A 72,089-nucleotide genomic window follows, 5' to 3' on the forward strand; every position below is an offset into this window, starting at 1 on the left:
TATGACTGCGTTTCCACTACAAAGATCAAAAAGCGCAAAAAGAAAATAAAAAAACCATGGATAGATAACGCATTATTTAAACGATTAACAGCTAAGAATAAAATGTTCCACAGATTTCATGCTACTAAAGACGTAAACCTATTTCCGGAGTACAAGAAATTTCGAAACAAATTAAACGCTGATATAAAGAAATCGAAGTTCAAATATTATGAAGGAATGTTTTCGAAAAAAAAAGTAATCCTGCAAAAATATGGAAACAGGTTAACGCCCTCGTCGGCAAAAACCTAAATTCCCCTCCATTGCAACAAATGTTTTTAAACAGGAATGTATACAGCGGCAAACAGTTAGCAGATGAAATGAATAAGTACTTTATCAATACAGCAATGCGCCCCCAACACCCAGCCGACAACAGAAGCAATGCATGTACACAAATTAAGTCTATAGTACTAAGTGCTGTTACGCCAGCGGAAACTGAAAAACTAATACAGCAGTTAAAGCCAAATTCGCCGAGTGGTTATGATGACATACAAGCCTCGACCGTGAAGTATGTTTCGTATGAGATTAGCCCTGTATTGTCGCATTTAATAAATGTATCTATTTCAACTGGCATATTTCCAGATCAGCTTAAAATAGCTAAAGTGGTACCTATACACAAAGGAGGAACGCGAAATGAGTTCACAAATAACAGACCAATTTCAGTCTTACCGGTATTTTCAAAGGTATACGAAAAGGCTATAAATAATCGTTTGACTGTGTTCATCCAGAAACACAAGATAATCTCACCCTTTCAATTCGGGTTTCCAAAGAACAAGACGCCCGAAGAGGCCCTGCTTAAAGTAAAATCATTAATTATAAAAAATATTGAAACAAGAATGTACACTCTGGGAATCTTTCTTGATTTAAGAAAGGCCTTCGATTCAGTTAACCATGAAACTTTGCTTTATAAGCTCCACAGGTATGGAATTCGAGGCGTTGCATCAGACCTCATTAAAAGCTATTTATCATACAGATACCAATTCGTAAATCTCAATGGAGAGCACTCGGAAAATCTAGAAATAAAACTTGGAGTACCCCAAGGTTTCATACTAGGTCCCACACTATTTTTGTTTTATATAAATGATATAACTGAGGTTAAACACACACCTGAAATAACCATCGTTGCTGATGACACTAGTATATTTTTCACGGGCAAAAATGTGCAGGGGATCGAAAAGGAAGCCAATCTTTACCTATCCCAGCTGTCTATCTGGCTCGAGAACAATAGTTTACAGCTGAATACGCACAAAACAAAGTTTATACTATTCAAACCAGTTAACAAAGTTTCTAAAGAAAACATTACACTTAAATACAGAATAGAATATATTGTTCAGGTGTCTACACAAAAATTTTTAGGTGTCTGGTTTAACGAAGATTTATCCTGGACTCCGCATATTAATCACCTTCTAACCGATCTTTCCCGTGCCGTAGGTTGTATTAGCCGTATAGCTCCTCTTATCCCTCTCTGGCTTAAAAAACTTTGTATTACACATTATTTTACTCGCGTCTACTTTATGCAATATTAGTCTGGGGTACCACGACGAAAGGGAATTACGATAGGCCGCTTGTACTGCAGAAGCGCATTCTACGTCTATTTGAAAACTACAAATGTAAAATAAGTGACTTGCCAACCCAGCCACTCTTCCTAAAATATGATTTATTACCAGCCAACAAGGTATATTACTCTAAACTGATGCAAATCCTCCATAAAAGAAAGCTGTACACAAGGTACACAGATATATCTCCACATTATAGCTTTTGAACCCTTGCACATAAAACAAAAAAAGCCAGAACCAATTATGGCAAACAGGATCTTGAATATCAAGCAGTAAAATTACTAAACCTTCATGAACACAGGATTGATCTTACGTCACCATTTAATTCCTTCAAATCAGCATATAAAGCATTCCTAAAGACCACAGAATATATTTATTGAATATATGTGCACCCATCTGAATCCAAATGATCAGTTTTCGTTTTTCTTGATGATTTTTTTTCCTTACAGTCTATGTCGTCATGTTATTTCCTGTCAAATAGAGATCCATATTTTTATTGCATTTTTCTTCTCATCTTCGTGCTGTCACATATTCTCTTATGTGTTTGTTTCGCTCCAAAGTGGTGTTATACTGTAAACTGCATTGTGTGTTGATATGTATCTTGTATATCTATTTTCTTTTTTTTTTAAATTGCTGTATTGTTAATCAGCACATTTCCCTTTGTATGCATCGTAACGTGTTGCCTGTTGCGAGCTGCACATGGGAGACGAGGCCTTGTCAGGTTACACGCCTTTTGCCTCGTCTTCCACTTTCACTTGAAAGGAAAAAATAAAGTGAACTGAACTGAACTGAAGGGTGGTGGGTGAAGGCTTTTGGTGGGTAGGAGTAGTGGTTGTTGTCCAGGAGAGCGTAGTTGGAAGATGCAATGTTATCAGTGCGTGCTTCTTAAGATGCACCTTTCGGGCCCGGAGGGTGTCGTGGTGGCGTCACACAGACAGCGGGTCTCGCCAATGAAAGACTGTATATACAGCTATTGCGGTTAAAGACGCGTCTCCGTAATGATTCAAAAACAGATTGCGGCACCGATTAAATTCCATCCTTCCTGCTTATCGCTTGCACTGCACATCTGTAATCTGTTTGTCAACCTTCTTTCTCCAGTTTCCTGACTAATCAATTTGTCATCAACACTTGTGGCCGAGCACCTGCAGCTATGCCTGACGCTTCGATGCTCTACGTAGGGAGTAATATCGTGTGCCTTCCTATCAAGGGCGTCGAGTGTAGCAGGATCGTTTCTCTAGGGGCGCACTATGTGGCCCGGAGACAGCTTCGGTGAAGCCGCAGGGAGCTGTGGGCTTTTGACGAATGCGTAAGTTTCGTTTAGCTGTAAATGTGCCTTCCGCGCTGTCATAAATGGAAAATGCCACACATTTACATGAGCTGCTTGATAAACAATGCAATATATAAAACAGCTCTGGTACAACAAGGAGAACTAAGATATCTTGATGGCGTTTACCATACTCAGCGAAATAGAACACAATTAACTCGCTCTCTCTGAAATTAGTGTAACACTCAAGGCATAAAGCCAGAGTACAGGCAAAATTGATTACAGGCAAAACATGCAAAATCGTGTCCGCAGCAGTTGTAACTGAGAAGTGGTAGAGGTTAATGAGTGCTGTCAATCAATAGACGGTGGCGTAATGCTGTGTCCGAAAAAAGTAGGCCAATGAGTTATTTAGGTAATTAGTCAGAGGCAAAAAATGTAAAAGTAAAGACGAAAATCGTCTGATTAGCCTATGGCTTGGTGCCACATTTGAATGTATCAAATACTGAAATAATTAAGTCAGTAAATTATGGTGACATCAAGGATGGGACGTCAAGCAACCGGAAGTAGAGCCGAAAAAGGGCATAGGAAGGGACTGGCGCGCAATTTGAACGGTACCAAAGACTAAAATTGGTAAACAAGAAGTGAATTAAGCAACTAGAAGCAACCAGAAGCAACCAACAACAGCATCCGTGTTTTCGCATTACTCCAATGCAGATTCTGCAGTGCTCTTTAATTTTTCCGGTTCCACTCCAATTGTAGGTGACATCATCGATATTTTACCGGCGCGGCGACAGGGGACGAGGAACAAGAAGAGACGACAAGACAAGCGCTCGGATGTCGTCTCTTTTTGTTCCTCGTCCCCTGTCACCGCGCCGGTAAAATATTTATGATGAACCAACTAGCTCAAATCTCTGTGTTACCAATAGGTGGCATCATGTGCGTTGTGGAAGACACGCGGAAGGCGCGTCAAGGGCACCAACGTTGGCGGAATTGGAGGTCCTGGCCCAGTTTCTCGTGATGCCATTAGACTGCGAGAGCTATGCCTTGGCAACTTTGAACGCGTGTGCACCGCAGCCGCCACAGACGAACGCCGGAATGCCACCGAATTCCGTCCTCTGAGCGTCGAACACTCACTAACCATCAACTGTCGTTGGAGGCACATTCGAGCTACAAATCTGTGATGCTGAAACAGCGATAAATAAAAGCCCTTGTCGGCAGACACCACTGACTTCAATGTGTGCACGGCCCAAATCCCACCCCATGAGAGCCTCGCTGTTTGAACAACAGGAGCTTTTCGACATCAGATGAACTTCTTGGAAGAAGGCAGCAGAGCAACGCTGCACTGACAACTATATATTGATCTGAACCCGCACATCTTCTTCTCCCTTCACTTTACCTTCTTCTTCTCCCTCGTAGTAATGGCACATACCCACAGTGGGGGATTGGCCAGAATTCATTGTAGGTGACATAATATAATTGATAATGCCGATTTGACTGTATGATAGATAACTACTTGATTAGGAGTTAGTGTTGCTGAAATAATTCGAAATTTTGAGGCAATAGTAATAGAAAGCAATGAAAAAAGGAGTAAAATTGTAAAATAATAAAAATAATCATAAAAAGAAAACAAAAAGTTCAATTCAGACAGATCAGCGCTAACACACAAATCTTCCAGTAGCAACATTATATTTATGAAGTAACTCACACACCGGTTTTAGGGCATACCCTTTGACGGTTGAACCAAAGGAGAGGACAGGAACTGTAAATGGCAATCCTAGGCGAGTAAGAGGTATTTGTAAATAATTTCTTCTCTGAGTAGCATACCTGCGGCAGGAAAGGATGTAATTTTCAATTGTTTCCACGTCATTACATGACGCACAAAGATTCGACGGCGTGAATCCAGAGCGACATAAATAAAGATTGAGGGAAGGAATTCTACAACGCATGAGCGTCATGAAGACCTCACATTGCCTTGAGGTACAGTATCGGACATTCCAATGGAAATTTAAATGGTTAAAATTCGTAGTCGCAAGGAGTGGCTCATGGCTCAAGGAGTTTAACGTTTGAAACCGTTCAAAACGGGATATATTTAGCAAGATGATATTGGGTACAACATCGGCAACAGGCCCACTGAGAGCTGAATTTGCTAAATAATCCGTCATTGTATTAGAAGCGATGCCGCAGTGTCCCGGAACCCACTGAAAACGTACTTCTTGTAAATGTATCGGAAGGAAAAACATCAGGGTTTGTTTCAAAAGACGCATTTTCGGGCTTTCTAATGCTGCTAAGACTGACAGGCAGTCAGAGAGTATGATTACGTGAGTAACATTACCGGGAACGTTTTGAAGGGCCAAACCAATTACAAGCAATTCAGCGGTAAATATTGGTGTGTAATCAGGGATCCGTACAGAAAAACTCCAATTAAGTGCTTGGGAGTAAATCCCAATTGCTGCTTTTTCATTCCGCTGTGAGGCATCTGTGAAAATAGCTTCGTGTCGTGGATACTGTAATAGATAATTTTCAAGGTGCTCATTTATTACAATGGTAGTCAAGTGTTTTGCAATAGATGGCAACGACTGGTCAAAGCACAGTGCGGAAGTAGCTTGAACATTGCCAACAAGTCTTACTGACATAAGCGAAACTGCAATTTTGGACAGCAAGGAATGAGTAAATACAAATTGTGGTTGCTTATATTACGGCCAATGATAATCTAGAAACTGAGCTTGGTGTGTAATAAAAATGAGAGAAGCCACTCCAGAGACTTCTTCCTTATCTTTAACACGTCCTACCGGTATGCGTAAAAAATCTAATTTCTTTTTTCAATAATACCACTGAAGGCGTGCTAACACATTGGTCTCCCGAGTTCCTGATTGAACATGCTTTGAAAATTTCTCTTGCTAACCTGTCCAAATTCCTTCTCAAAACCTTCACATTGTGTGCTTCTTCTGTTTTGTTCCCTGCTCTGCTGCATTCTTCCAAGATGTTACACCAACTAGCTCAACGTTCTACTCTATTACAGATGAACTCTCTGCGCAGCCTGACTCGGCAGCACACTCGGAACTGCAATCTGATTGTTGTAAATCAGAAGGTTTATGCACGGCCACTTCCGCAGCCATACTCATCCGAATGGTAACAGTGTCAACCCTACCATCCGGTGTGGATACCTACGACAGCAACGTATTGTTACACTGTAATACAGCGAATACGACCTGAACAGCAGTTACTGAAGCGCCGAAAACATTATAAGACGCACATTGATAGCCAGCGTTCCACACTGCCCAGAGTCCTGACAGATGATTCGCATGTTAGACAGTTAGCGTGATTTTGTACAAGCTGAGCTGAAGGTTTTGCACTGGCGCGTCAATACCGCTCAGGTTAACGACACATTTGATGCTACTGCTGAAGTAACGGTGAACTATTTTCTCTTCCATCTCGTTGCTTCAAGGTCCGCGTTGAATTTGTGGAGCACTAGTAGCACGCACGAAGGCGTTGGATGTCCAGAAATGAAAGCATAGCTTGATTGAATATTATATAATGCATAAAATACAGAAACCTACATACCGACAGGTAACAAGCAGCTTCTAGTTACAAAAACTGGTTTAGCGAAATCTGAAAAACAGTGTTTTCAGATATTTTTTCCCATCCACGCACAGTAGTGGATTGGAAGAAATTGATAACCATGTAGTTTTAGAAAGTGATACCGATAAATTTATATCTGATTGGCGTATGAGCCTTCTCACAGTGCTTTCCAATGGCTCTCCCGAGCCTGTAATCGCTTTGCCGCATTTTGTACACTATTAGTTTCTGCATTTTGTGACACCTGCGTAATATAGAAGAGCACTGAACAAGGGTAGAGGGGGGAAAGCGTCAGTTCGCAGGTCGAGCCAAAGTTTCGACAAGTGGACTTGTCTTCGCTTGGCCCAGACGAAGGCAAGTTCCCACTCTTGTTCAGTGCTCTTTGATATCGTGTTAGCCATCTTCTTCTTCTCATTATACCTGTGTAGTATAACTGAAATTGTTTGACTCTGTAATTTTGTGGCACTCATGGTATCAATTCTTCCTCGCATGTCTGTCTGAATGGTCTTGCATCTGTATTTTGTTTTTCATCTCCCACTAATGTTAATGTTAGTCCTTTTCCACCCTGCAACAACCCCTCTGTTGGGGCTGCAGTATTGTAAAATATATAAACCACCAGCTGGTGTCAAACATATCGCTCGAGGTTTGCACTCGCTCTTCACACCTTCTTCAAAAGCCGAGGCCTGCGTACTTCCCCTATCGAAGCCTCACCAAGGACCCACTACCACAATACAGTTCAGTTCAGTTCAGTCGTTCAGTCGTGACCACAATACAACGCGCTCTTTAATAACCTACTCGAAATTTTCTAGAAATGAGCGGAGCGCTGAGAGTGAGTGCAATCCCCGCCACTCTCACGAGGTTGCGTTCTTCTCCTCTCGTCTTCTCGTCGTCTTCTCGAACGTTCTGGAGCACTCTGTTCGCTCACGCCGCCTGTTCAATGTCGCTAGGAGAGGAGATGTTACGGACCATGCACTGGAATGCAGGCATGGGAGATCGTGCATTCGAGTCCATTCTAGGACCTTCCTTTCCTCCTTTTTCAGTTGCAGGTGGGCCAAAAACGGCCTGCGCTAACGAAAACGGCCTTACAGCCTACCTTACGCTTTTTTCCGCGTTGGCATACGTACGGATAGGTTTTTACACTGCCACGAGCCCACGACGTGGCCTTCAACTTCTGAATGTACACGATGAACTCGATGGCTTGGGAGCGCCTTTCCCAATTGCTACGACCGCCATCGCCGAAATGTAGAACCAACAGGCCAAACCATAGACGCCAGAAATGACTCTTACAGCTGCGTTGTAACTCACTGGTGGAAATGTCCATGTCACTTGGTATTTCTTAACACGTGCAACACTTGCACTTTATCCAGTTACAGGGCCGCGATGTCGCCTGCGACGTGAAAAATGCCTTGTCTGTCCATAAAGCAGATGAGACTGACCTAATGTCACCTACAGCTTTATCTAATACATACTCAGAGTTACGTAATACATAGTCAGAGTTAGTGTGATACTTGATCGGTTCTTCGAAACGGCTGCCTGTCTTAAACCTATAGCTTTTCTTTGGTCACTTTGGTTTAGGAGATTCATGCGTCATTTTCGCATGTATATCGGAGTTTTACATTCTTAAATCATTTCAGTTATGAGTATTTCACTGATCCTGTGGCTCTTCTTGTACATTGTGTCTGTCGCTTTGAGTGTTCCTGTAAAACCTGAACGAATATCAGCTTCGACAAAAATCCACCATTTTATTTAACTACATTTTTTCAAGTGAAGTCTCATACATCCTTCACATCTACTCGACCAACACACTGAACTTGCAGGGAAGTATCATTTTATTCATAAAAATGTTACGCAAAATTCCGCCTACGCTCGATGCCATCTGTTTACTCAGCGCCTTCGGCAAAAAAAGAGCACCTTACCTCGCTCCTTCACACAGCGACACAGCACGGCACACAGAAATAGGAAACCCAGACAGAGGCGCTCTACGCAGTTTCTCAGTTGCCAGTTTCAGTTAGAACAGTCTGTGGAAGCGTGCGTGCGTGCGTGCGTGCGTGCAAATGTGTGTTCGTACCTTTTTCATCTAAATAGTTCGTATGTGACGCCGCCACTACTGATCGTGGCGTGATACAGCTTAAAGTAGGCAATAAGCTGCTCAAGACGACGCAGTGCATCACGTATTGCACGTGTGTTTATGATGACAATTCTGAACTCAAACATACTGTGGTGGTCGGATGAGGGAATGCCGAAAGAGGCTCCCCTGCTTAAACACCACTGTCGGTGTTGAATTTAACACTATTATTAGTTTTGTTTTGGCTATAGTCAGGCAAAAAACTACTGAGGTAGTCTCGGTTTCCTTGGCGTCTGCGACCCAAGGGCGTGCTCATATCAACAGAGACTGCATTCCAAATCGAATCAGTTTATACAAACTAATAGTATTCCTTGTCTTCTAACGTTTTCCTGGCAATCAAATGCGAAGAATTGTGGGGCTCTACTTAGCACTTTGCATGTTTAACATGCCGCGGAGACTCTCGTTTGGCAATGATTTATTTTTGTCTTTCTAAAAGTGTAATACTCGAACAAATGATAGTAATTATGCTCCGCACAACGCCCAGTGTACAAAGCGAGCCAGGATGCGCGGGTTGAGTGCAACTTGAGGGACATATTTTAGCCGTTTATCAAAGAGCTGTAGTATATCATTGCCGTGTTTTCGCTACCGTTAACCATGTTAACGGGCGACAGAATTGGCTGTGAGGCGGCAAAACTTCAGAATACTTTTAGGACTAAGTTGTATTAAGTTATCGTTTTTCTAAAGAGTGATGATGATGGAAGATGGTCAAGCATTTAACTTCAGAAGACTCTTATGACTAGCCGGTACTAAGTTACAGTTAGGTCAAAGAGTGATGATAGTGGCAGACGCTGCAGCATGTATTGCAAATATATATACGCACGCATTGGAATTATTTACACGTGCATATTAATAAACCTATTATCGGCGTGTAAGCACGTTCACGCTACACTTTTCAGCTAACAGCTCACCTCTAACTGTACCTCTTAACGATCTGTCATAAATTTCTATTGTGTCCCTGACCAGAAGTTAGACTACCTGGAATTGAGTTAGGTAAACCCCTACTTAGGAGCAAGTATATAGCTATCCTAGTCATTCTGGCGGCGAAAAGCAGAAGTGCCATATTGCCGCGAACGATTCAAGTCTTTATTGGTTCTTGTTAGACAGCCGCCGGGATACTACCTTATCACAGTGATTCTAGCATGAGGGTCGATTCTGTCCTTTTCTTTTGTTCATGCTCGTTGTCGCGAGATGCTGCTTTATCCCTTTCTTCGTCGCGCAAGATGCGTCGAGAGAAATCTAGAAGATTCCTGCTATTCGCGTATGTTTGTGCAATGTTTCAGATTACGCTAGTCACGGTCTGCGGCATTATCTCGATGCCTCCTTGCCGCCTTCAAATTGAGCGTTGACGGGTGCGACGGACATTCTCAGTTCGACGACCAACGAGCACGTTTGTTGTTATCGCCGCCGCCAATTCACTTAGTTCTTTTGCGGGCGCAAGTCATCCCAATAAAGGGTTTCTTCAGTGAACTCCCAGGCTCTTCATTTGTTGTCATCGGCCTTGTCACCCTCACGTGACATATGGTGGAGGTGCTGCCCCTCGTGTCCCAGTTTACCCCTCCAAGCCAAGCCCACAGCCCTGTTCCTCTCACTATGGGCAACCAGCCAACAGGCCACCGAACCAGCCGCCGACTTTACGGGCTCCAACCCGAACACGGTCTTCTGCCGGACCGCGTTCAACCCCGGAAGGCGTCAACTTCGGCAATGGCCCACTCAACAGCACCGGTTGTCTTCGTGCAGCCTATGGAGCCTCCAATCCTTCAAGGACTGCCAATTGAATATGTGCAAAACTGGATGGACCTCTTCGACCGTGTGGAATAATTCAATGCTAGAACGATGCTGCGATACTCAGGTAAGTCTACTTTGCTCTTAAAGGACCTGCTCGAGTTTGGTTCAAAAATCACGAGACATCTTTGAAGGATTGGGAGACATTCAAAGCAGAGTTTGTGGCGGCCTTTGCAAGTTCCGTCTGAATCAAGAATTCAGCTTACAAATGAGCCTGTCCTGGGTTATGTTGAGGAGAGGAAGCGTCTCTTCGGCCGTGCACATCCCGGCATGACAGATCAAACGAAGGTAAACCTGTCGATGCTTGTTGTGAAAGATCAGCTATTTGCAGGTCTACATTGCCAGCTGCCAACGACTGCTGCCGAGTTCTGCCAGGAAGCAGCAAATATCGAAAAAACCTTAGTAGCAAGGATGCTACTCTACAACCGTGCTTTTGAAAGGCTGTATGCAAGTCACTACGACACCACACCTACAAGCAGAGATAACCTCCGCAAGATCATCCTTAAAGTCGTTCGTGAAGAACTGCGCCAACTCCTGCCACCGCAAGCGTAGCCGCAGGTTGCGTCGCTCACGGACGTCATCCGTGAGAACGTTTATCAGGCGCCGGGTGTTCCTCAAGCGACAGCTTCGATGGCTCCAGCGCAAGAAGCAATAGCGATGAATTACGCTTTTGCATTACATCGTCCTGCGCCTCGATGTGACTTTCCAAGCCCTCGCCGCTATCGTCCCACTCCTGAAAGCCGCCCCTTGGCGTCCGCCCGCCAAGCCCACCAACGACCTTCCAGCCCCAGGAAGTGCGACGCCTGGATGGCTGCGAACAACCGGCCATTATGCTTCCACTGCGGTGAGGCCGGCCGCATTCTACGCCACTGCCCGTACCGACAAATTGGTCTCCGCGGATTTACAGTCAACGCCCCACGACCCCGCCCTGGTCAACGACCGCTAGAAATCGAGAACTATCTGCATAGCGGTGAGTTTACGCCACCAAGCCATCGGCCCCTATCGCCGTACAGGGCCCGCTTTGCATCGCCAGGCCGCAACTACGATGAAAATGTGCGAGGAAGGTCCCCAAGCCCTCGTAGGGGAAACTAAAGGTAGCAACCTTTAGAAGTCAGGTTGCTTCACAGCGAACAAACGAATATCCTCCGCCGCCGACGACGAGTAACGACGACGCCACTATGATGCCGACGCTCCTTATGAAGACGCCCTCGACGCGCACATACTTGAAAGTGACACCGCCTCTACGTACGACGTCAACATCCACGACTACGTGACCAGACTCCAAGCTGACACCGCCGCCCAACCCCAGCCGACCCCAGCACAAGACGACGCCGAGATCGAAAACCGAAACCAGCGTGCAATACGAGGAGACGAAAAAGTGACCTCGAAGTTGCTGACGACGGTCGCACTGTTACCGCCTTAGTGGACACCGGAGCCGACTATTCTCAGATCAATGGAGCGTTCGCCGACAAGCTCAAGAAAATGATGACCACTGGGATTGCCCGCTAATCCGTACCACTGGTGGTAACCTTATGATCTTATTAGGCCATCGGGCCGATGTACCACAATGGTTAGAGTAAATGGGCGTACTTACCCTACCAGCTTCATCGTCCTACAGCAATGCTCACGAGAAACGATTTCGGGCATGGACTTTCTAAATGAACATAGGGCGATCATCTACGTTCGATCTAATCTCATCAAGCTCTCGACGGACAAAGCCATACCTGTTACGACGACTTCGAAACGTCCTCTACCATGCCGCCCCGTTTAAGCGTCGTAGCTTGCGTGGATAGCGCAGACATCTAAACCGCCGAAATCATCGTTGAAGAAAACACCCAGTTGTTGCTGGATATAGGACTTGGCATCACAAGAGGTAGCGTCCATTTCCGTCATGGACAAGTTCGGGTACTGGTCACGAACTTCACCGAAGAATACCGGCACCTGAACAAGGGCAGGACGATCGCTTTTCTAGACGAATTAGCGGACGTCCAAGATGTAGTCGCCTTCTCCGACTAACCACTGGAAGACACACCTGACCGATCTCGTCCGCCTAAGTTTGAAGCCTGACATCTTCGAAGTTATAGTGAGTGCTTCTCGTCATCATCGAAGGTGCGACCAATACCACTTGCCAAGCACCCTATTATAACGTACGAACACGTCCGACCTTTGCGCCAGAGCCCCTACCACGTACCGCAAAGAGAACGCTAAGCCATCCGCGAGTAAGTCGATGAAATGCTTCGTGATGACGTTATCCAGCCATTAAAAAGACCCTGGGCGGCACCATGCAGTCGTTCTGGTGAAGAAGAAAGACGGAACATTTCGTTTCTGCGTAGATTACTGCCGCCTAAACAGCATAACGAAGACGGATGTTTACCCTCTTCCTCCCATCGACGACACTCTCGACCGGCTCTGCAATGAAAGGTACTTCTCATCGATTGATCTAAAGAGCGGCTATTGGCAAATTGAGGTTGGCGAAAGGGATCGCTAGAAGACAGCATTCATCACACTGGTCGGCCTTTTCGAGTTCAAGGTGATGCCATTTGGCCTCTGCTCCGCACCAGCGACGTTTCAATGAGTAATGGACATAGTGCTGGTGCGCTTGAAGAGGCAGATTTGTCAGGTATACTTGGGTGATGTCTTCTCCTCGAGCTTTGAAGACCACCTGAAAAGGCTTCGGACAGTACTAGAAGCTATCAAGTCACCAGAGCTAACTTTGAAAACAGAGAAATGCCACTTCGCCTACGAGGAACTGCGGTTTTTAGCTCACGTCTTTAGCGAGGATCGTGTTCGCCCAGACCCAGAGAAAACAGCTGCGATCGCACAGTTTCCACCGCCCTGAGAAAGCCGTGCGCAGGTTCCTTGTCCTGAGCGCTTACGATCGACGATTTGTCAGGACCTTTCGCACATCGCCGAACCGTTGACGCAGCTTAGAAAGACTGAGGTAGCTTTTCAATGGGAAGCGCAGCAAGAAGAAGCATTCGCCGAACTTGAGCGCTGCCTACAGTCCCCTCCTGTTCTAGGCCACTTTGATGAAAACGCCGAGACCGAAATTCACACCGACGCAAGCAGTTCGGGCCTAGCCGCTGTTCTCGTCCAGAAGAGTGCCGGACAGGAGAAAATTATCGCCTACGCTAGCCGTTCCCTGTCGAAAGCTGAAGCCAATTTTTTTAATAGCGTTGTTTTTTGCCTCAGGGCATAATGGAATATGTAAAACATAAAGGGGGTATTAAAGGAAAGAAAAAAGGTTAGCTGTTCTAATAAAGTTCAAGATAGAGCGATGATAAGTCCCTTGAGTCCATGCAATGTATGAAGATGGGTTGTTCGGTGAAAGGCCCACTGCCGTCAGGTGCCGAATTCTCATCGGCTTCAGTGCCGGGCAAACCCACAAGTGGTGAATACCTGCCTCGTGATCTGGTGATTTGCAGACAGGACATCCTGGACGTTGATATAATTATCGATATTGCGGCCATGTTCGTGTCGCCGCAGGTGTGAGGGCAACCCCGACCCGGATCCTCAGTAGCGCAACCTCCTCAGCGCCGGTACGACCGCTGGGGAGGGTTATCGCACGCGGTGGGACAAGAGCACGTGTGCGGCGCCGGAGGTGCTCCTTTCTTGTGAGAAGCAGAGTGGCATCATCCATAGTGAGGAAGCGTGTCAATGATGAAGGTAGAGTCGCCTGGCAGGTTGCAGAATCTGCAGAGGTTTGAGAACTGAGTAGGTCACGTGGGACCCACTCAATTCGAATGGTTTGTGGGATGCCAGCCTCCAGACGATGTATATTCTGGCAGATTTCTGGGCTGCGACTGACGCGTCGGAGCAGACGTATTGCTTGTAGGGCGTCGGTGCGGATGACAGTTTTAGCTGTAGGTAGTAAGGTCGTGACGAAGAGAGAGTGACAGCAACCAGCTCAGCACAGAAAGAAAAAGGAGGTTCAGCAAATTGATATGTGGATGTGCTATTAAGCGTCGTCTTACAAGGACAATGAATTGCAGTTGTCGTTTCACATCGTCAATGCTGGCATCTACATATGCAATTATTGAGCCTTGTGGCAGCTTGGTGTCTTGCTCTGCTATCCAATTTCACGAAGGGATGATGCCGCATAAGACGTTGGTCTATGAAGGTCAGTAGGTTTGTTTTCGCTCAGCTGAACAAAATTCCATGGGGGAAGAACTGGCGATGTCGGCGGCAATATGGTGTGCGATATAGCATAAGCCCGGAGTGCTCGCAGTGAGTGCAAAAGGGTCGCCTTAAGGCTACGAGCATCACGGCGTTGCTGTACTAATTCATCTAATGTGTTGAGCTGAGCGTTCTCTTGTGGTGCCACGACCGGTGTGATGCGGGGGAGACAAGTAATGGTTCTAATAGCCTCTCTATTTACTGCTTCTAAACGATCCCATTGAGCTCTTGCCAAGTGCTGAAACTGTGCTTGATAAAAGAGGCGTGGCTGCAGAATCGCTGTCACCAAATGCCGTGCGACGTGGGAGCGAGCGCCACCGGATTTAGGAGCAATACGTCTTATTAGGCTCAAGGTCTGCATCGCCTACTTTGTAGCCTGAGAAATCCAGGCGGTTCCCTTTGCCGACTGATGAATCGATAATCCTAAAATTTTCAATGTCTCACTTTCGTGAAGGGGGATTCCAGATCGTTGGAGACGGATCGGCGTCGCCGCGGGTTTATGGCGACCCCAGCGGTTGGAGACCGACGTGAACATAGTTTTGCTCGAGGAAAGCTCTAGGCTGACAGATTTAACATAGTTGGCAGTAATATCCAAGGCTGACTGTAAAGCTGCCGCTTGAGTAAACATGTCATGGTGTGTACTCCACACCGTAATATCATCAGCATAGATCAAAAAGTTGACCTCAGGGACATTATGTAAGCGCCAAGCAAGGGGAATGAGGGCAATATCAAACAGCTTTGGTGACAGTACCGAGCCTTGGAGTACACCGTGAACAGGTACAAATGATCCGATGGAATCGCCATTAAGCCGTATTGCAAATCTTCTGTTTTCAAGGAATGATTTTACGAAACTGCGTACCCTAAGAGGGAAATGCAGCGTGTCAATACAATTCAAAATGGCGTCGTGGTTAATGTTATCATACGCCTTTTCGACATCCATCGCGAGAATGGTGCGCACATTGCGGCTGCGGGTTGACGACAGAACTTGCGAGGCCAAAACAGCCAGCCCATCTTCAGTGCCTATGGATGGAGGGAAGCCAATTTGTGCGGCGTGGTAGAAACCGTGCTGCTCCAGCCACCAGGACAGTCATGTGGCTAACATTTTTTTCTGTCAGCTTGCACAGTGTTGATGTTAGAGAAATCGGCCGAAAGTTGCCGAGATCCGTCGGTGGCTTCCCTTGTTTTGGAATTGGGATCACAATGGCTGATTTCCAGGTCTCGGGTACAGAGCCGTCTAGTCATACCTTGCAAATTGTGTCCAGAAGTTGAGGCAGTACACCGTTAGTCAGGTTCTTGTACACTTCCTAAGGAATGGCATCCGGACCGGGTGATGTCTTCCGTTTGGCCTAATCTATTGCGCCAAGTAACTCAGGCATGGAGAAAGGACTGGCAATACCATCGATGTCGTCTGCGGTTGGCAGTCTGCCTATGTGTGCTGGAATCCCTACAACGTTAGAAATGGTAGTTGAGGGAGGCAACAAATCATATTTTGGAAAAACCTTGCGTGCCGCTTCTCTGGCAAAATCGTTCGGAGACAAGTTAGCTGTGAAGCATGCGGTAGTCACTGCATCGGGACGACGGCAACCTTGTTCCATTGGCCAGAAAGTTCGTCAGAGAGATGCATTCAATTCCAATTATTCGACGACGGAGAAAGCATGTCTTGCCATCATTTGAGCCACATCAAAATTTCGCCCCTATTTGTACGGACGACCATTCAGGGTAATGAGCAACCAGCACGCTCTGTGCTGGCTCGCAAAGTTTTTTAAAAGATTCCTCCGGCCTCCTTGCACGTTGGAGCCTGCGTATTCAAGAATTCGACATAACAGTCGTCTACAAGTCCGGCCGCAAGCACTTCAATGGAGACTGCTTGTCACGAGCCCCCGTTGATGATCCGCTGAAAGAAGACGACGAGGACGCTTTCTTGGGAACAGTAAGCGCCAGCTGCTTCGCACAGCAGCAGTGCTCGGACCCTGAGTTGAAAGACCTGGCTGATTACCTCGAAGGAAAGATCGCTTCTCCTCTTGCTGCGTTCCGGCGTCATTTATCGTTATCCGGCCTGAACAGTGGCGTCGCCGTGAAGAACTTCGCAGCCAACAGAATCGCTCAGCTTCTTGTTATGCCTAAAAATCTCAGACACGATATTCTGCAGACGCTGCACGATGAACCGACAGCAGGGCACCTCGGATTTGCGCGCACGTTGCCCAGGATACAAGAGAAATATTACTCGCCACGGTTGCCTGCCGACGTTGCTCAATATGAGAAAACATGCCGTGAAGGCCAGCGACTCAAGACACCCTGACGAGACCTTCTGGTTTACTACTAGAACTGAGTCAGGTAAACCCCTACTCAATAACTAGGAAATAGCTATCACAGTAATTCTGGCAGTAGAAAGCATAAGTGTAATATTAATAGGCATTGCAGACAAGCTGCACAATTCGCTTCCTGAAAGTTAAAGAAACCATGATTATAAGTTGGACACATTCACATCTTGCAACAGGCTGTAAAGCTCAATCAAAACTATTATTGATCCCACTCTTCAATTAAGGCATTACACCCGACACAGCCGTGCACATAGTCTCCATGAGTGGGTGTCAAGGAGATACGAGCTGCTTGAAGTCTGCAGTCTAGCCAGATACTTCACTACAAAGTCAGGCAAATTGTTTTCTGAGGCACGGGTGAGGAAAGAATACGAAGTGAAAACGAGAATAAACATGGCGCTCTTTTTATATCGTTTTAACTCCACGCGCTGCACATATAGGTGTACGAATAACAAGTAACAAGAAGAAGTGTCTTCCTGCTAAGGTGGCTTCATCGCTCCTCTGAAAATTCTTGCCGTCCTTGTAAGCACCTGTCCTGTCTCCAGAGAAGCGGATCTTCTATTTCCGAGGAAGCTCCAGACGTCCTCTCCGCGTCAGGTTGCGAGACCTCCGGCGCATGCTACTCATGCATGATTGCAGCTCAGGTCGGCACGGAGGCTAGGCCTAGTGCTGCCGCTGCCACGCTGGCAGAGGTAGCTTCGCCGGAGTTGCTCGCTGCAACTCCTGCTCTGCCGTCGACACCTCAACCTGACCATCAGCCTCAGGTCCAGCTTGGTGCTCCCGGTTCTTGAGCACCAGCGCCCATTCAGCCTTCCCAAAATGGACAACAGCCCGTAAGTGAACTGTTCTCTGGGCGGAGCACGGCTATAGCCACTCAGCTAACACGACGAGATGCACATCCAACAGTGCGACCTGAGGAGACAAGCTCTCTAATGGACCTATCGGCTCCACCATCTGTATCAACGAGCACCCGTGCCCCTCACAAGCGTCCTTCGGAAGATAATCAACCGAATTCGTCCTCGGCAAGTGGTAGCTATCAAGGAAAGCGCTCCTGTTTAACTATCGAAAACCAGGTTGCACCTACACCGGGATCGTCATCTTATAAGGTGGCGATTAAATCTCTAGCCAACAAAAGCCTCACCGATATACCAAACAGGATCATCCAGGCCAATTTGGACGCGTGTCTCGGAACCAGAGGTTTTCGGGGCTTCACGGCAAGGAAGAAGTCAAACACTATAGCTGTGTGGCTCCCGACACTTACTGCGGTGGAACGTGTCCAAGCGCTTAGTTATATTTCAGTCACAAGTGAGATCTCAGTGCCTGTGCAAGTGTATCTAGTTGAAGGCTCCGACTTGCAGCGTTGCGTCGTTTACAACGTCGATATAAACGAAGATCAAACCACCCTTCAACGTGAGCTGTACTGCCCAACGCACCGAGTCATACAGGCCCGACACATAGGAAAAGGGCGTTCCTGCATGATCACCTTGCAAGGCCCTCCGACACTCCCAGCCTGTCTGTACTACTACGGCTGCATATTAAGGCCACGGCCGTATAAACTGAGTGTGGTTTACTGTTATATCTGTTTTCGGGCAGGGCACATGCGCAAATCTTGCCCCTTTGCTACTGCCGATGAAGGTGCGTCTGAAGGAAAAGTTACGTACCGATGCGGCCTCTGCAAATCGGACGACCACGAAATAACATCTCCACGTTGTCCGACAAAGCAAAAGGCAACGCAGAAGACACGTCTTCGGAACACTAAGCGTTGGCCAGTAGAGGACATGACACCGGTGCAGACATCCAATCGCTTTTCAGCTCTTCAATATGATGATGACGAGTGGCCAGAGCTTCCTGAGCCCGCTTCGAATGAACCTCCAGCTAAGACAAAGTCTAATGATACGGTGCTCAAGAAACGCCGTCGACAACAGCCAATACAGCAGCGTACTGATCTACCAGACGACGATATGGCTGTAGTGGATGAGCAAATCAATCGTCTCTTAGCAGAAGTCTCTAAGCTCCGACAACACCGCGAAATGCTTGCTCGACGTCGGCGAGCTGCAGAAGTAACCGCCAAATCTAGTAATTGCCCAAAACAACCGCCTTCATCCCGCGCAACAGGGCCATTTGCTGCCTCTTCCCAGAGTACCACAACGCCCAATGATAACTCTGCAACATCGCTGCTCCGCTATATGGTCAACCAGTTGTCCAACCTGACATCCGTGATACTACAGCGCTTGGACTAGCACACAAAAATGGCGAAATCCGGTCGTCCTGGTGTACTACAGTGGAAATGTAGAGGCATTTCCACGAAGGTGGCCGAGCTCAAGACCCGACTGCGATTCAACAAGCTTCGGGTGTGGGCTATGTTACTTCAGGAAACGAACGCCTTGCCATCTATTCCTGGCTTCAGCGGCTACGTGTCTCCTTCAATGACCGACCGTCGCGTGCAGACTGTTTCTCCCCCGGGAAAGGCGGCGATATATGTTGAAACGCGTATTCCTCATGTACGCCTTTCTCTCGAAAACTGGTGCACATCATACCAAGAGGTAGTAGCAGTTGCTGCGAAATTTCTGAAAGGAACCGTTGTTCTTGTTTCTTATTACGTTCGACCAGCTGGAGGCGCCTCTTCCCGTATTAATCTTGGCTGGTTATTAAGTGTTCGTCGGCAATACCCCGGGTGTCCAATTTTAGTCGGAGGCGACTTTAACGCCCCTCACCCAGATTGGGGGTATTCGACTGCAAGCCCTCGTGGTAGGCGTGTGCGGGACGCCTTCACTGATGCCCTGTTTGTTCTGCTTAATCACCCTGGGACAGCAACACGGCCTGTGCGTCACATACGTAGTGCTGCCTATGCTCCAGACTTGACGTGGTGGTTGGGCGCAGGAACTCCCTCATGGCACATGGAGCTGGACTGCTGGGGAAGTGATCACCATCCTATCCTCATCGGTCTCCATCCCTCCCGTCTCCGCCCTTTACGCCGCAAATGTTCTGTGATAAACTGGGACAGCTTTCGCTCATGTCTCGACAGTATGTCTTCAGGTTCGCCGTCACTCCTTGTTGACCGTATACAGAGAGCACTAAACAGCGCTACGACTACTACCTGGATTGATGTAGGTCGACCGGCACTAGATCTCGGCCTGCTTAACTTGTGGGCAGCCCGCCGTCAAGCTGTGCTGGCTGCTACGCGAGACCCTACTTCGGGGCAGGCACGTATACGACTGAATTATCTTACCGCGAAGGCTCGGAGATATGAACGCGATCTCTCGCGACGCCAGTGGCATGTATGGTGTGAACAATTTTCTGATAAATCATCGAATGCCTCACTCTGGCGAACGTTTCGTGCAATGGAACACGGTCGTCGTTCTACTGACGCAGCAGCAACAGCATGCTTTGCGGCTAATCTGTCGCCGGGCGATTTCGCCAAAGAAGCTGCTCGAAAATTTTTCCCAAAATACGATATACTGCATCCTTCAGCTGTAAACCTTAATTTGGCAGGTATCCCTGCAAACGCATAGAAACTACCATCTGCTGCCGACGCTGATGGAATTGCGAGCCCCTTTTCGATGTGCGAGCTGCTGGCTGCAATTGACGATGCGAAACGGAAAACAGCGCCCGGCCTGGACAAAATTCAGTATGAGGTTTACAAGAACCTCAGTACTGCTGCACTTCCTCAACTACTAGACACCATAAACAAAGTGTGGCTTGATGGTGTCGTACCCGAGAGCTGGAAAACCGCTGTCGTGATCCCTATTCCCAAACCTGGGAAGCCTCCAACGGACCTCGCCAACTTACGACCAATCTCCTTAACATCAACGCTTTGCAAGCTCGCAGAGAAAATGCTAGCCACACGACTTGCTTGGTGGCTTGAACAGCACGGTTTTTATCACCCTGCTCAAATTGAATTTCGTCCATACATAGGTACAGAGGACGGGTTCGCTGTCTTGGCATCAGCAGTTCTATCATCTACCCGCAGCCGCAATGTACGTACCATATTAGCAATGGATGTTGAAAAGGCATATGACAACATCAGTCATGCTGCAATCCTGAATGCCATTGACATGCTTCATCTCCCTCCGAGAGTACGCACTTTTGTCGCATCATTTTTGGACGGAAGAAAATTTGCAATACGCCTCAGCGGTTACACTGTTGGTTCATTCGTTTCACTACGTGGCGTGCCCCAGGGATCAGTATTGTCTCCGACGTTGTTCAATATTACTTTCATCCCATTGGCGTGACGCTTACATGATATCCCTGAAATCAAGTTTTTACAGTACGCAGATGATATCACGGTATGGAGCACTCACCATGATCTTCTCACTCAAGAGGCCGCCCTTCAGTCAGCATTAGACGTAACCTCTGATTACGCATCCTCCATTGGCCTTCAACTTTGTGTGTGTAAAACTTCATACACGTCAGTCGCCAACCGCTTTGGACGCCGTAAACTTGCCTCAAATCCAATTCGTCTCTCTCTATCAGGCACCCCAATACAAGAAAGTTCGAGCCTGAAAATTCTGGGCTTAACAATTCACCAATCAGGATCAGCGACTGCTTGGCTCTCTCAGGCAAAAAAGCAAGCACTTCAAACTATAAGTTTAATAAGAAGAATTGCACCTAAAACGGGTGGCGCTGGCTCTTCTGTTGCACGCCAGTTAGTGAGGGCGGTTCTGCAGCCCCGTATTGTTTATCAGGCCCAGTTCCAGCATCTTACAAGGGCACAATGGGATCGCCTTGAAACCGTAAATCGAGAAGCTATGAGGACCATAACATGCCTCCGACGAATCACACCGGTCGTAGCTTTACAGGAGAATGCGCAGCTCAACACCATCGATGAACTGGGGCAGCAGCGTCGTGATGCTCGCAGACTCAAGGCCACTTTGTCACATTCCACGCAAGCACTGAGGGCGTATGCAACGTCACACATTATTCTTCAGCCACCTGCGCCAGTTCTCCCTCCCTGGAAATTTATACAGTTAGGAGACAACAAGCCAACTGACATCCGCAGACCGACGTCTGCCAACTCTGCATCGTTGCTACGCCAGAGATTTGAAGAGCAAGATACTAACCTGCCTCAAGATTCCATAGTAGTGTACGTAGATGGAAGCCTGCAAGGCTGTGAAGCCAAAACGGCAATCTACTGTCCACGGAGACCTAGCCTGAATCAGACAACTACGTTTCAGCTTTCGGAACCACTTACATCTTTCTGCGCTGAGCTTGTGGCAGTTCAGGAGGCACTCTGCTCCGTGACTTCTATAACCATGCTCCCTACAGCCCACGTTGTCATCCGCACTGACGCACTTCAAGCAGTACGTCTGCTCCGACGTGTCAGCCGCTGCCCTGAAATTTGCCAGGACATCCACCAGCTTGCGGCGCGCATCCCACAATCAATACGCATTGAGTGGGTCCCACGGGATCTGCTGCCTTCCCAAAGTCAAGCTGATTTTGCAACCCGCCTCGTGAACCAAGACGCATCAATCCCACGGCTTCTCGAAGTCGACGACGCTACCCTCCTTTTGTCAAGAAAGGAGCACCTCCGGCGCCGCACACGTGCACTTATCCCTCCGTGTGCGATATCCCTTCCCCGCGGTCTCACCCGTGCAGAGGAGGTTGCGCTTAGGAGGATCCGGGTCGGTGTTGCTCTTACACCAGCTGTAACTAGGACGTGGTCATACTTCCAACACTTATATCCTCGCCCAGGATGCCCGATTTGTAACAACGAAGATGTCGAGGCCGACATCCACCACTTGCTGTGGGCCTGCACAGCACTCAAGCCAACACGAATCCGGCACCTGAGCATAGCTGGCCTTTCAGCAACCAATCCTGCCTCATACGTCACTTGGACGCAGGGACCTCATCATCGCTCACTTCTGGACTTCATAAAATCAGCCAACCTTTTTCCATTCATTTAATCATTTATTCATCCTTCATCTCATAACCTACTCATGCCCTGAGGCAACAAATATCGACTAAAAAAAAAGTACACTTTAAAGGGACATTATTACTATCCCTGCTATACCAAAATGCATTGGGCGTAGTTGTTGTAAGCACTTGTTGGTGCCCAAACCGATGACGGCGAGTGAGAGACGGAATTCACAATAAATGTCCTGCTCCAGGGCTTCTCTCCCCCCTCGCTTGTCGGCTCTGGCACGCCATTTACTCGTACAGTGTCACAAACGGACCTCCGTGTCACCTTAGATTTCCCGTATTTCGTTTCGATTTGTGGTTCCGCGAACCGCATTGCGGGTGGTCATGCATTTTCCGTTAAGCCTGCATCTTCTTGTAAGTTTGGAGGCTAGTTTACGAAAGGATTCGAACGTACGGTATATGTACCTCCCATTGTTTGCCTTAATCACCTCAACACACCATGCGACCTAGCAAAGCGGGTGCTGAAGAGAAGCATGAGTGAAGAGGGCGCTGTCAGAGAAGCAAAAACGAATAAAGAGAGAATCGCCCTATCGGTCACGTGATGGCGTGGGCCACAGGAGGAAGCGTAGGGAGCGGCCGTTGTGGCAGCGCATCGTGCGAGAGAGCTTTTGCACCATGCGCGCACAGTTGGCCCAAAATGTGTCTGTGGAATGTTTTGTCTTGTGGACAATACCTTGCCTACAGGAACAACAATCTCAGTCTGATTTTTAAGGTTGGCTTGCTTGCAGAGCATTTAACACGAAACCCGGCTTCAGGTCGCCAAGTTTCCCACTGCGCAGCGGCCCATTTGCTTTGGCGTACCGGGGCGACAGTCCGAAGCATCCACTGCACAGTTGTCTCAAGCTCTAAATGTACAAAAGTTCTCCAAAGTACAATTTTGTTTTCCATACTTATACGTAGAAAACCTAGGACATAGACAGGGACACAGGACGAGCGCGTGTCCCTTTCTTTTTGCTTTTTCGTGGTAAGCCTCCTTTTCAAAATAATGAGCTGCCAACTAGCCCACACTTTCTCTTAGCTTAAATGGAATAGAGCTGGTGTCTGACAGTAGCGCCAGACGCTCCTTTTGGGCATATATGAGAGAAAATACAGAATTAATAGCAGTGAAACGTACATACAACACGCCGTAGTCACAACACTCAACACTCAATGCAATTGAAAGTAATATCAGGATGAAAAACTGAACTGAGATTACACCACCGGGCAACAAAAATACAGAGGCTAGAATGAAAAGAAGGCTCACCTAAATATTTATTTGTGCAGTAGATAGGCACTCTGCACGAGAGCAAGCAATTTTTTACTTTTTTTTAACATCAGCAATATCATTACAAAATCTACAGTCTATAGAAGTGCTGCAGTAATTAAAAAATTGACAGCAAGTACTGTTTTCAAGGTCCGTTGGGCTATTGCAAAAACTTCAAAGGAGTGACTTCGAAGCGCAGATTCATGTCAAGCGCTGACGACAATTTTCTCCACTTCAGGTTTCGACACTGGGCAATCCGGAGTGATTTTCCTGTAGAACTTTGGTCACGGTGTTCTGCCTAATTTTTGTTGGTGCGTTCGCATATATCAGAGTAGACTTATTTAGGTATCGCGGTACGTCTTAGAGGATACGCTTTAACAATAAGCCCTTTCCGTTTTTCTCTAAGGAGTCCTTTAGTCGCCTCTACTTCAATCATGATGTGACCAGCAACAAGGCAAGACAAAAAGGAGTACACAGTAGATAGGAGAACACTGGACTAAAAACTCGTGTTTTATTCAGAAGTGAGGAATCTCAGAAACCAAACAACGCATGCGTATCAGGTGCGCCCGACTCCCACATGAAAACTGTACCTATACCACGCGAAACTTTCAAGCACCCAACATGTAGACAGAAAATTATTTTTTTTTTTATCATCCCTACTCGCGTGCAATATTTTATAGCTGAAATTCCTTGTTCGTCAGCGAAAGAGAAAGTGCACTGAAGCATGAGTCATTTCCTTGCAGTCTAATGTTGAAGGCTTCCAGTCTTCCAGAAGGCTTTCATCTCTATGTTTATCTTTTCCTAGTATATAAATCTTGACGAAAACCGGGACGCTGTCTTCACATTGCCTGCAGTGAAGCGGAAGGTTATTAGAATTCCAAAACTTTTCGCGAAATAATTATGTTCGCATGCCTGGTCAATCATGCACCTTTCGGTCTGACCTGTATACACACGGTCACATTCGAGGGGTGTCTTCTAGACAGGTTACAAAAAAAAAAAAAAAAAAAGAGTTCTGGAAAAAAAGGACCGGAAAAAGGAATTCCGGAAATATGTATCTATCTGAAAAGCAGAAACAAACTGCCCCAAACTTATGCCATCAAAAGGTTCCAACCGCAGTACAATAAACTTGAACTCAGGTCGAAGGCATTGATAAGCTAGGCTGAATGTGAAGAGGTTACCACCTGCATTTTAACACGATATCAGCAAAGTCTCCGTTTTTTGAAAATTTAGGAGGACGTTTAAGCTTCGCCTAAGAATTGACGCGAAGCGCTTTTAACACCTTTTCCTTGCGCCATTTAAAGAAAGTTAACTTAAATCATTTCAATTTTAAGTTATCATTACAGAAAAATCAGTACAAATCCCATACACACGTTGGTAAGTCATACGCACCACCACGTGTTCACTAGGTGCACCCCTAAACACTTCTTGAAAGCGATGTTAACACGCTAAGCAATCAGCGCTCTCGCGCTTTGGCCGACTAACAGCCTTGTATGTATGTACATATATGGATATAAATAAATGTGTTTTTTTTTTATAAAAAATACCCTTTATGACCTGTGCGTAGCGTGTCCGTCAGGCATGCAGAGAACCTGGCGACAATTTTTTTTTTCATTGAATTACTTCTCATTTCTGAAATACATAAATTAGAAGAACCTCCTTGCCAATTTTGGCTTCCTCTGGAACTTTCCCCAATTTGTAATATAGCTCTATTTCGGGTGTAGGGTTTTGTAAATTCCTGAACGGGGCCACGTGCTTGTGACGTCATAACCCCTGTCGGCCAATCAGGATTTTTTCGCATGAATATTTCTGACAACTGGTGCCGACTGCTACGACGATTTTTACAGTTTACAACGCCGGCGGCTTTTCGGCCGAACCGGCTGTACACGCTTCGCGTAAAATCTGGCGTCGTCTGCGCTGCAGATGTCGGCGTTGGCACTCGCGTTGTACCATCTAGGAGTAGACTTCTTTTTCCTTGTTGTGAGCTGCAATATCGTTTGCTACAACAATGGCACACGTCCGCATGAAACTAACCAATTACTGAACAGATATGGGTGTTCATAAAACTTTTCTGAGAACACTGCAGAATCTGCACTGGAGAAATGCGTAAGCCTAAGCGATGCTGTGTTGTTCGTGAGAGGTCTCAGCGCGATTCCGTGAGTGATAGATACTGGGCCTTTCCTTTCGTGTAAACCACTTAATCGTCTCTTAATGAATTACATAATAAACTCACACCAACCACTGCGTTACTTGCACGTCTTTCCTTGATGCTCTATCCGATGGTACCATTCCTTTTTCGATATACCAACTAGTTACTCTTCCGCGAGTGACAGATACTGAGCCTTTCCTTTCCTGTAAACCATTTAACTGGCTCTAAGTTTCGATGGAGGCAAAATGAAGAGGCGTCCTTGTGCTGTACGATGTCAGTGCACGTTAAAGATCCCAGGTGGTCGAAATTAGTTCGGAGCCCTCCACTATGGCACCCCTTTCACTCTTTCCGCTTCTGCTCCCATCTTTCTCTCATCCGTTACGGCATGGTTAAGGTGTCCATAGAACAAGTGTGACAAACATTGCGCCTTTCTATTTCTGTGAACCATTTATTATTGATATTGGTTCTAATTAATTACCTAATTAAACCACAAAAACCATTTTGTCATTTGCGCACCTTTCCTTGACGCTCTACCCTAGGGTAGCGCGTATATTCTATCTTCGATATACCAACTAGCAGGGCTGGGCAAGATACTTCGAAAAATCTTCGATACCGATACTCGATACCCTGGAAAATTGTATTTCCGATGCCGATACAAGATACAGAATCGAAATCGAGTTTCGATACAGATACTCGGTACTGTATCGCCGATACTTCGATACAACACCAAAATCCTAACATAATAATGATAGTAATACGATTAGCGCATTAGAGAAATTTTACCTTGCTTTCTGGAATCTTTAGAGCATTCTATGGCGTAGTTTTTCAGAAATGGCTTAACGAATACGCCAGCACAGAGTTATTGTTTGGGCAGCTGTCCTTGTCAGAACTTCACATTGAATTGAAGCTATGGTTAAATTAAGCGATTGCTTCTACAAGCAGCCTAGCGAAATATTTCTTTAAACTAATGCTCTTCATGCGAACCGACCTGTGAGCATTTGGTTATACATACAAATACAAAGGTGCAACCTGCGTGCGTTTGGCTAACTGAGCAGTTATATTGCCATTAGTGCGATAGCAAACTTTTGAAGCTTTACATATTGTTCAAAAGTTAGAAGGAAAACAAGAAAACTAAAATGGCTGAACGTTATTTAGTCCGGAAAGAGCGCGATGTGGGCGTGCTAAAAGCAACGCAAATGAGAAAAGCCTTTCTACATACACACACGAGCACACCGCAGTATTGGTAGATGAAGATGCCTTTTATCAGCGTGTAAAAGTGAACCATAGCCGCGTTGACTCAAGCATCCTGGAGGTAGCTAGAAAACTCGAGGTTCACTAACGTCGCTGGTGAACTACGGCTGGTTGTAGATAAAAGATAGAACTATCTTCTTTGTAACTGAAAGTGGCTAATATGGAGTCACTCAATTGGCATATTTCAAAAATTAGTTGTTTTTTTAAGATAGTGATAGTAGTAGCAGTAGAAGACTATTGAGGAGATATCTTTTCAAGTTTTATTCAAGGTTTGCTCAAATGGTTTCTGCAAAAAAAAATTGTTTGACAACGCATAATTTGTTATTCGATCTGTGCTGGAAAATTGCATTCATAGCTTTCATGTCGTGGATCTCATAAAATTTCGGACGTAATATTTTTTCCAGAAAAAAAGTTTAGTAGAAGCGCGTTCCCTGTGCAGTTACAAATGATGGATTTGTTTCTCGTCAAACGCCGTAACTACAATAACGTTGTTAGCCGACTGCATCGTGGTGGACTGAGGCCTTAGAAGCTCGTGTTCTTGCCGCCAAGCAGAGCCGGCAAGCGAGCCCAGGGATGTTGGGTTGTGCATAAGTTAGTGCGTTCGACAGTACACTGAGGGCACTGCTTGACGAGAATCAAACGCTGCAGAGACGGGGTACAGCAGTGCGCATGATTTCTACTCTGTGTTCGCCTTGCGTTTTGTTCATATCTCTCTGTGTGTCTGTTAAAAGGCTTAGCAGCTTCGTGGCACTCGGTGCTCAAAAGTAAAGCGCCTCGTGAGCACCTACTTACCATTGCCTCCTTCAGTTTTAAAGAAAGGGAATCTGGAAATGTGGTTGACACTGAGAGGCCGGGGCATTTGTAGGGAACTCAGACGGTACTACAATCAGAGCTGCCTCAGGGCCTGTACTACCGTCTGAGCGAGCGCCGTCAACCAAAAGTCTCACAGCGGTTTCAATATTTGAGGTTTTCTTTAGTATCGATTATCTTCAAAATACACAATACTTTAAAAATGTATTTTCGATACCGATACTCCGACACTTTCGTTTTGAACACACGATACCTAATACAGATACACAAAACGTCTCTAAAATAGTATCGAAGATACATGTATCTTCGATACGGCCCATGACTGCCAACTAGTTCTTCTTTTACAGCGCCGACGAAGTCATGCCACCACGAAATCCGCCTACATAGCCTTACAATGCTTACGCATTAAAAGAAAATGGCGACAAAAATGGCGACAGACACAAATGGCGACCGCACAGCCATGGTGTGATGTTGTACAGGAGAATAATTCATTTTTACACCTATTCTTCGTGTCAAGAGGTCAATAAAGTGTGTAATGTTTTGTCAGGTGTGTTTCCAAGAATCCATTCTTTGCGCATTTTTTTGGAGACATTCTTCCTAGTGGCTGCTTCCACTGGAGCTATTTTATTTTCTCAGATATTTTTTTTTTTTTTTTGTACAGAGGCCAAGGTATGGGCTTTCACGCGGAGGTTGTGTAGGACTGATAAGCATGCCTACTTTGGTTCTCAGTGTTCTTTACACCTCCATAAACCTCAATTATTGCACCAGAGTTATCCTGTGTGTTCCCGTCTTTTGTCGCTTGTTCCATATATTTGAATCGAACCAAATAGCCCGCATGGTCCTTTTGCTGCCACTCATAAGTGCAATCAATTATAGCTCGTAATTTCCATCATTTATAGCATTTTTAAGTTTATGTAGCTCTTTTCAAAAAACCTCACGTCATCTTGGACCAGCGACACCAAACAGACTGCATCAGAGTACATGCTTGCGTGTTTTCTTATGCTTTAGTAAATTGCCTTTCATTTCGTAGAGTTTGCATTGCATCGGCTTTCCGCGCAGAGCAAATGAGGAGGATATAAAAGTAATGAAGAATGGTTATTTTTGTGCGTCTACACTTCCTTTACCACCATGCATTTTAAATGCCCATCGAGTAAAGGGTTAAATCTGCAACGCTCTAATATCTTTAACCACATTAAATTCAGTGGAGCCTAATTTAGCACAAATGTATAAATTCAGGACAAATTCCGCGAAAAGCGTCAAGAAACAGGACAAGAGGGGAGACGACGGGCACTGCGTCCGTCGTCTCCTCTTTGGTCCCTTTTCTCATCGCTGTTCGCCGCATTTTCACCGGCTCCACGCCCGGCGTGGAACCAGCGTGAAACCGGCGAAATGTCGGTGCTGCAATTCCAGCAACTTCTGTTGATGCAGGCTTTCCGATTTATTACAGATGACAAAGTCTGCCTGGACACTTCATTTCCGGAAGACGGCCTCGCAAATCAGAACTATGGCTGCAATGTTCTCCCGGTGGTTTATTCTGACGGATTTTGATCTGCTTTCCAAACACTGAACTGCTTTGACTGTGGGTGTGGTTGACAACCGGCTACAAAGGCCAGCCAGCGTCACAGCAACATCGGGGCGTGGATCAGCGAAATGTTGGTGCTCCGAATCACGCAACTTCTATTGACGCTGGCTTTTCGATTAAATGCAATTGTAAAACACTTGAACACATTTTATGTTCAAGTGTTTCCCCTCGTCGCCCTCGTCGCCGTTCCCCGTCCCCACTTCGACGTTCTACTGGCACTGGTGAGGGAAACTAACAGTCGCAGTTCCCGGGGCAAGAACTGCGCTTGGTTCGAACTCTTCAAGTCCTCGGTGTTCTCCTACTAACGTAATACAAGTTTTCGTCGACGGCGTCGCAACACTCGCTCTTGTCGACACGGGCGCTGCCGTATCTGTCATGAGTGAAGCTTTTTGCCGTCGTCATCGTAAAGTGACCACCGCGCTTTCCGACTTTTCGCTTCGCACCGCCTCATCACAGCGCATTCATCCCTCAGCGGCGTGCACGGCCTGTGTTCTCATCGAAGACGTCTTATACACCATTGAGTTTATTGTACTGTCTCGCTGCTCACACATCATCCTGGGCTACGATTTCCTTTCCACTCATCATGCCGTTATTGACTGCGCCCGCGCGGAAGTTTCCTTTTTACCTCTTTGTGATACCGTCTTGTGTGACGTCCCTTCCCAGCACCTCCACCAATTGTAGGGGGTGTGTTTATTCAGTCCACGCAGAGGGATTCAGCTGCTCAGGATGAATTCGCAGCGGAGCGTCAGGCGTATCGAATCACGAAGACAACGACCAACTTCTTCGTCCTCGAGAGCGCCAGCACCCGATGCATGTCAGTGGCAATAACGATGAAGATTACCACACTACAATATATACGAACATCATAGCTCACGTAAACGGATTCAATCTTCTGGATAACTCCCAACACAGGCTCCGTCATGGTTTTTTTATTCGTCACGCAACTAACCAAATTTGTTCTTGAGATAGCCGCAGCTCTTCATTACCGAAAAAGCATTTACTGTGTTTTTCGTTATTGTAGTAAGGCGTTTGATGTTGTCCCGCACGATTTGTTAATAAAAAAGCTCCGTGGGTACAAACTGGATAGCAAGGTTATATCCTAGATACGCGAATAGCTGTCCTTTCGCAAACAGTGATGCAGATCCGCGCGGGAATCAGCAAGCAGAACGAGGAGGGTGAAGAAGAGGTATGGGACTTGGGGGCACGCAGCAGAGATTGAACGCCATGTTGGCACATTGACAAACGGGATGACAGCCGAAGATTAAAAGCAGTCACAGGCGGCCCGGTGTCTTCCCTACTTCTTTATAATTTTGGTACCGAAACCCGGGAGGGTAATGTGAGCTCATCCATCGATCCTTCCTGCAGGTTGCAAGAGGAGTGCCAACGACCATCTAGGAAGACACCAGGAGCTCTGTCAACGAACCCCACCGCAGAGAGACGAAGATGGCTTCATCGAGACACCATGAACCGCATCAAAAGAAAGCGCGTCATCCAGCGTACTTCCTTTCGATGCGGTTCATGATGTCTCGTCATCCAGCGCGCTTTTCTGACGCGGCTGTTCGATGAGACAAGTGAACTTTTGAATCCCGAAGCAGGAGATATTTTTGCGTTAAAGCTTATTCACGCCAGACTAGAAACATGCAACGACGGCCTACGCGTACTAAACAAGGAAATGCATGCTTTTAAAGTTGACGTCTGTGCAGAACACATAACAGCTGTACAAGAGTATCAGGAGACTGCCACACGAATGATGACGCTCCTCCGCCACCACATCGAGGGCCTTCAGGCGCCTATTACTGCTGCCGACATTCGTCGTTTTATGGAGATATCAGCTGATCAAAAAGTGACAGCAATAGTGCCATAGCAGGAACATTTTCGCTGGCTTTCTCCCGAAGGAAAGGTGCCAGCGAAGTATTATGCAGAGAGTCAGAGCCGCAGGTAAAGTGCGACGGCGTGTAGCCCGTTGATATTCAGGGCGTCCCGAGAGAAGTGCAGGTCCCGGGGAACATTGCAGAGATTGTTAGCAGCGAGGCGCCTGATGTTGTGTTCGCAGTTGTGGCAGAGAGGGAAGAGCCATCCATACCTAGCTCCCAGTATGCAGGCGAGCCCCGCTAGCGTATACAGGGGACGATATGCAGGACGTCAGGGCGAAGGCGGTTGACGCCGCGCCTGATAACATGGAAAATGGTCACGATGAATCTCGTGCGCATGAGGAAACAGGTGATTCGATAGTCGCGAAAGAGTACGAACGCTCAAAGCCCACTGGCGCGGAAACAGTGGGGCAGGTTCGCTTTAATGATGGCGTTAACAGGGACTTTGTATATCACCCTCTTAGGAACTATGAAACGCCGGCACAGTTGACGGCGCATTGCGAATGATTCTGTGATCCCGGCTCGTATGTGCACGAGACGGGGCCCGACTAATGGATAGCAGTAACTAAGTTGTTCAAGCTGGCTGTGAAGTTTCTCGCCGATGTGAGGTTCGTGCCACCTGCTGCATTGTGCGGTCGGACTGCACTAACAGCTTGCAAGGGCGTGCAATCAGAAAGCGCATGGTGTAATCGGGACATTTATTCCGCGCAGATGGCTTGTGCCGCAGGTGATGAATTTCTCACAATGGAGGTCGGCGTATACGATCCTGGTGGACGCACCGATTTGTTGGACACGCTGACTGCGCACTTTCCTTGACGGCCTTATTAAGTAGAGATGGTCAGCGCTAGAAAGTCTTTTGAAGAGATTTTTATGTCTTTGAAGTAGAGCGTTTAGTTTAACATGTGCCAAAACTTACAAAATTCTCAGTACACGCGGATGGAATAAGTGCGAATCGGTAGATCACGAACTAATTGTGTTCAAGTTTAGATACTCTTACACAGAACTGAGCGAGTTGTGCAGCAATTTGTGCCATCTCAGTGGATATCCTTCAATGGGTTTTTGAACAATCGTGCGAAAGAGCTCTTGAGAGATACGAACTGGTTTCGGATTGCAAGAACGACTCCTTGTTGCGTTTTTCTTTTGAACATGTGAGTGACACTGTGCTAATAACTTTGAGATGGAGTGTGATTGTGTCGTGTCAGTGTGTGTGAGTTGAGTGGTGACGTCAAGGCTGTGCTTCTACAACTTCGAGATGCAACTGTGACATTCCAGCATTGAACTCACCAGTTGATGCAGATGAACCAGATCAGTGCCGATTATGCTTACAATAAAGCGGGATGAAGACACAACAAGTCCTTTAATTTTGGCGGGGAGCAGAGCTCCAACGAGCAGATGTCATCCAAGTTGCTGAGTGAACCCATTTCTCCCAACGTACCATGTCACCTGGAAGCAGAGCAAGCGGTGCCACAGCCGATACCTGAAGAGGTGGTGCTCCGGTCCTCGCCCAACAGAACCGGACCCCGTTTACATCGTGCGACATTGAAGAGGACCCATGACTACGACCGCGCTGAAGCAGATAAGCTATAATATTTAGAATAGTTGGAACCGCCAGGTGGATCATGACGCGAAACTGAAGCAGGTGCTCGACGAGCGCCAGCAATTTCCGATGTACAACTTTATGAGGACATCTTCGACGTTATTGGCCTGTCGCAGGTTGTCATCATAAGGGATGCCAAAGGCTGCAGGAAAACTACCCAGGTGATGGCATGGTACATACCTGACTCCTATACATGAAGCTAGGGATTGATGTTGAGTTGTACACTGCGGTCACTCAGCCGACAAATCAGTGCAGTCTGTTGCAGTGCCTATAGCAGAAGAAGGCTCAAAAGAACTTAGGCGAAGTGTGGGCTACGGGTGTGTGATTCGAGTCTGCGCTGCCACGCCCCTACGGATCCATCTTGTTCTGCACTGTTCGCGGTCTTCGAGTTACCTCTCACCTCAGAGAGTGGAGCGTGTTGCAGATTTGCGTGGGAATCAACAAGCCGAACGAGGAGGGCGAAGAAGAGGTTTGGGACTCGGGGGCGCATGTTAGAGATTGAGCGCCATGTTGGCACATTGACAAATGTGATGACAGCCGGGGATTATAAGAAGTCAGAGGTGGCCCGGTGTCTGCCCTGCTTCTTCTATAAACAGTACTTTGTTCTGAATGGCTACCAATCCGCATGCGCTGATGTCATGACTGGGGTCCCTCAAGGCTCCGGGCTTGGTCCCTTGTTTTTACTTTACTTAAATGATATTATTGGCACAATTACCTTTACTCTGTGTGTTTTTGCGGACGATTGTGTGTTGTATAGAAAGGTCCGAGGCAGTGATTATTCCGGTATTCTTCAAACCGATGTTGACTCAATATTCGATTGGTGCCGGATGTGGAATATAGATATTACCTTTCACAAAACCGTACATATGCTTTTTTCAGTACGTCTTTAACGGCCTGACTTTCCCTACACCACTGACGGTGTGTTAATAAAAACTGTGCATGAGTCCAAATATTTGGGTGTACTCCTTACGTTATATTACCTTAGAACAAACACATTGACTACACAGTATGGAAAAGTGCTACAATGCTTAAGTTTCTTCATCGCAATTTCAAGAGCATTCCCGATTCACTTAAAAAAAAAAAGACTATTTCTCAAACGTTCACTCCATTTTGAAGTACGCGTGCACTGTGCGGCATCCTGACACCTCAATATTAAGAACAAAACTTGTCCACGACCGAGTTGCCAGTTTTGTTTTAGGCAATCATGATAAGAATTTAAGCATTACTCATGCTTAACAAAGCTTGGCATGGCGAGATCTGAGCCGTAGAAGAAAATGACTCCCCATCTTAAGTTATTGCACAATATATTTCATGACACCATCGGCGTCACAAAAGTAAACTACCTTCAATCTCCAAGCTATGTATCGGAAAAAAGAGACCACCCAAGTAAGGGTAAACGATTTCAATGCATAGCTCATTATTTCATACATTTCGGAAAAAAGAGACCACCCAAGTAAGGTTAAACCATTTCAATGCATAACTAATTATTTCATACATTCATTCTTTCCGAAAACGGTGGACCACTGCAACATTTTGCCAGTTTCCGTCGCTTCTATTTTATCCAGTGACGCTTTCTTTTTAGCATTGAACCCTTAAGGTTTTATTTCCCTAGGATTCCCCTTTCTTCTATTATTTTTTTAAAACAGTGTGTAAAGACAATGGCTCGCTTGTGTACCGAGATGTTGAGATGAAAATTATATACTACTGTTATGTACTGTCATGAGGAATTGCGACATTTGCTACATGCATGATTGTATATTGCTTTGTTATATATCCCCCTCCACTGCAACGCCTAACGGCACAGTAAGATCATGCACACAAGCACGCATGCATGCATGCATAAATAAAAAATAAATAAATAAATAAATTTTCAGGGAATGAGAAAACCCATAACAGCTCTCCTCTTTAATGCATAAATTGTATCCCTTGACAGCAACCGACCTTCCTCTGGCGTCGCTATGGTCACTATCTAGGACAGCAAAATTGTGAGCATTGAAATATTTGCATAGCAGTAAGTTGGTGCTTGTAGTTTTGAAGCGGTTCACGAAACTCAAATGAAATCAATCTGGGGACATCTGAACCGTTACTCTTAACCCTAACGGAAGGAAGCGCGGGAAGTGAAGTGCGAACAAGCGCTTTTATTTTCTGCTGCCGCCACCACGTGCTGCATGGCACTGAGCATCAAAAGTGCTTCGGAAAACTCAATTATTTGCACACGCAATGTATTTCTTATAGCTTTCAGAAGTATTCGCAGCAAGCGAAGGGAGGATTTTAAAATGTACGTTCTTCGGCGTGCAGGAACAGCAACATCAGCATCTTCGGCAACCACTTCACACGAGGCTATATTTCTCTATAAATTGAAAATTGCAACCTGCAATATACCTATAATTACAAATGAAAACGTTTTCTTTCAGTTACGTGGTGTTCGCAGTGGGCGACCGACAGTTGACGAGAGTTGGTGATGACTAGGAAAGCTGGACTAGTTTCGCTAAAACAAACTTTGAATGCCAAGACCTCTGAGTCGCCACAACAAATCGACTGCACCAAGCATGATGGCCGCGGTCTTTTCTTCTCTAGCCAGCCTCACAAGAAACAAGACTCCTCGCTCCCACCCCCTACCGGTATAAAGAGGAAAAAAAAAATAAATCTACTGCAATACTTATCCACGAAAAAAAAAAAAGTTATTCTTATTGGGAAGAAGTAGAGCGATAATGTGTTTAAGAATATGCACAGCCAGTCGCCGTACAGGCAACACGGATCAGAGAGCAAACTGTATTTACCAAAAAGCTTTCACTTTAGGTAGGTTCCTCGCTTAGAGAAATCAAAGAAAGGCCTACAAAATCACTCGTAGTGTCATTAAAAATATGACAGGGCAATGTGCGCCTCAGACACAGATGAATTGTGCTCTCTCACTGGTTCCAAATACGTAGACTTCCAAGAAACATGCTATATTACACACCTGAAGGCTCCAAACAGGTATTTCGCTTTTGGTTGCCAGGACATTTCCAGGCTAGCCTCTTTAACCCTGCTGTGTACGACGTGGGATTCCAAGCTTTTTTGCGGTACACTGAACTGAAACACGCATTTTTAAATAAATGTTCCTTGTACCGGCTCGAAATTGAAATAATACATGCAGGTGCTTAGCATGTACAAAAGAAGAAACGCTAATAAAGCTCACACGTACCTCTATTTTTTCGAAATAATTTACTCTGTCAGCATTTTTTTTCTTATTACTTCCTGTAGCAGGCAAGGTAACGTTCGGCACCTGTGCAAGTATTTCTTACAAAGTGCAAGGAAGCGGCAGCTGTCGCTTCCTTACGCCACGTGCGGTGGACGCAGCTGGCATACATTAGCCTAACAGCTTCGAAATCTGGTTCAGCTTAACATTTGTCTTTTATGAAGACCCAACGGGTTTCGTTTTACATGCTAGCTGAAGTAGAAAAAAGTCAGACGCGTTTTAACTCGACCGGGTAGCCTCATTAGCGAGAACAACGCTTTCGCTGCTAGCACCTCTCTGCGAAGACGCCGAAGGTCACTGTCCTGCGCAGCAGAGCAGACAAAAAAGTTTCTGCGTCTTTCATTGGCAAGGTTAAAGTTTTTTTTTTTCAGTTTTTCTATATCTTTCTGTAACGCGTTCCTCTCAGATCTTGGGGGGTATTCTAAAGGCTAATTTGGGCCCTGTCTTGAAGCAAGCGTACGGCCTCGTGTGAACTCAAATTTAACATGTCCTTCCGTCACGATGCTTTCTTTCTTACGATGCGTTAAATTAACTTAAATATTTTATGCTTCCTTAAAAATTAATATACGGGTTGTTTCTCTCTTCTTCACACAAAAGAAGTTGTCTGCAAACGATTTTAGTCTTCGCAACTGCATTATTTGATCAAGCGAGCATTTAGTTTAACACAAATAGCAGCGGAAGTGCTATTATTTCGCTGAAATGTATCGATTCAGTTTCTGGCTGCCTGATCTTGGCAGCCTCCTCGTACGCATTCATGTAGCGAGGGTGAACTTCCTTAGTGGCGATGGGGATCTTCAGTTGGCGGTATAAATGCGGCAGCAAGTTGAGACCGTCCGGAATGTTCGAGAAGTCCGCCCCTGGCAAAGGTCACTTTCCCACGGCACTTAATTTTCGGAATGTCGCTGGCACTCCCGTTCGGCGAAAAGCTGCGTGCTGTTACTTTCGCCAACAATGAGCCGTGTTAACATGAATGCGACAGCTAGCGCGTCGCATCGCACCCGGTTCCTAGCGCATCGCATTCATGTAAACTGGGATAATGCGCTAGGAAAGCGCATCGCATTAATTCGCTAGGCAGGGCTGGATTGAGAGGGGTAAGTCGACATTCTCCGTGCATGTAAACCCAATCGCATCGCATTAAGGGCAAGGTGGCGGCGTCCGGCAAAGCGGCGACCGCTAGCCTCAACACCAATTCTTCGTTGCAGCTCCACTGTGACTCGCGTTGGCTGGAAACGAATCATGAACGAAGCTTTTTATATGTCTGAAGATGCGCGCACCACAAAATTGTGGCAAAAAAAGCCCTAAATTTTAAAAAAGCTTCTTAATTCATGCAGGCGATAGGCTTAGTAAGCATTGTTGGGTGCCACGGACCGAGAGCGCGGGATATTCGAATAGCTTTGGGTTGGATAGACGAAGTATCTACTTTCGCTTAATACGCTGTTTTTGGCATTTATTACAGCTTTCCTTTTATTCTGGTATGTTTAAATGAAATATTAAATAAATTTTAAGACATTTAAACCTGGTGAAACTAATGCTTTCAATATGCGGCACCGCGTGCCGCCACCACTGCGCTAGAGACGATGCGTTACATGTAAACGCTGTCGCATCTCATTACCGTGAGGCGCTACGAAATCCCATGGGATGCGATGCGCTACTGTCACCTTCATGTAAACACGGCTATAGGGAAAACTTCCATGTGTTCACCCCTGGGAGTGTCAGGCGAATACATGAAATCAGTCGCTCCCCATCCTTCCGACCCGGCGAGGTGGTTCACCACCAGCACGTGGTAGCGATGAAACCTGCGTTGTTGTCGCCGCGGACTGGGAGTCTTAGATGGCTACCGCTCGCCGGACACGCTTGATTCCTGTGTTCCAGCAGCGTGAACCTCGGCTGGGACCCCAGTCAACACCAAGTCCGCCGCCCGAAGAAGTCTCGAAAGGGCTGCAGCTTAAGTTGCTCCCTGAAGAGACCTGAAACGTGGTCGTTTCGACCACGAGTCACGCCTGGCCCTCTGCTTCTTGCTTCTCTGATGAGCAGTGTTAGCAGTCTCAACCACGCAACGCGCAAAACACGACAAATAGCAAGCGCAGAACTACCTTTGAGAAATGCCAGGTTGCTTTCTAGAACAAGTGGCCTTTTCAAAAAGCAAAAGGAAACAAAAAAAAATTTCCCGATAATTTCAACTCCTCTACTGAAATAACTATGTTAGGAAAAAAAGAAATCAGAGGCTTCAGCCTAAAAGCGAACATGCGGGTTAAAACTTTGCTCTTTGTGGTAACACAAAAAATGCCGTAGAAAGCCGCTTGTGAAGACGTATCATGAGTAAGAACTGCGGATAAGAAAAGTAAAGGAAATAAAAATAAGCCTAGCGAGTCAACTTCTGGGAGCCAAACAAGAGGACATTGCCCCGAAAAGCTTAGGCTGAGGCCATCAGTGCTGGTATTATTATGCTCTTTTCTGTAATCCATAGGAAATGGTTACTTCTGCACACCACGCTCAAACGAAGGAGATTATCATTTTTATCCGAGATGACAAAGGCCGTTTCTACAAACATCTGTGACTCTGCCGGATCATACTGCAGTTTCAGAATGACCCAAACAAGACAGGCGCATTACTTTTCGGAATCAGTGCATGCCTGCTCGCGTAGAGTTGCCTTCCTACTCAAAAACACAATAGGATGTTTCCTCTTCATTGTCTACCTGTTGGGTGAGGATGACCTCCACACTGCGGTCACTTTAGGGCACGAAATGTATTTCCTTGTGCCAGATTCCATTCAAACTTATCAGGTTGCAATGCTTGAGCCTCGCCCTTAGCGGCCGCGATCCTACAGCGGCTCTAGCAGCCGAGACCTGAGAAAACCGCGGGGACTTCAGCTCGCGAACCTGGCCTGTTCCGCATTCTAACTGTACACTTCCGAAGTTTGGCTTGAGCTTGGAAAGCCAAACGCGAGATAGGGCGACTGCGAACGCGTTGTCTGCTGATCCTCCTGTCTTGGATCCCGTTTGCATGCAGCGTCCCTCCCTCATTGACGCGCACCCTGCATTGTCCTTTCAAGCAGCCACAACGCCTTCTACTTCTGCCACCTTTCATTGGATAACTCCTGCGCTGTCTCTAGTGATAGGTGGACATTTTGAAAGTTTTAAGGGGCCTAGAAGATTTGGATCGACAGAAACCTCGATGGTCTGACTTTGCAGCTGCCGTAGACAACGCGCGCTTAGCCTGTTTTCATTTCACGCGACCGCTACGGTCACTTCCTAGCACATATATATGTCGCATCTCAAAAAACAACCATCAGGGTGTTTCGATATCAGGTAGATGTTTTTTCAAATGCAACGGCTCCTTGTACTTTCTGTTCTGCTAAACCCTTTGTGGCTTTGATCGTGCCGCAATCGGCTTTAGCCTTCGCTACGCGCACTTCGCTTGGGCTCCTTTCAGGCGACCACTGCGTGCCCTGAGTACCAAGCGACACATGCAACCCGGCAAGAGACAACGACCTGAGTGTATCTAGGTACAGGTAGCCATGATCGAACTATCAAGGGGACTTGTACCTCTATATCTGCAAAACCCTCCACGGCCTGATCTGATAGCGCCCTAGGTGGTTTTCGTCGACGTTGCGCGCGCTTTGCTTGTGCGCCTGTCATGCGGCAGCTACGCACCCTCTGGAGGAAGCGACACGTTTCTTCGCAAGGGACAACGACCAGAGCGTACATGCTCGAAGTGCTGAGTTAGGGTGGCTGGAATAGGCCTCGCTGAGGGGTCTTGAACATTTAAATCTGCAAAAGCGGACGCTTAGCTTGCTTTTCTTTCATGCGACAGCCAGACACCCTTTGTCGCAGCCTTCTTGTGGCACCTGTCTGCACTACTGTAGTGTCTCGACACACACGTTGACATTTTTAAAGTTTCGAGGGACCTTGAACGTTTAGATCCGCAAAAGCCTTTACGGCCTGACTCTGCTAGTGCCGTAGCTGGCTTGGATCTCCGCTGGGCGCGCTTAGAAAGTGCTCCTTCACGCGGCAGCCACGCACCCTCTGTAGCAAATGGCACATGTCATCCGACAAAGGATATCTACCTGAGAGTCTCATGTTATGGGAAGACATACTCGAAGTGATAAGAGGCCTTGAACTAACTCATTTGCGGCTGCCTTTCAGGCGGGCCTTTGACAAAACAAAAGGCAATTTTGATCGTGTTTGCGCACGCCTAATTTCTGTTTCTCTCACGAGACGCGTGTAGAACCTAGAACCTAGGTGCCGATTTCTGGCGCTAATGTAGCCTCCCTGTTTTCACCTCGGCTTTGAAAGTAACCTGAACTTCCTTCTCTGCCTTGAAACCCTCCAGTGTAGCCTTCTCTATGCGATACTGCCCGTCTGAAACCTCCACTGGCGCGTCACTAGTTCTCACAGAGCCCTCACAGTTCTCACAGAAAATTGACCCTTGCAGGGTCAATTTTGCGCACCTCTTCCTCTTCCTCATAACTATAAAAGTATCCTTCGCTTTCAGATTCCTTCCTGCTCTCTTAATCCTTGCACCTTGCTTGCACTGCGCTATTCTTAGGCCGCAAGTGGGTGAGATTCTGAACAGCGTGATCTCCATAACAAAAGCCCCTTTCTCTCAGATTTATATCCGAGCGATTAGAGAACCCACAGGTATAATGCTTGGGCAAGTTTTGCGAGACAGCGGCCTCGGGTTGGGGAGCTCCAAATGGCCACTCGATCTCGACGCGGGCAATGGGCAAACATACATTTCAGTCCTGAACTACTTGCCTTGTGCAGGCATGCTCGCCTGTGAACTCCGCAAACCGAACGTCTAATCGGAGGAGAACTTTACGCGGTTTAATTTTTCCGTTAGCTCCCGCCGGGAGGGCTCTAGGCCTCGCGACTTGTTGCCATTAGACTCAAACAAAAAGGCAACCCGTCACTATATGACCAGGCAACGGAAACAGACGACTGGTTTTTTACCTTTAAAATCCTCCTCCTATATTTCCTCTTCCTCTGTGTTACCTGTGGTACTTTGTTCTCCAAGTGGGGTATTAGCCGGCGCGTTTCTCGTGCCAGTCTTGGTTTTCTAATTGCGTTAGACTGCGCCCGGATATCCCTACCAATCATCGATCCCAATCGGACGTGCTTTTTCTCTGATCCCCTTTGTTGCAGATCTTTAATTTAAAATTTTTGCCTCTACCGAGCCTTCCTGATTGCTAATCTCATTATTTCCAGTGCGTTTTGTCTCTGCGATTAGCAAATCCAGTCGTATGAGCTCTCCTTCCCTTTCTTCTGTTCTCTTAATTCTGAGAGCCTCTGAGTAGGCTCGGCAGCGCAACGTCGACCAGCTTGCCTAAAATGCCTCACCTTTGCTTTGTGCAGCTTCTCGTCCTCACTTGTTCTTGGCCATCCGGTTCGACCATCAATCATGTTGGACCCTTTGCCACCTGGAAAGCATGGCGCCGCGAAGAGGCGATCGCCCTTGAAGAAAGCCGACACTACAGCCCGTCACCAGCTCTGGAGCCACCGACACCTGTCCGTCAGTCTTGCGCTGCAGCACCACCCCCGGAAGCCGACGATTGCGCACAACCTCCGCGCATTACATCACCTGGACCACCTACGTCTACGACGTCACAGTATATAAGGCAGCCTGCAATCAGCACCCACGTCAGTGGGCTCGGCAGCGCAACGTCGACCAGCTTGCCTAAAATGCCTCACCTTTGCTTTGTGCAGGTAAATCATATTTACCCTCTTTTTTTTGCTAAGCGTACTAGCTTTGCTGGTCTGATTGTACTGCCGAGCCCACACTGCTGTATTTCCATTGCAAATGAATGCTCACGTGTATTGCTTGATCTTTTAATCCTTTGCGGTGATATCGAGCAAAATCCCGGGCCTTTTTGACTCGCGGTGGAGCCGATAGCACCGGGACATGCGCAGGCGTCGATAGCAAAAATGATGTGTTAGCGGCACTGGACGATATCAAGGCTGGTCAAACAGCCATTCTAAGCGAAATGAAAGCGATTCGTACTCAGCTGGCTGAACATGAGAAATCATTTCAAGAAATCAAATCTAGACTTGTCGAAATTGAAAACGACTTCGCTTCTTTAAGCTCTCTTCAACAACAGGTTGATAGCGTCCAGTGTCAGGCGCAGTACAATGCAAATAAAATAGAGGACATTGTGCGTCGACTAGATCACTCAGAGGATCAGTCTCGCCGCCCTAACCTTCTGTTTTTTTGGCGTAAAGGATGCTGATCGTGAAACTTGGGCGGAGTCTGAAAAGTTGATTATTGACTTCTGAAATACTAACCTCAATATCTCAGTTGAACTCCTGCACATAGAACGAGCGCATCGACTCGGGCGTTTCGACAGCATGAAACAGAGACCGATAGTGGTGAGATTTGCTCACTTTAAAATCAAAGAACAGGTCCTTGCTAATGCAAAGAAATTAAAAGGAACCAATTTTAGCATCTCCGAAGACTATTGCCAAAGCACTCGCCAAGTCCGTAAAAACCTAGTGCAGTTTGCAAAGGGCCAACGTGGGAAATTCACCCTCCGGCATGATAAGTTGACCATAGGAAACACAACATACACTTTTGATCGAGCTTCGCAACAGGTAGTTCCCAGCTCCTCATAGCTATCCACAAGTCCCTCCCACCACTCGACTTTCAACACTGTATCTTTCCTTTATACTAACATAAGAAGCCTTCTTCCTAAATGCGATGCCCTCACAAGTATCATAGACACCACCCAATGCAATGCCGTCGTACTAACTGAAACCTGGCTAAATGAACTACTAATAGATTACAGAGAAGTGCAGACCATTTTCCCGAGCTTCGAGATTTTCCGCCGCGATCGAGTAGGCAGGCGAGGCGGAGGCGTGCTGATAGCCACCCATCGTAACCTTCAATGTTTTAATCTACAGACTGACTCACCCCTTGAAATACTGTTCATCTGCTCTCGTGCCTCATTTCCGCCCATGATGATCTGCAGTACTTACCGCGCTCCAGACAGCGACACCTCGTTTATTCCACTATTTCATGATGATATTAATGCCGTAACCACGAAGATTCCGCATGCTACTGTTTTTATACTTAAAAAAGGGGGTTGCGCTAAAAAAGACACGGACGAGCAGAGGACATATCGACAGTATGACCGACTAGCCCAACAATGTGCTCTGTTAAATTACTGTTTTTATATTAGGGGTTTTTAGCTTTCCAGCGATAAACTGGTCTTGCCCTTCTGAGATCGCATCAAATTCCGCCGAGTGCCATTTTGTGAACACATGTCAAACCTTTGCCATAACCCAACTAATCTCTTCGCCAACAAGACAAAGTGCACAGTCATCTAGCACACTTGATCTGATTTTAACGTCACATCCAGAGAATCTGTTATCCCTTTCATATCTTCCTGGACTTAGTGATCATTCAATAATTCTCGCAACGTTTCTCAACCACCTACCAAAACCTAAAAAAGTAACTAAAACACTCACTCTTTATGATAAAGGCGATTATCTAAACATTAACCGTGAACTCGAAAATTTCTGTACTTCGTTTCTTATCGACTTTGAGCGAAGGTCCACCGAAACTAACTGGCTTCTTTTTAAGAATAAAATGAATAGTCTTGTAAAATAATACATCTCTACAATTACTGTAAGTGAGCGCGTTAATGCCCCTTGGTTCAATAATACATTAAAGGGTCTTTCGAGGAGCCAGACGAAATAACAACCCTAATACATGGCAGAAGTATTACGTAGCCGAAAAACAATTTAGCGCCCATGTTTCTAAAGCTAAGCAATCATTTTCTAATACCACGCTCCCTGAAATGCTACGCACAAACCCTCGCCAATTCTGAAGATGTATCAATCCTAACCCTAGCAACCCAATAACACTTCATGATGATGGTATGGCTACAGTTGCGGAACATGATTTTGCTGAAGTATTAAATCTGACCTTTAGTTCTCTATTTACTCGTGAACCAGATGGGGACCTACCGGATTTTCCATCCTTTGGTTTTCCTGCTATGCGCGATATATCATTCGAACCCTACGGCATTGTTAAATTAATTGATTCTTTGAAACTAACATCATCAGCAGGTATTGATGATATTAACGCAAAGGTACTAAAAATACAAAACATATCACAAGTGTCCTGTTGTCTCATACCTTTCAGCAATCGCTTTCATCAGGCATTGTACCGCACGACTGGAAAGTGGGTAAAGTCATTCCAGTACCAAAAAAAAGGGCCTTCATCTTCCCGTCATAATTACCGTCCTATATCGATTACTAGCGCCCCGTCTAAACTAATGGAACATGTAATCTTTTCTCACGTTAGGAAATTTTTTTTTTATCTGTTAATTTCTTTCACGCCAGCCAACATGATTTTATAAAGGGCTTTTCTTGCGGCACACAGTTAGCTCTATTTATTAATGACCTAAGCTCCAACCTTGATCACAACATTCTAGAGGACGCCCTCTTCTTAGATTTCGAAAAGGCGTTTGACAAAGTTCCCCACCGGCGGCTTTTTTTTAAACTTTCACGGCTTAATCTAAATTCCTTGATACTTGACTGCCTTCGTAACTTTCTAACTAACCGGCAACAGTTTGTCCTCGCTAATAAATGCTCTTCTTCTCACTCCTCTGTTATATCTGGGGTACCCCAGGGCACAGCTCCTGGAGCCCCTGCTTTTTCTTATCTATATAAACGACCTGCTCTAACATACGCCTATTTGCTGATGATTGTGTTGTGTACCGTCCCATAACCACTCACAGTGATCGCCAACTTCTTAAATCTGACACTGATCGCATTTTAACTTGGTGCAGTAAATGGCTCATGTCTCTTAACGTGAAAAAAAAACTTCTTTACTTTCTTTTCACAGGCGTCCCTCTGAACTACCTTTTAAGTATAGCTAATTCAGAAATTGCAGCAGTAACCACATAAATACCTTGGCCTTGACTTAACACATGATCTTAAGTGGACATACCACGTAACTCAAATTTCTAAGGAAGCAAATGGAGTTCTGGGGTATTTTCGGTGACCACTACGTCTAGCACCACCATCGTTAAAATCACTAGCCTATGTAACATTTGTACGGCCCAAACTAGAATACGCATGCGCTATTTGGGACAATAATCAACTTAATCTTTCTAACACGCTAGAAGCAATACAAAACCGCGCCGCTAGATTCATCTTCTCTGCATATTCTTATCATGAAAGCGTCACCAAACTAAAATGCAATGCTCATTTATCAAATTTAGTTAACCGGCGTAGCATCGCAAGACTATCTCTTTTTCATAAATTATATTATCATCTTTCGCACGAATCTGTTATCATCCCTGCATACCGCATCTCCAGCCGCACGAACCACGAAAAGACAACCCATCCTCCGCAAGCCCGCACATCTGCGCATCTATATTCGTTTTTCGTTCGCACAGCAAACGACTGGAATGACTTGCCTCTCCATACAGACCCATCAATGTTCAAAGCATCACTCGAAGCAATATTATGCCCTGAAACCCACTCCCTCATGTAATACCCCTTCAATGGGGCCTTTAAGGTTGAAATAAATAAATAAACAAATAAAAAGAGCATCAAACATTTTCCGTAGGCTTACAAATCACAACAAAAGTGATTTGTAACTTTCCCTCATAATTTCTGCCTTTCTGCCCACTCTTCCCCGCGAGGACCAGTGCTCCTTCTGGGGTAGATGGTCCTTGTGCAATCGCAGTTTCTTCAGTTCAACTCCATTTGTTGGTGGTGCTGAAGCTCCTTTTCTTTCTTTTTTTTTTCTTTAACTCCAGAACATCCTTTTGTTGGTGAGCCTCTGACAGCAATTTCATTGCTTGTGCTCACATTTTCTTCAGCGAGGATTCTTACCTCATGTAATGTGCCAAATACTTGCTGCAACACTGTGTCATCATTAATGTAGTGCAACGAGGACAGTATGCGTTAGGTTTCAGCCCTTATTTTTTATTTGAAATGGCTCCTACTTCTTTGAGATGCCTTCTGCAAACTACACTGAAGCTTTTCAGTGGCTACATTAGTTGGCGTTTCAATGTCCTCTGTGTAAGCAAGTTTGCATCCTATGGCAGCATAAGTCGCCATGTTCGGCCCTTGCCTGTTTCCTCAGGCAGACGTGAGAAGTCCCACAATTCAACAAGCAGAAAAACAGCATCAAAGCGCTTACATGATAATTTCGACTTTATGAAGTCGAAGCATGTACAGCTTGGGCTACTAAAGTTAATTTCATGAAAGCCTTTACTCTGACAGAACGAAAGAGAAAGGTTCCTTCTTCACTGCCAACTTTCACATCCTCAGATCTGTAATCAGATACTCGTGCGAGCCGATCTATAACGTGCTTTGCTACAACAGGGGGCCTCCCATGAAGGCACTCGGGCACATTGTGATGATACAGGCGGTAAAAAGGTGAAAAACCCAGATTTGCCTGCAGGAATTGCACCTCTTTTTCTAGAAAACATTTTCGACCAAGACTCTCAAAAGTCCTTGCAGGCTACAGCGACCGCTATTTCCAGCTAAGTAGGTCTTCAGCTCCTTGTTTTTTTTTTTATTCTGTTTCGTTGTTTGTGCCGAAAGGGAGGTCGGACTTATACGCCTTCACCCTCATTTCTTTTACTGAAAGCCATTTAGTTCTTACATAGGCTTGCAACTTCTCATTTTCCTTCCATTGTGGCGACTCCTTCAAGGTTTCAGTTGCTTTTGTTACATTATCTTCATTCGTGCTGACTGCTACTTGCCTCAGCAACGTCAATATCTTCCACTTCATTTTCGTTTTTTGAAAACCACCTGTGCCAAGGTTGTTCTCTATGAAAGTTCCACAGGACTGGCAGCAGAAAGTGCACTAATCTCTGCCTGGCTATAGTCCACCATCCAATACTTCGGACTGAGAGTTGGGTTCCAATTCTTGAAGATGTTTAGTGCCTCTTCAATGCAGTGAGCAGTTTCAAATTGCAGAATAAAGGCACCTGCAGTACAATAGCGTAGAAACTTGCAGTCTTCACCTCTATCAGGAAGAGTGGAAGTGTTTAATCGGTCGTTTTGTAGGTAGCATCAAGACATACCACATTATTGCTATACCTCTGCATCAACTCCCTCATGAACTCAGTCTGAACACAAAGCAGCAGCGTCTGCTCACATTCCTGTGCCACGCTTTCCAAAGTATCACAGTCGGGTCGCTCGGCCTGTGCTTCCCTTTTCCCTTCCAAATCATTTTCCACTGACTTCACATGATAGGCTCGAAAAAAACATCTTGTTCCTGGTGCTTTCTTTGTCAGCTGCTCTATGTACATTTCCACATTCTATTGATCAACTGAACTAAATCTATTTTTACGAAGAGCCTTTTGGATATGGTTCTTTATGTCTGTCTTTGTAGGATAAAAATTCCTGCATGTGGTCAGGGGGCATTGCTTGTTTGAAAACAGAACATCTCGAACAAAAAAAAAAACCTTAGACAGCTCTCAATCGCTATTACAGATGTCACACCTTGTTGTACCAGCTCAAAAATCTTCTTGGACACTTCTGAGTTCATCGGCTGTGCATAGCCTGCACAGCGATCATCAGTATCATAGTTGCAGTGGCTTTCCCTGTCGGACAAACAGACATAGAAGCGATCTTGGAGCAGCACAGGTTTACCACGACCTTCTTCTTGCAATGCCAACCTCAGTCGGGACATGACCTCCTTTGAAGCTGTTTCGTGCTGCCATTTGATACAATGACCTGAGATGTTGATCTAAAAAGAAAAGGCAAAGGACACACATTATAGTGCCATTCAAAATAACTGGTTTTAAAAATTTGCTAAAGGAATGAGAAGTTTCGTTTAATGACAGAGAATACAGGTGTTTGAGACATCAAAGCATGCAATGCAATTAAAGCATGTGGGCAATAAAAAGCCGTCTCATGATATTACTGACGTTACAGAGCAATACTTCCAGCACATAACAGCAACATAATTTTAAACATATGCAATATTTTACAGCTTTAGCTGTATTTGTTGGGTATCTATCTTTGTACAAATGCTGCAGTTTTATGCTTTTGAGTGTAATTTTTTTTTTTGCAATGCTTCTTGCGAGATACTTCCATCAGTGTCATCAAACGCTAAGATCTTATAGCAAGGACCACAGTATCAATAAATAAAAAGATGTAGATAGCGAGAATGAATAATAATGAGAACAAAATAAAAAGAAAAGCTTCATTATATAGATGCACGCACTCAGAGCATTACAAATGTGAACTGCCTACAATACTGAAAAACATGTTTCACAGCAAGGAATAAAAGATGTTTGTACAAAACACTTACTGGAACTCGTAACATGCCCTACCACTCATACTACTAAATTAAACTTGTGCACTGACTATTTTTTTTAAAGAAGTCAATTTATATCTATATACTCGGAGACAGTTTTCTGTGGCTATGCAGTCAAGCATAGTTACTTGGGGATGGGCTTTCCTCACAGAGTTATCTACACCATGTATTTCATGCATATTTGCCTTTGATTCGACCCACCGACTACACAGAAATGTACCCTTTTACTTCATCGAACGCCCATGTGAAAGTAAATTCCTGACTAATTGGTAGCCCGCATATCATATATGTTTTTAAAAACAAGTACATTGTGAACGTGCACAGAAGCCGGCAAGAAGATAGAGCAGAGACGGCCCACATACGTTTCGTGGGATTCTCGATAGGCAGCGCAGTTACCGGTATGTGCACAGTATGTTTCACTAACGTTAAAATACTCTATATTAACTCTGTCCAGGTTAGTATTGTAGTATATTCTTGATGCAACAAAAATGTGTATTTCACAATGGTATAATATTCCAGAGCATGATCCGTCAATTTTCTGGAGGGACCATAATGTGGTGCGTGTCGGCTCTGTAGCTTTGACATCATAGGTGCAGAAAGTTGTTCCGCGAGTATAGAAAGTAATATATCTCGTCTCACTAAGCATTTCTTGGCATATCAAGCTAACTGCACATTAATAAAGCAATAAAGCGAGCTGTAATGTTCACAAACTGAATACAGCTTTATACAGTGATTGGAAAAGCTAGAAAAGTTGTCATAGGTTGAATAATTGTCCATGAAACATGTTCGAAAGCATGGATTGTCAAAATACTGGCGAACTGTATGCCGTCATTTTGGCCATGAAACAGAAACCTTTCTACACTCGAAAAGGTGCAAAAATTGTCATTTAGTACTTACTGCAATGCCAATGGATTCACAAAAATATATATCATGGTGCGTATCACAAGCTACAATTTACTTGAATTTCAAGCATTTAACACAGCCTAGCTTTATTTAGTGGATTCCTCTAATGTAACTTCAACATTACCCTAAAATGATGAATTAAAGGATCAATGCAGAAAGAAAGGAAGCTCTAGTGAAAAAGTAAGCATAATTTAGCTGGTATCTAAAATTCCCTGCATCTCAATGCCTCTATAGGTTCGTTAATGACCTATTTGTCTCCACAAATCAACATTCAACTGATGGCCACTAAACTGATAAAGCGAAAGGCTGTGCTGAAGTGATATAATCTCAAGTCTTGCATATTTGAAAATTTCATGCAGCTAAAAAGAAATGCAGATGTTATCATTGAAGTTGATATTCCCGGGCCTCTGGTAAGTGCGTCAATCTCAAAGTCAGTAACCGATATATAAGCCTATATGAATTTTATTTACTTTGAATTCAGTGTACATATCTACTTGCGTCACGTGTATCGTTGCAGTGCAGCCCTTTTTCTTAGTTTCTTGTAGCTTCATCTTATTTTGCTGGAAGGTGGCCGCCGACCAATCTGCGTCTATCTCCTGTTGCATGAAATGATATATGCAACATCAGTATGCTCCAAATTATGGCAATCGCATTTGTATGAACACATGTAGTTTGTATGTGTTCTTTATTAGTGCAGTATCTAATCCATATGTTCATGTTTTTCCTCTATGGCACAATAAGATTTCCTGGTTACTTTTTTGGCTGCTAGCAATTGTAGATATCATCAAATTTGCTTTGAATCCGCACTCCAGACCTCCCCTTGAGCACAAGTGCCATATAAAGTTTGACTCACATCTAAATTAAGTTTATGGCTTGAACCCTCCATGCAAACATCACTGTGTTTTATAACAAATGTGGAAGTGCACACTCAAAGAAATGGTGCGCTGGGTGCTGACAAACATTGTGACCTAAATAATTGCCAGCCTTTAAGCAATTAACGATGTCTTAACTAGCTTTATTGATCTAAAGGCATAGTACTTAAAGATTAAATGCATTTGGAATTTCAGCTTTGCTCAAGAAGACAGATTATTATAAACGATTTTCTTTTGATGTTATTTAATGCCCCTCTCTGTTACGCATGCCTATAACTGGTTCCAAAGTGTCCTACAAAACACTGGGGAGTTCACTCCTGGCTTTTAAGAACTTTATAAGGCACCAAAAGAACGAAGTACTCATGCCGGCATGCTGACCAATTTTCCTCAGTTTGTTGGTAACTGCATATGTATATAAAAAAATCCATGCAGTCACCATTTTGTCTCTTTTTGTAACTGCAGCAGCTGCTGTACGTGTTTCGCTTTTATGTTTTCTTGAGCATGCTGCCGTGACAAGCATTAAGTTGCATTGGAGGTCCATGCTTCTAGAATAAGATTATTTATTGAGCCCTCAGACGATCAAGTGGGTGTGATATGCTTTAATATAGTGTTTTGACTAGTATCTGGTTTAAAACGCGATCGCTTTTAAAGCTTTTATCAATTAATGAAAATGCGACTGGGTCAATCCACACCCTAAATATTCAGTGAACAAAAATGAAAGCAGCCCAAATAATTAATTAATAGCAATTATATTGATCAGCGTGGTCTGGTGCGGATGCATGTGCTGTTTACTTGCTTTGTCGCTTTTCATGCAGGGATATATGGTTGAGGAGAAGGCATGCCATCGTGAATGCGTATAAGCAGGATTTCGTGCCGCAAGCCCATACTTCAACACTTTACTGTGCAAGAGATATATGAGTTCACTTCTATTATCTGTATCGTCTCCAAGCTGTATTTCCTTTCTAAGATACCCCATATAGCAACACCACCATGTGCGAATGTTACCTGCGGGATTCTTGAATCCTGCACCTTGTGCAGAACTCGTCCAAAGAGGGAACCTTTGTCCACGGTTTGGATGACTTTGAACGACACGTCTTCGTTCACAGCAACATGCCCACGCTTAGTGGTAAACAGCAGCCTGCCTGTGAGATATAAAAAATTAGGAGCACACTTAAGCTCCGTTAAGGGTATGATGCGGTAGCATTTGACACACATGGACAGCTTTTTTTTAGTTTTCCATACATACATACATACATACATACATACATACATATATACATACATACATACATACATACATACATACATACATACATACATACATACATACATACATACATACATACATACATACATACATACATACATACATACATACATACATACATACATACATACATACATACATACATACATACATACATACATACATACATACATACATACATACATACATACATACATGAATTGTTCATTTTTCAGTTATTTTAATTTTTCATTAATCAATTACACAAGATTTATTATTTAACATCATCATTTTGGCACCTTTGAACCCTTTTTTCCAATTTTTTTCATTTCTTTAATTCATCGCTTACAATGATTTCATTACCTCGTCATCGCCTACAACACATCAATGAATCATCAACCACTATACAAACGCAAATTACCGTGATACGATTGTTATTGCGCAACGCCCGATTATTTCCGACGCGCGGTGCCGACAACTACGACGCCGACGGCTTTTCAGCCGAACGAGCTGTATAATTAAGGTAGCGCTTAAAAAACCTATAAAAAAATTCGTGGACACTTTGGCGACTAAAGTGATGAAAGGCGAAAGCCTGAGTGCTGCATTCTGCTACGCGACTGTAGCGCATGTAGCTATGAATGCTGCTACGAGTAAAGCGAGCGACTACTCTTTCACATTCTGCGAGTTCTTCAGTGAATTCTGCTTGGCAGTGACGAGATCGCGCTCCTTGTATCTTCGCAGTTCTACATTTACTGTTGTGTGTTTGATTATAGCGGGTGATCGGCATTAATCAGGAATTATTAGTTACGCAATGGCGCTAACTAGCCATTATTATAATTATGCATTAATTTTCAAATATTCGGCAAATAATTATTCTGCCATTAATTACTAGTTTGTAGTAATTATAATTATCAATAAATTAATTAATTATTAATTCGCAACTGATCATTGACCGCCATATGGCCATATAAGGCACGCATCGCGCATACTGTGATCATGCTCTGTGATTGGTCGAGACCTCCATGACGTCATCCCGTCTCCACCAATCAGAGCCGCCACAAAAGCGTGACACATTTGCTAACGACAACGATGAGGCAATGAAGGCTTTCGCCTTAATAAACCACGAGCGGATTGCACCCCGGCAATTAACGAGCATACTTTTTGGCTTGACGGAGTGCTCTGTCTGGAAGCACACATTGATCGCGGCGAGGTCCCTTAACAGCTCTTCATATACCTCTCTGGAGTCCGCATAGCCGGTCCAGGTGTTTCCACACTTTTTTAAGTCCTTCAGGTGCCTCCTTAAGACTCCTTCTTCAGGGGCCGTCGGCACGACAATCTCCATGGTGCTCCGTGCCACACAGAAAGTGGCGCAAAACAGTTCGCTGCGGCTCAGCCACACGCCTGTTCTCGCGCTCCGCGTCTCCGTTGCTATAGGCAACAGCCAGGCATGCGCAGAGAAGTCAGTTGCTGTCTTTCGTTGCAATTCACTGGCACTGCCACACATACCAGTATTTAATTTTCTCTTTTTGCTTGAAATTGTGTGTTATAAGTTGCTGTAATGTTTGTGTCGTGTATTCTGTACAACAGGCACTGCTGACACGTCTCACGACTGATCGCAGAACGTTCTATTGACTGTTGACGACGTATCGCCCAGGTCAAGGTCTTCTGCAACAATTCTTTTATTTCTGTACCACCAGTGCATATTTTTACTTCATGTGTATTACTCACTGCTTTCAGATTTTAATTTTGACGCTGACTGAACAATTCCTGACATTCATGCAACAAAAGTATTGTGGAAACTTTGCCTTCGTGCAGCTTTCTGTCTTGCTGAGCTTGCTGATTGCTCACACCATGTCCTCGAATATGAGCCTGAGGGCGCTTCTTTGAGGAGACGCCGCCCCTCTCGTCTCCCTTAATTCTAAAACACTACACCTCCATAGCCGTACTCAAGCTCTCAAGCGGCGCCGCCCCGCGCGCATCGCCGCCGCCGTCGAGTCCGGCAATGCTCTCCTGTACTTCGCGTTGCGCTAGGAACGCTGGTCTCCGTTGCTAGGCAACGACCAGGCATGCGCAGAGCAGACCCATGTGGCGCGTTCTGCAGATAACCTCTCCTAGTTGATACAGTCCGGAATGTCCGAGAAGTCCGCCCTTGCAAAGATCTCTTTCCCACGACACCTAATTCTCGGAATGTCGCGGGCAATTCCGTTCGGAGAAAAGCTGCCTGCTTTTGTTTTCACCAACAGTAGGGAACACTTCCTCCTGGTCACCGCTGCGAACGTCAGGCGGGTAAATATGCATGAATGGGTCGCTCCCCATCCTTCCGACTCGGCGAGGCAAATGACCACCAGCACGTGGCGGCGTCGTTGTTGCCGCGGACTGCGCGTCTTCGATGGCTACCGCTCGCCGGAGTCCGCTTGATTTCTCTGCTCCAGCCGCGCGAACCTAGACTGAGACCTCAGTCATAACAGTCCTCGAATCAGCTCTTTGACTGAAGAGTCTCTTAAAAATTTTATGTGCTAAGTTTTGCCTTAAAATCACGTTGAAATTGTGGCAACGCAGCAATGAAGCTTGGATAGTAAAAAAAAAAATTTTTTTTTGAAGCTTCAACATAAAATTTATATTTCAGGCAATTTCATTCAACCGCCCGCCGCGTTAGATCAGTGGTTAGGGGGCTCGACACCTGAATATAAGGACGCGGGTTCAATCTGGGACGAGGCGGCAACACGTATTTTTTTTTTTTTTTTACTTTAGTGCAAAGGACGTTTTCTGGTCACAGTTATGGTCACCCGAAGCATGAAGCAAGAAATGATTTCCCAGTAATATAAACTATATCAACTCTGGTGTTGCTCCGGTGCATATTTTCTCAAAAAAAAAGCAGTCTGGGACAGATAAGTTGATAGCACGCTTTATAAATGAACGAACAAAAATGCACCTAACGTCAAACGGGTTATTCTGCAAATAAAATGAATATTTTATTAAATTACATCCTTACATATTATGTCATCTAGAAAACTGTCATTAAACAAGACCCTGAACAACAACAACAACAAAAAAAAAGTTCACTTTGCGCAGGCTTGTCGCCAATGTCTCTGGTATTCGCCCATTTAATGAGATTTCCTTAATTTTTTGTGATGATAATATTCTAATACTTTCTTCCTGAATGTTATCGCACGCACAAATGAGTTCTGACAACTTATAAGGCTGTGCGACAAATTTATCATTTCATCGTTACAATTATTTGCGTCCTTCATTTATGCACGTTAGATAATTCTCGGCATTTCTTGTTATTAATGCAAAACAAGTGCAACCTTGACGTTCGCTTCTTATTTGTCGCGTATGCCAAACAGCGCCCAGATTCCAACAACTTCCATCGTGGGCGGAAGCCCTGTCTCTAGATGGTGCATAATACTATGTCATCAATGAAGCGACACGAAAAGTGCGGCGATAAGTTTAAAAGAGGGAAATTGCACCGCTTCTTTTGCTTTAGGCGCTGGTAACTTGTCTTGATTGGCGCTGTGGGAGAAATGGCGAAAAACAGGGAAACTGTCACGATATGTGTTGAGTCATCTGGGATGGATGGATGGATGGATGGATGGATGGATGGATGGATGGATGGATGGATGGATGGATGGATGGATGGATGGATGGATGGATGGATGGATGGATGGATGGATGGATGGATGGATGGATGGATGGACGGACGGACGGACGGACGGACGGACGGACGGATGGATGGATGGATGGATGGATGGATGGATGGATGGATGGATGGATGGATGGAATATAGGAGCGTCCCCTTTGAAACGGGGTGGTAGCAGTAGCTATCATGCTCATTTTTCTCCCTATATCTTAATTATTGATTTAGATAGAATGGTTAACTAAACCATCATTCTATTTATTAAATTTTGTTCCTACATTACTAACATTATGTCACTTCTCTGCTTTTAAGCCACCAATCTTCCAGTCGTTTTTTGCTAGTTTCCACCGCCGGTTTATTCACCCGGCCACTGTTATCTCTAAACCCCAGAGCTTCAGGAACAGTGATTGCGCCTGCACCAACTTCCGGATGGATACCATTACATTCGAGTATAATATGGGCAATTGTTTCACTGGAGTTTCCACATACAGCACATGCGTCATCTCCATTGTTAAATTTCTTTTTGTAGCTGCGTGTTCTAAGGCACCCTGATATAGCTTCAAAAAGTAGGGCACTGCCTCTTGAGTTATCAAAGAAATCTTCCTTCCTGATCTGCATTTTCCACTTTCGGTATAATTCCACACTCTGTTTCTTTTCCATCGAATTTATCCAATTTTTACCTTCTGTGTTTTTCACCTGTTGCTTAATGCTCTTTATTTCTCCGTCCTTGTTACTAGCATACTTACTAGTTAGTTTCCTAGTTCTTTTGGAGACAGTGCTGTTGGAGACAGTGCTGCCCTCTGTTGAGCACATGCCGAACGCAGAATTGGCAGGCTTTGTCACTGCCCTAATACGGCGCAGGGCCCCTGCGGCTACGAACACAAAACCAGGAAACAGCATGTATGCGTATGGCCAAAATTATATGGCGGTTTTAGCCTAACAAAGAATTGCATTGTAGGGTTTGTGGACGCATTTTTCGCGATTGATTTTCCCGTGCGCGCATAGCACCGACACTTTTCCATCCGCACTGCAGGACTCACTAAGGCAATACTTATCATCGATGCATGTATTTACAAGAGCACACTATGCATGTGCATGATCAGTTGCGACGTACACCGCGTACCTGACAGGTCGGCCATGCGTTAACTGCTATACAGGGGAGCTTTGAAGAAGAGGTAGTGAAGGAAGAAGATAGCTCCAGTGGATCTCATATACCCACATGGGCGGTTTGTAAAAAGCCATTTCTACACTAGTTTTACATAGCGTCTTGCACTTTCATCTCAAATTGTTTTCGAGCAGACGAATATACCAGGTAAACATGTCATAATATGTCAATACTCCTTAATGCCCCCGACGATAACAATATTTTATTTGCAAAAGCCGTACAGAAATCTCACGTTTCAATATTTCGACTTCTTGATTGATTTAGTCCGCAGAAGGAATTTTATGATATATGCTGTTCATGGGCTTGCTGTTTTTATTGTAAACGTAGATAGTATATTCTGCTGTTCTCTGCTCGCATTACACTAACTTATATACTTGTAAGTGGCGTCGGGAGTTTAAGCCGTGTCCATCAGCCCTTTTTCAATGCGTGCCTTTTGCAGCACGCTCAAAAGGGTTAAAATCATTTTCAAATTCAGTAATCCGAAAATATTTCGAAATCTTGTGACAAATAACAAAATGATCAAATATGCCTGAGTTGATCTCGAGTAACAACGATAGTGATTGAAGAGAGTATACTTCGTGGGATAAAACACGTGTGCACTCGTCTATAACATGGCGGTGGATCACCAATTTCCCAGGCATCATTGAATGAACTGGTTTTCAGCAGAAGTTCTATTAGTAGTCCTTTTAGTTTAGACGTAACCCATGACCGACGAGAGTTATTTTCTTTCAGCGTTTTCAATGTCTTTAAACTGATTCAACAGTTTTCCTTCTTTTGCGTTAAACCAAAAAACCTACAAAAGAAGTTCGTCAAAAATATTTCATTTACACGTACGTGTCAATAACATTCGTAGTCCATTTAGTAGTCATCAATAAGTTTTATGGCTTTACTCTTTTAATCGGTTTATTTTAAATGCACATTTGAATTATGGAATAGCCGATAAGGTCAGGCAAGACAGCGAGCGACTGAACAAGAGCTCAGGAAATGGGGAAAACTGAGTCGAGTTTAGCGGAACTGCACCGCACAATACAAGTGGTAATTTTAAACGGCAGGCCTAGGTTAAATTCAACACTCGTGGAAATAAAACAGGTGCAGGGAAATAAACACAGCCGATGTGTTCACTTTCTTTCTTTCTTTCTTTCTTTCTTTCTTTCTTTCTTTCTTTCTTTCTTTCTTTCTTTCTTTCATTTTCATTTGATTTTGATTTTGTTTTTGTTTTTTCAACCGTGTTAGCATTAGCAAACATTGGTTTTACATTTTGAGCTGCTTGACACCTTTGAATGTGCACTAGTTTTCCATCAAGCATTGGCTTTTCATTTTGACCGCATTAAATCCTATTTCCTCGGTTTTTATGTGTTTCATTTATTTCATTCGTGAATTAATTACAATGACTTCATAACTCGTCATCGCCTATCGTACACCACAGACTACCATAATATGTGTGTGTTTTTTATTTTGTTTTTACGCAGCGCGCCCGATCATTTCCTGCACGCGGTGCCGACTCCGGCGACGGCTTTTCGACCGAACGAGCTGTGTAAGCTATGGATTAAAATGGCTGCATGAGAGGAACTCATGTGGAAGTAATTAAAGAAGTCATGCAAATTACGGAGGAAAATGTAGCCACCGCTGATAGTCGTTGAAATCCAAGAGCGTAAGCTGTTCAGTGGTTAAGACGCTCGGCTACTGAACCGGAGTAGCCGGGTTCGATCCCGACTGAGGCGAGCGCGTTTATATGAAGGCGAAACGCAAAGGCGTACGTGTGCTGTGCGATGTCAGTGCGCGGTAAATATCCCCAGGTGGTCGAAATTACTCCGGAGCCCTCAACTACGGCAACTCTTTCTCTCTTTCCACTTTTACTCCCACCTTCCTCTCTTCCCTTACGGTGAAGTTCAGTTATCCGCTGAGAAGTGTGACCGATACATGCGCCTTTGCTTTCCTCTAAACCAATTTAACAATTTATCACCATGGCCACCGTAGGTTACACCCTAGTTACGGTTTTAATGACCAGAGATCGGCGATACGGCCCCCTCAAACATTCTAAAGCTCGACTCGCTAAGCCGTTTTATGTGCATTAATTCAACGAACCGTTTAACCCCTGTCTAAACCTCGGGTGAACAGCGACTATGATTTTGAACGAAACTACCCCTTATCCCGTGGTCCAACATCTTGATTTTGGACCCGCCGACAGACCTACAGAAACCCCTAAACGGAGAAGTGAGAGCTTACGTTCCTAAAAATAAAGAAGGGCGACTGAAGGCTGAGGGTGCGTGGCTATAGCATGCATGCGAGCCATCTCTGTGTAATGAGAAATGCGTGCGCCGGTAGCTACAGGAGAAAGTCGCGCTCATCAATAGCTGTCGAATGGCTCAGACGTAGTAGAAAGGAAGGGATAGAAACACACATGAGAAAAAAAAAAAAAAACATTCTACAGGACACAGCGGTAGACGTCAGTTGAAGCTCATTCAAAAAATATCAGAGAAACGCGAAAGCAGCAGAGATATGCACGCAATCACAATGTACCTTTTTCCAGTAGCGCACCCGTCTTGCGGCAAAGCCTCCTAGACTACTCAAGGCCTCTCCGCTTTTTCCGTGACGTCACGCTAGTTGCCCGTCCGCCGCTGGACTCTGCTCGCGGATGGAAGGGTTCCCCGGTAGTTTTCAGCGCATTATTTTACTATTCGAGTTACAATGGCTGTAGCAATGTAGCAATAAACATAAATGGGCGACTAAAGAACAGCTTTTTAACCACGTGCATAGTTTCTCTATATATTTTCTGCGTTAATTTATAATTTGTGCTTTCTTTCGTAGCCATCGCGATACACTTCCTATTGCAGCTAAGTACTTCGTTTTTATAGTTTCATGTTAAAATTTGTGACAAACCATTAAACAGCTTTAGTTACTGCTCTTGTTCACTGCAGATCACAATAACACAAGCATGCATTATTTCTTGGCCACAAGAATATATGAGATCAATGTACATATGTATTTTGCTGCTTTTTAAGGAGGCGTATGTTATTTTCTTTTGCCAATTTTGAAAGCGGATGCCTTGATCAATATCAAAATAAACAAAACTCATGAAGCCTTGCAAAACAGTTGCATGAAGCCATAATGAAGATTATATTGCTCGGTGCTTTGCATTAAATTATTTCAATTATTTAATTTTTCCGAATTCATGGCAGCTGCCTTCCGAAAAACTTACTTTTCGTTTCCAGTGACTGTCGAAAACTTGGTGTCGCAAAAGTTTACTAGCTCGCATTGCCATTCTTGAAACGAAGGTAATGAATTTTCGCGTTTTTCTTCCTCGCTTGCCTCTGTAGGAATCATTAAGGGCTTCCTGGATGGTGTCATTTTCCCGACGCACCCTGTTTCTGGCTGGGGACTTGCAAAAGAAGGTGTAGAAGAAATGTACGATGACCAATTTGGGAACTTCGAAGACCTTTTGAATTAGAACTCAATCGCGCTTGAGCGATATGGTTCTTCCCATTTGTTTATTAGGATATGATAGCTTGATGATGAAGACTTGCTCATGGAACTTGAGTGCTAATGCCGGCATGACGACACTTCATTATAATATCATGCTCTGAAACCGCTATCCAACAACTTTTAAGTGTACAAAAAGTTTTTTTTGTGGGGTTTTATGGTGCATGTCAAAAATAAATCCATCGAAAGTGGTCAAATTTTATTTAGTTACCTTGGAATGTATACGGTCCTAGCAAAATACTTGCGAGGAACTTCTCTCATCCAAGTTTTTCTGTAAGCTACAATGTTCGAAAAACCGAAAGCTCTTTTAGGTTCCCGTCGTAATCTAGGCTCACAGCATAGTCCTATGTCGTGGCGGTTGCAAAATGCACGTGCTTTTCTTCAGCACCACGTTTATTATGGTATCAACGCGCACAATTAGGCCAAGGGAAAACAGTTTGACGTCCTGAAGCTCGAAAACCTAGACGTCGGAAAAAAGAAATGTCAGCACGTTCGCTGCCTAATCTAACCATAGGGATATAGAGCGGAACGATCCACCTATGCTGCCTCCCAGGTGCGATGCACCTGCAAGCGTTGCCTCCCCCTGCGCTGCACAGAAATCCTACTATCGTTCGTAGTGTGACGTAGGCCCCTATGAAGTGGAGGATCGCGCAGGCCTTGTCCAGTCTAGGTGGCTTTGCTGCGGCCGCCATGCGAAGTACGATTGACGGGACAGGTTACCGAGAATTTGTGCAGAAATTCCTTCTTAGTAGACGGGGGCCTTACTTTCCAAACAGTAGTTGAGTGGAGGGCCGGCCTCACCTAGCCTGTACAGAGACGCGTGAGTCATCTGTGAACCTACCTTGATATACCCTCTGCCCCCCCCCCCCCCCCCCCCCATTGCCACCTCTGACAATGACAACAGGAAGCTGGTGAACCTGGCCGCGTCTTCTCTGCTGAGGCAAGCTGGGGGAGGTTGGGATAATACAATGCGTCCATTCGGAAGGCTTAGAAGATACTAGCACTGCACGCAATTATTGTGCAGCACAGTTCGTCGCGTGGGTGAAGCGACGGACGTCGGTTCCTGGAAAAGCACGCGCAGCAATGTCCTCCCCCTATTTTTGCGTGGCCTCCCGGCGAAACTGGCGGCCGAGTAAGCTTCGCGCATGCGCAGTAGCGCTACTTTAAAAAGGTCCATTGCGTTCTCATTTTCTGTTGTTGTTCTTTTCATCGCAATAAGAAACCACATTTCCTTTTTTTTTTTTATCAAAGTAGTTTTGCCAAGGAACGGTTTCCCTTTTCTTTGTGGTGCCGGGAAGCGGGTTTTTTCACGCACCCGGTCTTCTTCCCTGTCAGTACAGAAAGACTCCTAAATCCCACCATCAGGCTGTCGACTGAGCCTGTGTTTAGCGCTCGCAAGTCATTCTGTTCGCTCCGGGCGCTCCTGGCGAAGTAATTCCTATGTCTGAGCCAAACAATGTGCACAAGATGGAAGAAAGAGGAGGCAATGGGTACATTATAAAAGCTACTACTTCATGAAACACCACTCCAACATCAGGATCCCCCAACGACTCCTCGCAGTGTGAAAGCTTTTGTAGTAAGTTTTAAAAAATAATCGTGGTTACACCCTGAAATATCGCCAAGTGCTTATAGGATATTCCAGCCAAGCTGTGGCAAACTTAAAAAAAAAAATCTCGTAATCAATCAATTGAGATTTATGCGCCACATACATGCGAGCGTTAGTTTTGTAAAGCGTGTGACTTTATTGTTATCGCCGTTAAAGAGTGCTCGTTAAGGAATTATTTACTATGCTGTGACAATTTCGTTTTAAATGATTAAGCCATATAGGACGTCCAGTAGCCGTTAACGTTTCTTTGGTGGGAAGGTTGGGAGTTCAATAGTACCACCACACTCTTGTTGTTAGAGATGTCGGCACTCCCCTGCCACCCGATATCGACATTTTCATGATTTTTCAATGATGTGGGACTTCAAATGAGGGGAAGGGGAAGGGGGGGGGGGGTGTGCAAGGGTTACTGTGCGTTCGATTCCAGCTCAACTTTCCGGATGAGAATAACTGCCTGATTTGGCAGCCCTTCGTGTAACGCCACACAACCCTCCGGCCAATGACACGTCCGACGACTTCTATAAACAAAAGAGCAATGAGAGCTGTCGCGTGAAAAATATGCCATAACACCACAAAAATTATGCGTATCAAAGCTCGTTGAAACTCTTGAATTTTCAGTTTATCAAATATCATTCCTCACATTTTTTTATGCGTCAGATACAGAAGCGGTTTATATCATCGACGATGAAGAAGTTTAGTAGATTTTGGAGGCTATAGTATGATGCAGCGGAGCCTTTTTTTTTTTTTTTTTTTAGATACGAAATTCCAGAAAGTCGACTCAACAAGTTTCAAAATGCGCAATTTTGTATTTTGATATTTGGAACTACGTTGCCGTTGTAGAAGTTTTAAAATTCGATGCACCTCATATATTGATCGCCTTCAGTTTGGCGACACAATATTGTCCCTTTAAATCAGAAGTAAAAAAAGACTGATTGGGTAAATAATCATATAATCATTCTTCCCAATCACGTACACGAGTTCACCTTGCTGTGCAATACACCTGCGCTGACCACACCGACTTACCTGTGGTAGGCTTCAAAATGAAATTGGTAAACGCTAAAACAAGTCACCTGCAGTGTCCTAGTCTTCGCCCCATGGTGCATTAGTGGTTTCATTGGTATTTTGCAGGCTGCATGCATCTTATGAAATTGCAAGTTCTGACGCAGTGACCCTTCAGCTCGACTTGGATTCAGCACAGTGCTGGTGTTCTAGATGACAAATATCTTTGAATATTAAAAAATGCCAATTCGTCTTCTTCTCCCAAATGCGTGCCACAATCCAATAGGGTGCTCATGCAATAGCGTTCGTTTGAAAAAATATCTCTGAATATAATTAGCTTGGCGTTTACTTCTCATCTAACTATATGTGTACGAATCAGGTGGATTATGTTAGATCCAAGGCTCGCAGAATGCTTAATTCCCGAAAACATAACTGCAATATGTCTGTCTGTCGTCAGCGAAGTCTTCTATACTTCACTCAAACAAGACCTACTATTCTTAAATATGCATGTGAAGTGTGAAAACGTTTGCTTGCTTAAAGTGGCGTGTCGTGGTTATCAAAGACCCACTCGATTAAGGGCGCAAAATGCTTCAGATTGAAAATTATTTATACCTCCTGCGCTTAAAAGCGCAACATCAGAAAAGTTTGGTGTATTTTCCAACCTCAAATTTTATCCAGACGACTTGATGATGACAGGAAAGTTCATGAAATAAAATATTGGATAGGTAAATTGAAGAACTCGTTTCATCCACTGAAAAACAATAACGGGAACAAATTACATGCTGTATCATTGAATCATCCACAACAGACACGTACCTCGCACTTATACTTGAGGTGCGATGCAACCCATTTTCCATTTCTACGTGTATGGGTGTTTATTTTTTCTTAATAGTTTTTCTCTTATTATTTTCTGGCCTTACCTGCATACCATACTTGTGTCTTTACCACTGTTGGAAGTGCATTCAGGTAATGCGAGATTTTGTAGCAAGTAAATAAATAAATAACACGAACTCAGGCGCCAAGGGTGACATCATGCCGCAAAATAAAAGAACAGGGGTCGTATTTCCAATGATTCCTTTGACAATTAATTCTCCTGCCTACTTGATGTTGCCACCTGCCACATTTACTACGTGGGTTATATTCAGCGAGGAATCTCACTTGCTTCAGCTGATATTAAAGACTCAGTTCACCAAAAACAAATAAATGAATAAACAAGGGAAATATTTTTATGTATTAAGACTCAAGACCGGGTTGTCATTGAATTTAATCACCGTTTTTATTCTGATGCCTACTACTCACTGTTGATTTTAATGTCGTGCTTATAAAACGAACCTACCAAGTTTTCAGGTTCCTGAGATACGCCCGGTACTCGATTCGCCCCACTCTCAGTTGAGATTTCATTGTGTGTGCGCGTGTATGTGTGTGTATGTGTGTATGTGTGTGCGTGCGTGCGTGTGTATGGGGGGGGGAGGGGGGTTCGTGTTCTTTGCTGCTCTGTATCACATAAATTTCATTTTACTGTTGCCTCACAAAATATTCTGGGCACACTGTCGGAACGCCGTCAGCTCCTTGCCGAACCATTTCTTCCGGCGTCTAAGAATTCAAAGTTCACGGTTTTCTCTTTGACCTTATCCGGTATAATTCTGAAAGCAGCTAAGTACAGCGGAAATCAAAAACCCCAATGTGCCATTAGCGAGAACGCATTGTACAGCGCAGAAGGTGGGAAGAAAAGCGTGATTACCGCTAACGCTGCAGAGGGAAGGCTGCGAAGCGATTTGGCGCTGTTCACAGCACGTCATCACCACTGCCAAGTTATGCACCCGTAATTGCCTCGAGGCTTGTCTCAAGCCTGATCTTTCCTTTTTCTCTACTATTTTTAGGTGCTGGACACCAATTTTTTTTTCTTTTTTACGCGGTCAGCCTCGTGGAACAAAAAAGAAAAGAAAAGGAGTTGGCTAAAAGTGTGAAATTATATCTGGGTTCAGAAAGTTGCGTGGCTAATTGGGTGTGCCCACGCCTTTCTCTTTCTCTTCTCTTTTGTTTTTACACAGGCTTACTGAGTTAAAAAGCTTAGTTTTAAGCCCCACAGCAACAAAGAAGTGAACCGTTGTACATATTCAACGCTTTTTTCATTGTGGCTTGCATGCATCAAACTCTATAAATACGTACACTATACATGTAGTAATGCAGCACACTAACCTCAGGCTCTAATTTAGCATGAACGTAGAAAAAGAATATACTTGGTAGTGCGGACGTAGCGAGACGTACTGCGTGTTAAAGCCCGCGACGCTCAAATAAATGAAGACTTCCATAGCAAACATGGCTGCTCTTGCCGAACTTCATCAAGACCTCACAAATTAAAACAGCGTTTTGATAATTTAGTAGTAAAAAAAATGCGTGCGAATAAAAAATAACAATTCGCCACCTGGTAAGTCTGCTAATGCTGCTACATGCAAAGTGTAAATATCGACCCACCTCTCACTTTCTTTCCGTTTTTTATTTCTAGTGCAGCAGCACAACAGCACGAGGTCAGAAGACGAGAAGGGACGAGAAACAGCGTTGACTAACAACAGATGCTTATTAAGGAAGCCATTGAACACAAAAAAAGAAACAAAGAACCACAACAGATATCCCCCTGGGCAAGCACATTTTTGGCAGCGTGAGGTGCACTACGTATGCAAAACTTAATGTTCTTTCTTTAAGATAGCTACAAAAGAGGGGCTTACACATCTCTGACCTAACTTCATAATCTCAGGTGACTCGATAATTTCTCTAGTCAGCTGGTATTTGTGTTCACCTACAATTTGCATTTTGTCATACACTAGCTGTCAAGAACTATCACGGCAGTGAACTCCGATGTGGCGGGCGGCATTCTTGACGTCGTTTTTGTGCTCCCTCAGTCTATATCATTCAAACAACAACCAATTTTATCAATATAGGATCCACGAAATGCAAACGAATTAAATACACCTGGTTTCCTGCTCACTTCACAAATTTTACCTCGTGCTATTTCGTACAGACAGGTCCAGGTTGAGCTGATTTTTCGGGACTATTTACACACGCACAAATGCAAGATGTCCCTTAGACGCCTACCATGAGCATCCTGGTATCCCTTGGACGCTTACCATGAGCAGCCTGTCGGGTTGGCGCCGAAAAAGTGATCGCGCCTATTCTGGCTTCACTCAGAACGCAAGCGGAAAATGTATCACCTATCCTACCTATTAGCCCCACTTCTGTTCGTTTTTTTTTTTTTTTTTCGAACTGCTGCTTTCGTCTGTTGATTTCTTCGACGAGCCACCTTGATCTCGAATGCTTGAGCCGGTTACAAGACAGCGACGTTTGCACGGATGCGGGGATGCGCTTCGCCAAGGAGCAGCAGTGCCGAACACTTTGGACAAGTTTTTACGGATTGAGCCATTATACAGAGCTCATCCTGAGCCGTCACGAAGTCCGTCCATAGTGCAGCGATTGAAATGACCAGAAAAGAAAGATAAGAAAACTGAGATTGGTGGGGATAACAAAAGTAGGGAAAAAGTACCAAAGATAAAGAATAGCTAAACCAGGCAATGCCCTAGTTGAACAATCGGCGTGATGTGTCATTGAAATCTGCATGGTCTCGATCTCGCAACAAAACAACCAGGCAGCCCTAGCAGCTCATCACGCCAAATGCATTAACAAAGTTGTAGCTTAGCTAAGCAAGTAATAGTAGTTTCTGAGTTCGAGTTTGCATGAAATTATTACAGAGAAGTTACTGTGTGTCGCCAGTTTATAGCTCGTTCTTTTTTTCTGTTTTTTTTTTTTCGTGTGACGTGTACATGTCTCTGCCCTCCGGCCATTTTATTTTTCCATTCCCTCGTGTTTCTCTCCGGGTTCTTTCCTGACCTATTAAATAAGGAGAGTAGATTCGTGTTTTTAACTCTATTTTATTATTGTAATAACGATAATAAAATAGAGTTAAAAACACGTTTTGATGCAGGGCGCTTGGGCCCCCTGCATCGGGCGCCCTGCATCGGCAAAGCGGGTTCTTATCTCCCTGAAAAGCTTCTAAGCTTTTCAAACATGGAAAATACGACCGACACTTCGTACTTTTCTGCCACCTTTGTTTCAGCCTGTGCGAAAGAGCATTAACGTAGAGCAGACCTACAGGCATCTTGTTCCTTTCCTTCCTTTTTGTGAAATTTTCTTTCATAGCGTTCTTACGTACCTTCTCGGCTACCAACGACAACACCTGGCTTGGGAAATCGTCTTAAGCCGAGAGGCCTGCATGTCAATTTCATGTACCTTGTGCCGGCATGACTTCCTATTCGCATGCTTGAAGCATTCATCCGCAATATTGCGCTTAACTAACTTATAATAAGCTAAATCGTAGTGAAGCAAGCCATTTTAGCTCCTCGGCTAGTATTTCCAACACGCGCGAGGACATATTTGAATGGCAATTTCTAGAAACTGAAAGCAGTTATCGGCAGGTATTTCGTGTGCGAAAGCTAAACCTGAATAATAGTGATGAAAAGCAACGAGAGTTTTCCCCACAACCTCATCGACTGCACCCCCCTCATCAACAACTACAAGGAAGTCATGCATAGATCTGAAGCATGCTATAAAATCCAACGACAGGAATCGCTGACGAGGTAACCGGGCAACTTGCAAGCTGGTATACCAGCTTGCCCCTGCCTTAGTGCTTGGCTTCTCAAGGATGAACTGCTCTGGAAAAGAACCTTCGGCCAAACCCTTTTAAAGGGTCGTCGATGTAATGAGGCTATAAATGCTTTACAACCAACTTGTGCCAACTCATACTGACCCTATGAGACCCAACGTAGTACAAAACCAAAAGAACGAAGCCTGAAAAGGCGCAATCTCTCTGGATCAAGGGCGTTCATGCATTCCGCCTGCACCTATTCGAAATAAGCGATGTGTTATGAGATCAACCCAACCTCTTGCACAGCGCAAGCATTGAAGCGAGAAAGAAAACGCGTGATACAGAAGCATTAAGTAAGGGTTGAGATCCTTCGCTGTTTCCAAAAGTTTCTTGGTAGTCGCTCTTGTGCGCTGCCGCTCCCACAAATACTGATCGTTAAGTCAAGCCGATTATCTCCGTGCTCAAACGAATTGCCTCACTGTGCCTTTCGAAGGCTGGCAAAGCATGATCATCGCTGAAAAAGCCATACGAATTTATGCTCAAATTGCGATAGCCCCCGCTAAAGCATGAGATGCAAAAATATTCACGACAAAGTTTCTAGGTTTCGCGCTCATGCATCGCACTCTTTTCTGATGGCGCGCCGCAGACGCACTGCGTCAAAGTTGCCGTTTATATCTACATGAGCAAAGTGAGTTTCAAAGCTAAATCTCTTCGGTAGACTAAGCAATCTGAAAAGGATCATGTTTTGCATTAGACTTGAGCTATAGGCATCCTCATTTGGTTTCCTCCAGAGTTGAAAAAAAAAAAAAAGTGCGTGCATCACATGTGAAGCCGGCTTTAAGGAAGTGCGCTTGCAGTCTGAAGGACGAGGAAAGAAAAAGAAGACCTTGTTCTACTGAAGAATAAGTATCTTTCAATTCCTTTTTCTTTCTTCTTCTATCTGCCTGTTCTATGCGCTCGGGCGCTTCGGTTGTCGGAACTCAACCGCGCGGGGTCATGTCTAGCCCAGAAAGTAGGCATCCTTCACGCGGCCTCCATGCACAGGCGCCGAGGTTACGCTCCCTGTAATAAGAAATTTTTGAATGCATAAACAGAAATGCGGCCGCTTCCGTTCTTCCCCCCGTTTGGACTCCCTCGATTTTTTATTGTTCCTTTTAGTGGGCATCTAAGTCGCGACTACTTTTTAGGATGAAACGAGCGCCTTAGGAAGGGAGCGCGCGGAACGCGAAATGCAGTTTATTTTAAGGCATTTGCCCCTCCTCTTATTTTCCATCCGTCCTTGCAGACTGTTGTTGACAAGCCATTTGAGTTGAGTTCTCGGTGGTCGCCTTTATCGCAAAGGCGCACGGGTCTTCGTGCTGGCCCGAGTCATCAACTAGCAGACAAAATGGCGGTCACCGAGCCCGTGAAAAGAGTCCGCTTCCGTCCGACGAAGCAAAACAAATCCGATATAGGGGGTTGTGCTAGGCTAGATTTATACGACAAGGACCACTACGAGGACAGAAAATATGAATGCGGAGAGGCAGGGGGCATTCAGTGTGAAGTGCTTGAGAAACCTTTCCTTAACGCTTTCCGCTCTACGTACTTGCACCGAGGAAATTTTCAGAAATAGGGCCGGGCCTCGTCGTCGGCGCGCGACAAGCACCGACCGAACGACCTCAATCGCACGGCAGCTTCCACTGACAGCTATCCGCTCTTCGTCCGTCGTGTGAAGAAGCCCGCGTTTGTGCGGTAACTTCAAAGCTCTCCCCCGTTTTGTCTACTGTCTCTATCTGTGAGTGGCCCTGTTGAAGGCGCTGTACGCGCTGCCCAACTTACTCAGAGCAGAATGGGCGCGTTCCAAATGGCTGGAAGTGTAGAGTAGAAGAATTTGATTTTACATTCAGTGTCAGTCATAGGAATCCTTAGCGAGTATCTTATGCCGTGTAAACTCTCGAAACAACTGCGAAAATGTATCGTTAGCGAACCCGGTATAGCTAGAGAGCACAGGCTGCACAGCGTTCGCGATCACCTGTGATACCGTATGATATAGGCGATGAGAAAGACATGCAGCAGCCGTACTATGTTATAGAGGTTTTGCAAAACAAATTCTGCGTTGGGGCTGAGAAAGAGATTTCAATGTAAGATCTTCCAGCCTTTGCCACGAGCTGTAAACTTAAACCAATAAAAAGAAATATGGTGAGGGGTAATTCCGAATACGTTTCTTAAACAAATAAACAGAAAGCTGAATAATTGTGTGGATGGTTTAGGCGAATTAAGAGTGGAACGCGATAGCATTCGAAGCAAAATTCCTGCTATACTTTTCTCTCATTGGAGCCTCGCGCGATCTTGTAGCCTTCAGGCTCTTCTTTTTTATTTATTTTTTTTGAGCACTTATACTAAGTTGTCGATCCTACTTACCGCCACCGCTATCAGCCCCTGCAAACGTAGCCATGTCGCGTAGTCTACCGCGTCACACACTTCGGCGACAATTAAAGCAGCGCTCGGCCATATTAACTGCCAATTGCCAGCCGCCATGACAACACGGCTATGTCACGCGGTGTACAATAAATTAATTGAATGCTTTGGAGAAATAGAGTACTGATTAATATCACACCCCCATGTTCTCCTCAGCCTAGCTTTGTTTCGTTTTTCTTCGAATTTGTTTACATTGGGGGGGGGGGGGGGGGAGCGAAGGGTTCTACAGTCAATCAAGAGGAAGAAGTGGGATCCCGTGACTTCTAGTTCTGTTGCTAAAGAAGGCACTTCATTACATATGTGACTTTTGAAAGTTAAAAGAGTCATTTTTCGTCCGTAGTTTACTTGTTAGCAAGCGAAAACATCGCACATTTGGTCTTTCGTCTTCCCCGGCAAATATCGGCTTCAGCGCCTGGGTAGTGGGTTTGTAACTGTGATGTTCTTAACGTTAGAGAGGGACGTATTCAGAATACGTATCTTTATTTATAATTTAGAAACGTACTGCCAGTCTGAGTCTCTGGCTTTAGGCAGGAGTAGGCGTACAGTGCAAACAGAGGATAATAGAAAAAGATAAGTAAGTACATGAAACCATAATTAATCATCATAAAACCAAACCAGCCTTATACAAGAATTAAGTAAATTGTTTGAAGAAAATAATAAAGAACATTGTGCAAAGAAATATGTTGCAACAGAACATCAAGAACAATCCAATTCGATACCGTTTTCTAAACGTTGAAGCCAACAAGCGCCGCTTTGAAAGAATGCGCAGAATAAAAATTTAGTTCGAAGTATACCCATTTTAATTGCGGCAGGGAAGGAGGATGCACGAGCACGCTAACCAAAACACTTTTTGGCAAGATGAGTGTTCTGCCTGTTTTGCGCAGTGTTCACAGAAAATTATGCGCGGTAATTTTAGAATGCCTCATTGAATGAGGAAGAATTACTTACCGCCGTTAGAAATCAAGTTCCGCGCCAAATATCCGGTAAGGTTCATCGAATTTTCGTTATACCCCGTTGTAGGGAGTGAAATATTCGTGTAGACACGGTAGCCGATACAGTCGAGCCCACTTACAACTACCTCTACAGACTCGCTAATTGTATTCGTTGTATCCGAAGTTCCCATGTAACTGGATTTCTACTTACAAAATACGCTCATATAAAATTCAAGAAACTACCCGACGATTACACGCGTGATAAAGCGGATAATTAGTGTTAGCCACAGAAATGTAAACACGCTTCAGACTCATTTATTTATTATCACTAGCCCTAGATATCATCACTAGATATCACTAGCCCAAGTTCCTCAGGCACTCAGGCATCAAAGTTCGGCGCAAAGGCAGCGTACAGAGACTAGAAAGAACAGATGAACAGCAGTGTTCTGGAGAGGTTACGAACGTCTCATTCCGAAGCTCCTCCCCGAAGGCCTCGCAGATATGCATGATCGCGTTACACTTTAAGATAGTACAACGTGGCCGCGTGCAGTCGAGCTCGGAGCTGCAAGAGGGCGGCAGCTTCGAAGAAGGGGACACTTAGCTTGTCGTCGAACCCACGGCTGCCAGATAGGTAGCCGGCCATTCCGAGTACCGCGGCTATCGTAGGCGTTAATTCGCCAAGAGTGCCGGGATGGTTTTGACTTCCGTTACCGCTTCTTGCGTTGTAGTACGCTTGTACTGGAGCTCCCATTCACCGATGTCCGCAATGTCTGTCTGAAGCAAGGAAGGCAGGAGCTGTCTGTCATCTAGGGCAGCACTTTTCAGATGGGAATCAAACACACCTGAACCTTTGGTTCCTGAGTCGTATACGCTGCCTCTATGCCACGCAGACGATTTCGCGCGGCTTGAGCGAAGCGGGGCCCAGTATCTATGTCGGGTGGTCTTTCGTATAATGATTACGACTGTATGCTAATGAGTGCGTGCGACCCGTAAACGAAACCTAAATGAAAGCTGACGTTGTAGTGCACTCAACTCGCATTTGGCCTAACCACGCTGAATCGGTCGTCATCGTAGAAAGTGTACGGGCCACCACCTTTTTCGCTCACCGCCGTACGCTTCCTGTATGTACAACTCTTGCTGTATCCATTTTTTGTATGTATGTATGAAATAAACTTGAAATAAAATAAAAACTACATCGCGTTTCCCAGAAACGTTCATCCAAAGAGCTGCCGCCCTAAACTACCAGCTCAGGCTGTAGGATAGTTTATTTCGAGGTCGCTATGTACGACCATTTCTTCACTGCAGACCCTGCCCTGACACTTTTCAAATTATCCAGTACGACCAAGTTCTGCTTATTGAGACCCTTGCTGTTTCAGGCATG

General features: G+C 45.0%; 1 protein-coding gene and 1 long non-coding RNA gene across 5 annotated transcripts in view; both read right to left on the bottom strand.

Annotated features, from left to right (window-relative positions):
• Window positions 1–24,492: 24,492 nt before the first annotated feature.
• Window positions 24,493–42,380, bottom strand: LOC146204718 (uncharacterized). Its single transcript, XR_014704041.1, has 3 exons — window positions 42,302–42,380; window positions 41,830–42,085; window positions 24,493–24,843 (listed from the first exon to the last, which is right to left on the bottom strand). It is a non-coding gene; the product is annotated as an uncharacterized LOC146204718 (long non-coding RNA).
• A 5,487-nt stretch (window positions 42,381–47,867) lies between these two features.
• The window catches only part of LOC146204719 (uncharacterized), a 174,838-nt gene continuing 150,616 nt past the window's right edge, over window positions 47,868–72,089 (bottom strand). For 2 of the 4 annotated variants that reach the window (XR_014704030.1, XR_014704031.1), the window contains exons 4-5: window positions 51,559–51,695; window positions 48,072–48,205 (exon numbers count right to left, since the gene is read on the bottom strand). Coding sequence is in view for 1 of the 4 variants with exons in the window: in XM_084589439.1 (XP_084445565.1) it covers window positions 48,001–48,087; window positions 48,152–48,205; window positions 50,152–50,277; window positions 51,559–51,695; window positions 52,958–53,141 (588 nt within the window). In the remaining 3 variants the exon portion in view is untranslated. Of the gene's footprint in view, window positions 48,206–50,151; window positions 50,278–51,558; window positions 51,696–52,957; window positions 53,142–56,181; window positions 56,309–72,089 lie in introns of those variants that run through there. The other 2 variants (XM_084589439.1, XR_014704037.1) reach the window with 2 other exon arrangements.

This window comes from Amblyomma maculatum, chromosome 1 (genome assembly GCF_055883805.1).
Source record: "Amblyomma maculatum isolate TAMU_Amacu chromosome 1, ASM5588380v1, whole genome shotgun sequence".
Taxonomy (NCBI): domain Eukaryota; kingdom Metazoa; phylum Arthropoda; class Arachnida; order Ixodida; family Ixodidae; genus Amblyomma; species Amblyomma maculatum.